The sequence below is a fragment of the Ovis aries genome, chromosome 1, assembly GCF_016772045.2.
Source record: "Ovis aries strain OAR_USU_Benz2616 breed Rambouillet chromosome 1, ARS-UI_Ramb_v3.0, whole genome shotgun sequence".
Taxonomy (NCBI): domain Eukaryota; kingdom Metazoa; phylum Chordata; class Mammalia; order Artiodactyla; family Bovidae; genus Ovis; species Ovis aries.
The window spans coordinates 263758689-263829340 of NC_056054.1; the positions used below are offsets into that span (position 1 = coordinate 263758689).

General features: G+C 48.9%; 2 protein-coding genes across 4 annotated transcripts; one reads left to right on the plus strand and one right to left on the minus strand.

The window, feature by feature from the left end:
* Positions 1 to 4628: 4628 nt before the first annotated feature.
* On the minus strand, positions 4629 to 28689 carry WDR4 (WD repeat domain 4). 2 transcript variants are annotated; one of them, XM_012104187.5, is made up of 11 exons: positions 28580 to 28689; positions 26963 to 27028; positions 25233 to 25376; positions 21419 to 21575; positions 20776 to 20888; positions 18592 to 18652; positions 14027 to 14125; positions 13266 to 13330; positions 12310 to 12493; positions 11501 to 11570; positions 4629 to 10895 (listed from the first exon to the last, which is right to left on the minus strand). In XM_012104187.5, exons 1-11 carry the CDS (start codon positions 28666 to 28668, stop codon positions 10702 to 10704), a joined length of 1242 nt encoding a protein of 413 aa, XP_011959577.2. In that variant the 5' UTR covers positions 28669 to 28689; the 3' UTR covers positions 4629 to 10701. The 2 variants fall into 2 exon arrangements, with proteins under 2 accessions (XP_011959577.2, XP_011959590.2); XM_012104200.4 differs by lacking the exons at positions 26963 to 27028; positions 28580 to 28689 and having other exon boundaries at positions 25285 to 25376.
* A 16446-nt stretch (positions 28690 to 45135) lies between these two features.
* Positions 45136 to 56747, plus strand: NDUFV3 (NADH:ubiquinone oxidoreductase subunit V3). 2 transcript variants are annotated; one of them, XM_027960811.2, is made up of 4 exons: positions 45136 to 45242; positions 47314 to 47434; positions 52849 to 53943; positions 56168 to 56747. In XM_027960811.2, the coding sequence occupies exons 1-4, from the start codon at positions 45195 to 45197 to the stop codon at positions 56326 to 56328; spliced, it is 1425 nt and encodes a 474-aa protein (XP_027816612.2). In that variant the 5' UTR covers positions 45136 to 45194; the 3' UTR covers positions 56329 to 56747. The 2 variants fall into 2 exon arrangements, with proteins under 2 accessions (XP_027816612.2, XP_004003417.3); XM_004003368.5 differs by lacking the exon at positions 52849 to 53943.
* The last annotated feature ends 13905 nt before the right edge of the window (positions 56748 to 70652 follow it).

The window sequence follows — 70652 nt, forward strand, 5'->3', positions numbered from 1 at the left end:
AATGCAAAAAAGCAAAATGGCTGTCTGGGGAGGCCTTACAAATAGCTGTGAAAAGAAGAGAAGCAAAAGCAAAGGAGAAAAGGAAAGACATAAGCATCTGAATGAAGAGTTCCAGAGAATAGCAAGAAGAGATAAGAAAGCCTTCAGCGATCAATGCAAAGAAGTAGAGGAAAAGAACAGAATGGGAAAGACTAGAGATCTCTTCAAGAAAATTAGAGATACCAAGGGAGCATTTCATGCAAACATGGGCTATTGATAAAGGACAGAAATGGTATGGACCTAACAGAAGCAGAAGATATTAAGAAGAGGTGGCAAGAATACACAGAAGAACTGTACAAAAAGATCTTCATGACCCAGATAATCACAATGGTGTGATCACTCACCTAAAGCCAGATATCCTGGAATGTGAAGTCAAGTGGGCCTTAGAAAGCATCACTACGAACAAAGCTAGTGGAGGTGATGGAATTCCAGTTGAGCTGTTTCAAATCCTGAAAGATGATGCTGTGAAAGTGCTGCACTCAATATGCCAGCAAATTTGGAAAACTCAGCAGTGGCCACAGGACTGGAAAAGGTCAGTTTTCATTCTAATCCCAAAGAAAGGCAATGCCAAAGAATGCTCAAACTACTGCACAATTGCACTCATCTCACATGCTAGTAAAATAATGCTCAAAATTCTCCAAGCCAGGCTTTAGCAATACGTGAACCGTGAACTCCCTGATGTTCAAGCTGGTTTTAGAAAAGGCAGAGGAACTAGAGATCAAATTGCCAACATCCGCTGGATCATGGAAAATGCAAGAGAGTTCCAGAAAAACATCTATTTCTGCTTTATTGACTATGCAAAAGCCTTTGACTGTGTGGATCACAATCAACTGTGGAAAATTCTGAAAGAGATGGGAATACAGACCACCTGACCTGCCTCTTGAGAAATCTGTATGCAGGCCAGGAAGCAACAGTTAGAACTGGACATGGAACAACAGACTGGTTCCAAATAGGAAAAGGAGTACATCAAGGCTGTATATTGTCACCCTGCTTATTTAACTTCTATGCAGAGTACATCATGAGAAACGCTGGACTGGAAGAAACACAAGCTGGAATCAAGATTGCCAGGAGAAATATCAGTAACCTCAGATATGCAGATGACACCACCCTTATGGCAGAAAGTGAAGAGGAGCTAAAAAGCCTCCTGATGAAAGTGAAAGAGGAGAGTGAAAAAGTTGGCTTAAAGCTCAACATTCAGCCAACGAAGATCATGGCATCCGGTCCCATCACTTTATGGGAAATAGATGTGGAAACAGTGGCAGACTTTATTTTTTGGGCTCCAAAATCACTGCAGATGGTGACTGCAGCCATGAAATTAAAAGACACTTACTCCTTGGAAGAAAAGTTATGACCAACCTAGATAACATATTAAAAAGCAGAGACATTACTTTGCTGACTAAGGTCCGTCTAGTCAAGGCTATGGTTTTTCCTGTGGTCATGTATGGATGTGAGAGTTGGACTGTGAAGAAGGCTGAGTGCTGAAGAATTGATGCTTTTGAACTGTGGTGTTGGAGAAGACTCTTGAGAGTCCCTTGGACTGCAAGGAGTTCAACCAGTCCATTCCGAAGGAGATCAGCCCGGGAATTTCTTTGGAAGGAATGATGCTAAAGCTGAAACTCCAGTACTTTGGCCACCTCATGCGAAAAGTTGACTCATTGGAAAAGACTCTGATGCTGGGAGGGATTGTGGGCAGGAGAAGAAGGGGACGACAGAGGATGAGTTGGCTGGATGGCATCACTGACTCGATGAACGCGAGTCTGGGTGAACTCCGGGAGTTGGTAATGGACAGGGAGGCCTGGTGTGCTGCGATTCATGGGGTCGCAAAGAGTCGGACATGACTGAGCAACTGAACTGAATCCTTTAGGACTGGCTGGTTTGATCTCCTTGCAGTATGGAAATAATTTTATCTTCTTCCAAATGACAATCCAATTGTCCCAGCAGGTTTTCTAAAAGACTCACCTTTACACCATAATTGGAGTCATTCCCTTGCACACACACAGCTTCCACAGACTTGGGACTAATTCTGCATTTTCTTCACTATTCTGCCATGTGCCAGACCATTTTTTCTCTAGCGGCTTGATGGTGAGCATTAATACTGGATGGGTCAGTTTCCCTCATAGTTTTTCCATGGCTTCCCGGCTATTTTTGTTTTTCCACATCAATTTCAGGATCAACTTGCCTGACTCCATGAAACAGCTAATATTTGTACTGGAATTGCTTTGAATTTGTCAAGTTGTGAAACATCTTTGTAAAGCTGAGTCTTTCTGTCCAAAGAGATGTCTTTACATCTGTTCAAGTCCACTTCTGCGTCTTTCAAGACTGCTTTAAAATGGTCATTGTGGAGGTTTGTACATTGCTGGCTAAATTTATTCCTGAGTAGTTTGCTCCAACTGGAAATGAAATTTTTCTCGACTGTCTCACATTTATTGTTCATATCTAGGAAGGCTACTGACTCTTTAATGTCAACTTGGGGTAAAGCCTACCTCACTGCCTTTTCTTTAAATCATGGATCCCCTAGGATTTTCCAGATACACTGTCATGTCATCTGCAAATAGAGGTGGCTTTGCTTTTTACCAATTGTTATACCTCTTGTCTGAGACATGCAGATGGTAGGGGAGGTGGTGGGCATGTGTGCCTTGTTCGTGATCTTGGAGCAAATGCCTCTAGCCGCTCCATAACGTAACCGACCGGCTTCAGGACCGAGGTGCATCATGTCAGATGCCTGTAAACAGCGTGGATGTGCTCACTGCCACTGAACTGTGCACCTAAAAATGGCTAAAATGGCTTACTGCATGTTTACCTTTTTTTTTTTAAAGTTTTCTCAATTAATATTCTATCGTGATACTGAATTTTATACAAGACCTGCTGCTGCTGCTAAGTCACTTCAGTCGTGTCCAACTCTGTGCAACCCCACAGACGGCAGCCCACCAGGCTCCTCTGCCCCTGGGATTCTCCAGGCAAGAATACTGGAGTGGGTTGCCATTTCCTTCTCTAATGCATGAAAGTGAAAAGTGAAAGTGAAGTTGCTCAGTTGTGCCCGACTCTGTGCGACCCCATGGACTGTGGCCTACCAGGCTCCTCCGTCCATGGGAGTTTCCAGGCAGGAGTACTGGAGTGGGGTGCCATTGCCTTCTCCCATACAAGACCTATCCCTGGAGAAAACTATGAATATTTTACTTAGAGTTGTTAATGCAATATATGATAGTAATGGATTCCCTAATAATGAACAAACTTTACATTCTTAAAATAAACCCCAATTATGATGTATTATTTTGTGCTAGATGCCAGCTACTGCTGACACTTAGTACTTCTGCGCTGTCATGAGTGATGCTGGTATGCAACTTTCCCCCTATATATTGTCTTTACCTGGTTTAAGTCCCTGATAGTATCATATTGATAGTGTCAAAAAAGGAATTAGGAAGCTTCCTTTTCTACTCTCTGAATACTTTATGGTGTCCTGGGACTATCTGGTCTTTGAAGCTTGGTACAATTCCCCTGTGAATGTCTGGGCCTAAGAAAGACTTTTCTGGGGTTGTTTGCTAGTAACTTTCTTATGAACATTGTTGTTATTCAGTTGCTAAGTAGTGCTCGACTCTGTGACCCCATGGAGTGCAGCACACCAGGCCTCCCTGTCCTTCAACAGCTCCCAGAGTTTGCTGAAACTCATGTCCATTGAGTAAATGATGCCATCCAACCGTCTCATCCTGTCACCCCCTTCTCCTGCCTTCAACCTTTCCCAGCATCATGGTCTTTTCCAATGAGTCAGCTGTTCGCATCAGGTGGCCAAAGTATTGGAGCTTCAGGTTCAGAATCAGTCCTTCCAATGAATATTTAGGGTTGATCGCCTTTAGACTGACTGGTTTGATCTCCTTGCTGCCCAAGGGATTCTCAAGAGTCTTATGAACATCCTGCTCTCATTTAACCACATATGAAGAGCTGTCCAACGAGCACCCACTAAACAAGCCTGCTCCCACCTGTGCCGCTGGCTTCAGGGTCTTTTGAATACTGAACTCTGTTAAGGCTCAGCGCAAGCTTCACACCAAGGCTCAGCTGCAGAGGGGTCCTGACCACACGGCACAGCACAGCCAGACTCGACCTGGCTGGATTCATGGGTGCAGGGCCAGCAAGTGCAGGGCCTGCTAAGTCTGCTCTTGGGGTTAGAGAGAGAAAACTGGAGAGGTGAGGTAAATTGTCACGTAAAACTAGGTCAAGGGGACAGTCTACCGTGTCTGCTGTGCGAACAAGCCACTCGTGGCAAAAAAGCATGAGGAAGCACGTTTGCAGTGGTCCCAGAACCACTTCACTGGAAAACTCACCGTCACTGGAAGATTTTATAAGCGAAGCAGACATTGCAAGCCAGAATGCTGTAACATGTCTTGCAGCCTTTTGACTTCTCTGGCTGACGGTCTGAGCTCCTAACCTCAAAGAACACCGACCTGAGAGATGCTGAGTCAGGAACCACAGCTTCCAGGAGCCCTGACTTCCTCTGTTGCCGCCCCTGCCCACCCTGGCCACTCACAAGCTCTTCTCCCTCCAGACACCTCCCGCCACGTCAGGCCAGCAAAAATCAGAAAACAAAACACCCCGAGGAGCCATCAACACAGCTTTATTATTTCAGTTCTTTCATGTCTTTGTCATGGAATTGGAACCAGCGAAACAGAACATCAAATGTCAAGCTGGTGATTTTCTGCTTCAAAAACTGGCAAATCCCACTGTGAATCTTAGCACCACTTTGCTTCCATTTCACAGGTAAAAAAGCCAGGCTTGGGGGAAAAAAACTAAAAGGCTTTTCACGGAGAGTCACAGTCTTCCCACACCTCCCTCCCCACATCAGGTGAAATGGGCGTGTCCTTGGTCCCATGCTTTTGCCTCTTCCTTCTAAACCACCCATGTCAAAGGTACATAGGGTGGAGAAGGGCTTCCCTGGTGGCTCAGTGGTAAAGAATCTGCCCACAACACAGGAGACACAGGTTCAGTCTCTGGGTCAGAAAGAACCCCAGGAGAAGGAAATGGCAACCCAAATCCAGTATTCTTGCCTGGAGAATCCCATGGAGAGAGGAGCCTGGTGGGCTACAGTCCATGGGGTCCCCAAAGAGTCAGACAGGACTCAGTAACTAAACAACAAACCAAATACAGTATGATACCCAGAAACCTTAAAAAGATTGATAAATCTGACTACCAAAAAAAGGCCATATTAAAAAGAAAGCATCTAGAAAGCTGGAAGTCAAACTGGAAAACAGGCACAATTCACATAAGAGAGAAAAGGCTAGAAAGATGTCTTTCAGGTCATCTCCCTCCCCCAGGAAACACTGCCTCTCAACTGGGCACAGGACCTTCATGGGCAGGTCAGAGATGAGAGGCCTCCCTCATCACAAGATAAATGTGACCCGACTGCAGACCCCAAGGAGCACAAAGGTCCAGATACCCTCCCCCAGGACTGACCAGGAGCCTGGTCCTGGTGGCCTGAGGCCCTGGAGGCCTGGAGACTTTGTGCCCAAAGTAATTCTCCAGCCACAGCAGCAAAGGGAGGGCAGATTCAGGTGGAGGGGAATTCGGAAGCGGGGCAGCTGAGCTGGGGGCAGGGTGCTGCAGAAGAGGAGATGCCCAGGGTAGAGAAAAATTGCCGGGGGCGGGAGGGGTGTCCCTCTGGTGTCTGTGCTCCAACACCAACCTGCTCACACGTGGGTGATGTCCTTGAGGCTCACATAAGCACTTCTGAGGACAGAACAATTCGCAGACCCAGAGTCAGTTGAGGCCCCTCCGGCCAGCCCGGCGTGGAGAAACTTCATGAACACAGCGTTAAACAGAGACGCCCCGGAGGGTAGACCTCGGAAGAGGCGCAACACTCTCCCTCTAAGGGCTGCTCCAGACCCTCCCCAGTGGGCTCAGAAACAGACCCCAAAAGGATCAGCTTCATCCGCAGGACCTTAACTGATGGCCAGGAGAGAAAGATCCTTTAAAGGAAGACGATAAAGCTCAGCGTCCAACCATGAAAACACGACAGTATCAGGCGCCCAATGAACAACTTCCTGCACATGCGCAGTAGCAGGGAAACAGACGCCATGAACAGGAAGTCAGTCAGCAGGAAGAAGGGGAATGACAGACAAGATGGAATCAAAAGACAGTCGTTCTAACTATGCACCGCATGTCTGAGGATATTTTTTTAGAGTATGATAAGAGAAATGGAAGATATTTTTTTAAAGCATTCAATCAAGATTACAGAGATGAAGAATACAAAATCTGATAGGGAAACCACTCAGCTCAGGTGGACAGCAGCTTAGACGCCACAGAAGAGATCAGGGAGCTGAAGGGGAGAAACAGAAATCATCCACAATGAAGCACACACGGAAAAAGGCGGGAGGGAGGCCACACGGCCTCGCTGGCCTGGCGCCCACGTCAGAAGGTCTGAAATACCGTTACCGAAGTTGCAGGAGGCAAGCAGAGCAGAGGAAGGGAAAAAAGATATTTGAAGAAACAATACTTGGGAACTTCCTAATTTGATTTTAAAAAATGATAAATCCACAGATCTAAGAAACTCAACAAACACTCAACAGGGTAAACATACACCTCCCCTGCCAAGCACATCATGTTCAAGTTACAGAATACCAATGATGAAGAGAACTTCAGAAGCTAGGAAAGGAAGTTGCATTGCATCCAGTGGGGGAAAGAAGGGGTGTCAGTCAAGAAATAGAAACCACACAGTAACAGGAGAAAAATCCAATATAAGGAATCACACAGTTACACAAGACTGCCCACTAAGGACTTTAGTACACGTGCTGCCTAAGCAGGCACTGAAGTGTAATGAACTTTAAAAAATGGGGGAACGGGAGGCCTGAGGCAGAGGGTCCAAAAAGGAACGAGCTGGGAGAAGCGTGGCATCATGGTCCTTGGGGGATGGCAACATCCTGCAAGGAGGCAGCGGGGCAGAGGAATTCAGACCTCGTTTGCAGGGGCTCAGCTGTGATGCGCCTGCTGATGGAGCTGCCAAGGTTCTGGAGGCCAGGGCTGGTGAGCAGACAGCCCCTGCCAGGGTTTCAGCACCTCACTCGGGCAGGGGGAGAAAGACTCCCTGGGAGCTGGGCATGGTACTGGGCACATGCCAGGACACTTCCAGCTTGGGTGCTGTGGACGCTCACTGGCAACCACAATGGGGTGTCAGAGCAACCTGTGCTTCTGGCAGGCACATCAGAGCCCAGGAAGGACGGACTCTGGGCTCCAGCAGCCCCATCCTCCTGCATTGCCCCCACCCCCCAGCACCCTCCAGTGACCACACCTGCTGCCAGGGCATGAAGCCAGGCACAAACTTTGTACATGGACACCGAGGCCACCAGCACAAAGGAAAACAGGTACCACAGAGCTGAGGCAGGGCCATCTCGAAAGAAACACAAAGGACTAAGATGTCCACCCAGAACTACATCCCATGAAAACACCCTTCCACAGTGAAGGTCACACAGCAGTTCACCAGAGGAGTTCACGGCTTTTCCAACAAGGGGTGCTGGGGCAGGCGCATGTTCACAGTCAGAGACCATGACCTCACACCTTACATACAAAGTCACTCACAATGGACCATAGGCTGAAGTGTAAAACATCAAACTATGAAACTTCTATAAACACGATAGGAGAAAATCCTTAGGGGCTGGGGCCAGGGGAAAGGGTTCTGGACACCAAAAGTCCATCAAAGGAAAAACCGGATAAACCGGATCCCATCAATAGGAACTGTGTTTGCTGTGTGACGCACCCCATGTTCAAAGGATGAAAAGAGGAATCACACGCTGGGAGAATAAGTCTGCAGATCGTATCTACAAGGAACAATAAGAAGCTCTCAAAAGTCACTCGAGATAAAACTGTGACAACACCAAATGCTGATGAGGATGCAGAAACCAGGTCAACCGTGCACTCACAGGATGTAAAATGACACAGCCACTCTGGAAGGTGGTACGGAGCTTGCTTACATAACTGCACGCATGCTTCGTACAACCCGAATTACTCAGACCAACTCCCAGACCCCCGCCAGGGCCAATGCTGTGGCTGGACCAGCCCTTCTGGTTTCTGCGGTCCATGGATGCACTTCAGCAAAAGCCATCAGAGAGGGAATTCCCCTGTGGGCCAGTGGTTAGGAGTCCAAGTTTTCACTGCCAAGGGCCCAGGTTCAATACCTGGTCTAGGAACTAAGATACCACAGGCCACACAGCATGGCCAAAGAAAATAAAAAACAACGGGGAATTCTGAGGAACAAGGTTTGTTATTCGCAGTCCTGGAGCACACATGTGGGCCACCAAACGAGGCCAAAAGGAGACCAGCATGCAAACACATAGGCCTGGGGTGCTGCCTTTATTGGGGTTGAAGGTGCCTAGGGTTTCGAGGGTTCACTCTTGACTGTCTAACCTGAGGCTTAAGAGAGGGAACTGGGGTGTGGGAAGGGCAGAGCAAGTCATTCACGCAGTTTATCTGGGCTACCTAAGGCTTTCTGAAACAGAAGCCCTATGTAATGTACCCATTAGGCTTTTAACAATTAGGATTAAAAGTAGAATGTATAATTGCTCATAAATAGGTTTTTTATAAAGAGTATATGTGGAAACACTATTTCCGCTGAATTTGATTAAATGGACTCTATTCTCAAAATTAATTTTATCAGTGTTTAAACAGATAAACTTCTAAATCACAAATGTGGCTCAGTTGGACTTGCACTGAAATTCAGTATTTGGAGGATAAGAAGACATTGTCTACCAAAAAAAAAAAAAACCACTTTAAATACAAAGGTATGTGTGTACAGCTCTGATAAGAACATAAAGTAACTTTACAACAGTCCTGGGAAACTCAAGTTTCCGCAGCCCCTCCCACCTGTGCCCTGCTCTCCCAACAGGCTGCTGGCGCACATCTGAGCCTCCCTGCAAGAGACCAGCCTCAGACACCTCCGGCACCCGGGTTTCAGAGAGGCCCACGCCACCACCTATCGGTCCTCAGGGACCACAAGGAACATGGTGAACTCAACCAGCTCACCGATAACACAGCACAAATTTAACAGGGACCTTAAGGGGACAGACAACCTCTCTGTGAAGGGCCGGAACCTAAGTATTTCAGACTGTGCAGGCAACCTCCCAACTCGGCTGCTGCAGCCCTGGAGCCGGCGCTGAGCACCCCTAATCGAGCAGGCGTGGTTGCAGCCCGATAAGATTTTACTGATGGACGCCCACAGATTGAAACATTTTTTATTTTTTTCAACCATTTAAAAACCTAACAACTATGCTTACCTCCCAGACCACAGGAAACTGGGCAGCGGGCAGGGTGTGGCCTGCAGGCCAGTCTGCTGGCCCCGTCTTAGCCCAAGACAGCAAGAGAGACTTGCCAGCAGCCCAGTGGTTAGGATCCTGAGCTTCACTGCTGAGGTCTCAGGTTCAATCCCTGGTCAGGGAACGAAGATCCCAAAAGCAGCATGGTCAAAAATAAAGACACCAACAAGAACAAACAAATTTCTCCTAAAACCAAGAATTCAGAGCATATTAGGAATGAACACTCCGTATCAGGACCACAGCCACGGCACCCCACCACCCCTGCAGGTACACCCTCTCTCCGCCAACCGACTACCCTGCCCAAATCAGATGGGGGGCTGGGGGGTACAGGGTGAGTGAGTGAGTGTGTGCACGTGAGCGTGCATGCACTGCGGGGCAGGGCAGGGGGCGGTCCCTGATGTCCCCTGTGGGAAGCAACCCTGAGAGGTTTACAAACAGTACTGTTTCCAGATCAGCGTTTAAATTAAAACAAGGCACTAAGGAACAATCTGATGCCTTTCAGGTTTTGATACATGAAACCACCTGTGTCCAACGCCCATGAAACACCCCCCACACCACAAAAACGTCTTTCTTCAAACCAAAAGGTAAACGTTTCAATCACAAAGAGCACACTCATCGTACATGGTTCTGCTCAATATATTTTGAAATCAGTTCCAGGTGTTGCTGCTCAATTTTCCAGAAGCTGTAGAAAAACTCATCTTTATTGATCAGGAATTAGCACACAGCTGGCTTTCCTGCTCTGCTGCACGTGCACAAAGTGCAGATCAAACTCAAACATACACGTCACCAGTCACCTCCCTGCGGAGTGAGTGAGTGTCCAGCCGGGGCTCCCCAGTTCTTACATGTCCGTGAACGGGCCTGTCTCCACCAATGCTGGCGACGAGCTCTCCTCGCTCCACGGAGCCTGAGCACTGGGAGCCAGTATTTACTCCTCTTGGGCTAACAGCCTATGGGGCACACGGCCGCCTGCTGGACAGCACAGCAGACCATCCAGAAGGGCAAGCAGAGAACAGCGTGGGTATCCACCGCGCTGCTGCAAAGACATCAGCCTCCAGGCTCCTGACAGGAAGCCCACTGCGCTGCGGGATGAGCAGGAAGGACGAGCGCCAGGCCCACAGGTGATCACCCTCCAAGGGGAAGGGAGGTGAAGAGTATACTTACTACTCTTGTGCAGCGTCTCCAGTGACGCTGACCTGCGGCACAACTTTGGGGACAGAAAGTTCTAGAGCCCATGGTCCCGTCCAGCTGCCCGGCACGGCCTCAGGGGTCCGCTGAGCCGGGATGGACCTCGCCACCACCCAGCCCAAGTCAGGGAGCTGCGGGAGCGAAGGGAGAGGGCAGCACCGTGCCTCCCCAAGGGGCACCCCGAACGCTAGGACGAGCAGCCCTGCGCCGACTCCCCTGCCCTCATCTTCTTGGTTGGCCCGTTGGGCCCGGACGGTGGGGCCTGGCGCCGCTTCTTCAGCTGCTGCTGCAGCCGCTCCTCCTTCTTCTTCAGGTAAGTGGTCATGTTGTCACAGGTGGCCTTGTAGAGGCTGCTGAAGCCACTGTCCACGCCAGCACAGCCTGCGCGGGAGGGATGAAACTGGGTGCCAGGGGCGACGCCAGGCGTGAGTGCAGACGGGGACTCAGGGCTCTGCCTCTAAGGGGGACCTGGTGGACCCTCCTGTAGCAAGGAATGAACTCGGCGACCACCCAGGTCTCGTGGACCTTGGGGTGTCCTCGGGCACTGCCCCTAGAACGCCCACCTCCTGACGGCCACGCCTGGCTACACCGAGGACTCGCTTATCACAGGACACAGGGTCCCTGGGAGACCAGGTGCAGGGGCTGTGGCTGCATCTTGTTGGCAGCCGACCAGGGATGTCCTCTGGCCAAAGGAAAAGGGAGACACGCGGCCCCTGTTCAGCAGCCTGCAGGGACCTGAACCCTGCCAACCAAGTGGCCCGGATGTAGGCCCCACTGAGGTTAACCTGAGACCACGGCAGCACGTCTCTAAGGGGACTGATCAGCCCTGCCTCACAGTGCTCACCTGCCGTGCAAGGGACACACCTCCCACAGGCCCCTCGTCCTCATCCCAAGAAGCGGACCCCTGCTGGGTACTGCGCTCTCGGACCTGCTGTGGTCACAGCAGAACGTGACCCTGGAAAAGCAGGCCGAGGATGACTGCTCACCTTCCAACATGGCCCAGTTCACACGAACGTGAGCACAGACCCTCTTCAACTCGGCACTTTCAGGAACAGACTGAGGAGATGAACAGAAAACTTTTATCAGAGAGAGGACAGAAACCCCCAGGCTGCTGCACAGGCACGGGAAAGCCCTGCCCTCCACACCCCCAGGAGGCAGCAAGGCTGTCCACCCAGCCTGTCCAGCACAGCAGTGACCGCAGCTCGTCACACAGAGCCGGGGACGCGCACTGCCGGCTCATCACGGGTGACTCTAAAGGTGCCTGGAACCGGGCAGGCACAGGCCAGGGGTACTAGCTCACCCCTACTGTTCAGATAAAAACACCTAAACGAGCTGCTGGGCGGCCCTGAGCACTCGACAAGGACAGGCAAGTGTGCAGAGAGCTCTGCGAGCGTCCCCTGCCCCTTACCATGGCGCCTGGTGAGCCACAGGCCAGGCGGGAGGTGACACACAGGCCCACCCAGGACACCTGCGAGGACAGGGCCCCTCAGCATCCAGTGGACCCAAGGTGCAAGACTGTGCTAAGGCTGCAAGAGTGAAAGGTACCCACCCAGGACCCCCCAGCTGTGGGCTCTTCTCCTAAAGAGACATGTGACCAGGACAGTCACAGGGAAAGGGTACCAACAGCCCCCAAAACACCAGTGTAGACACGGGACACTGGAGAACCCAGCAGGCACCCCAGCTCCCTGCCCCCACCCTGGGACATAGCCTCTGGAATGGACGTGATCAGGCTGAAAGGGGATGCAGCCATCTCCCCTCTTCCAGCTTGGGGCATAGCAGGGTCCAGCCCTCTTACCTGCCACTGGCCACCCACGGGCCTGTAGAGCACAAGAGGATCCTCCCGGCAGTCTTGCAGGACCCACAGCCCGTTGCCCTCCTCGAAGGCGGCATCCCACACCCGGTGCTGGAAAGTCAGCAGCTGCCTTGGAACCAGCTGTCGCTGGGCAGCATCCAGCTGGAAGATGTAGACCACGGGCAGCCTGTCAGGAGAGGGGACGGTGAGGACAGTGCCCGTGGCCCAAGGGGCGTTCGGCCCACCAATGTCTCAGCTGCCACCTCATGACTCCCCGAGCACCCAGCTACTCCTGCGTCCCGGCCCCCAGGAGCTGTGACCTCACCAAGGTTCCCGTCCCTAAGTCCTGGAACAGCTAATTACATGGCCAGGACGAAACCACGCAGAGGAGACAGACGCTCCACCCACTGAGCAATGCATGGACCCTGGGCGGTGAGCTCAGCCCCCCACCCCCAGCTCAGGCAGCATTTCACCCTCTAATCCTGCATCTTCCTTTCTAACATGAGCTCAGATGCTGATCCCAGGGTGCTCATCAGGACAGGTGAGAATGTGGGAGGCCCCCCAACCCCCTTCCCAGCACGTGGACGATGCTCAGGAGGGCACAGCTGGGCGATCGTGCTCCCCACGGCCACCCTGTCTGCACTGCAGCCCCTGGGGTCTCCTGTGCTGAGCTGGGCCCGACTGGGGTGGATGCTACCACAGCTGACCGTTAGCCAGGGTTCCACCTGCACAACAGGCCAGCCGGAGGCCAGGGCTGCCTTCACGTTGGCGGGTACCAGCAGTGAGTGAGATGCTGGCATACAGGAAGGAACCTGCCCCTGCTGCAGCAGCAGGGCTCAGACAGTCGAGGTCACTGCAGGGCGAGGCAGAACCAGAGACCCCTTTCTCGTCCCCCAGCCTCCTCCCACCCTCATGGGCCTGCAGGAACCAGGAGCAACTCCATGTCCACGTGGGCTCACCCGTCACACGAGAGCGCCACACAGTCCTCCTGGCTCCAGTAAGTGATCCTGGACACGGCAAACCTCTGGAAGGAAAAGCAGCAGCCTCAGTGACATCAGCTGGCCAGGACTGGACTCCAGCCGCCCTGCTCTAACTTCGGGCATCACTGCAGGACAGACAGTCCCCGTGTGTGGTCCACCACAGCAAGAGAAGACCCTGCAGGACTCTCCAGACCCCAGGGAGGGCACAATTCACAGGCAACTCTGACACAAGGGCCTCACGGAGCCTGTGCAGCATCTCCAAGGTCAAAGGAATTGGTCAAAAAGGAGGGCAGAGAGCACACAGGGAAGAAAAGAGAGGACCATAACCACGGACAGTATGCATATGAGCATCCACAGGTCCTGCAGAGGAAGCACCTGGGGTCAGAGCCAGGAGGAGCGGCAGGGACGTGGTAGGGCCACACACAGCTCTCAGAGCAGGGTCGGGGCGGCCCTGGGCTCATGCAGGTACAGCCAGGCCCAGCATCAGGAACCGCTCGCTCTAGTCCCCTCTGCGCCCTGCCTCTCCTCACCATCTGGGGGTGTCAGGAGGTTGAGGAGGGCACGGATGTGAAGAGGGCAGCAGAACACACAGGCCTCTGTTTGCCACGGCTCCAATGGGGGCACCGTGGCAGCAGAAACCCAAGGGGGAGTCTGCACTGGCAGCAAGAAACTTCTCCAACGTAAAAGGAATTTTTCTCACAGGATCCCAGCAGCTAGAGAGGCCCCAAGACAAACGTTACCTTGTCACTCCAGGGCTCCGTGGGATCCTGCAGGCTGGTCAGGGGACAACAGTGTAACTCGCGGCCACTTCGGTACTCCCAGAGCCTCAGGGTGCGGTCCTGCAGACACCAGGGACGGTTAGCGCCCTGTGGGGCATCCAGGCTTCACCAGGTCGTGGCGACGATAACATGGAGGCAGCGGCCAACACACCTCTCCCCGTTAAAGGCTTTTTGCTTACTGACAACTGTGCAAAGCATCACACAGACCAGTAAGAACACAGGGGGGCCCCACACAGCTAAATGGGCAAGGACACAAGACACCCTGTCGTGCTGGGGGTCGCAGACGAGGCCTGCTGCCCTCAGGCTGAGACTGCAGTGCACACACATGGTTCCATCAATGAGCATACATCTGCACAGGGAGAAACACATGAGGCTCATGAGCACCGAGAACTGTCCATGTTACTGCTCAGGAATGGGTGCAAAGAGGGCGTCCATTTGTTACCCATGAGACTGTCAACTGGTACAGCCTGATGTGAGTTCCAAAAATAACATAAATGCAAAAGAAAGGTTTACCAGGAACAAGACAAGCATGCCCATTTCTAGTCACCACAGTACTGGAAGCCCTAGCCAGAGAATCAGATAAGAAAAAAAAAAAGAATCCAACTCAAAAGAAAGAACCCTAAAGACTCCAGCAAAAAACCACCAGAAATAATAAATGAATAAAGTTTCAGGGCACAAAATCAATGCTCAAAACTCTGTCGAGTTTCTATACAGAAACAACAAAGTAAAAGAAAAATTAAGAAAACAACCCCACACACAATTGTATCAAGAATAAAACACCCAAGAACAAATTTAACCAGGAAGGTATAAGGCCTGTACTCATTAAGACATTGCTGAAAGAAACCAAAGACAGGAATAAATGGAAAGATATTTGTGCTCATGGACTGGAAGAGTTAACACTGTTAAAATGTCCATCATTAACTAAAACAACTGAAGATTTAATCCAACCCCTATCAAAATGCCAATGACATTTTCCACAGACATTAAACAACAACAAATCCTAAAATGTGTACAAAAATCACAAAAGACCTGAAGAGCCAAAGTAATCTTGAGGAAGAATAATAAAGGGGAAGGGTGTCACACTCCCTGATTTTGAGCTACACTGTAAAACTACAATGATCAAAACAGTACGGTAACGGCAGAAAGGCAGGCACACGTATCAATGGGACAGAACTGAAAGCTCAGAAACAAACCCAGGCACATATGAACAAAGAAGCGAAGAACAAACAGAGAAAGGACAGTCTCTTCAGTAAACAGTGTGGAGAAAACAGGCAGGCACAAAAGGATAAAACCACACCACAATCTCACACTGTGCAGAAAAACGAACCTAAGATGGATTAAAGGCGAATGTAAGACCCGCTGCCATAAGAAAACACAGGCAGTATGCTCTCTGACACTGGTCTCAGCAAGATCTTCCCAAGTAAAATTCCTCAGGTAAAGGAAACAGAAGTAAAAATAAATGAAACAACGTCAAAAAAGCTTCTGCACAGCAAAAGAAACGACCAACAGAACCACCACCGAACAAACAGGAGGAGATATTTGCAAATCATTCATCTGGTGAGTGGTTTATGTCCAGAGTCGACCAGGAACTCATACAACTCAACAACAACCTTTCAACCTTTAAAGATGGGAAGAGGACACAAACAGACATTTGTCTACATAAAGACATACGAATGGCCAACATGCACAGGAAAAGACACCCAACATCCCCAGTCATAAGGGAAATGCTGATCAAAGCACCCCATGTCTGCCAGGAGGGCTGCCGTCGAAAAGACAACAAACGTCAAATGTTGGTGAAGATGTAGAGAGCAGGGACCCCCGTACACCGACGGCAGGAACGTACACTCGGGCAGCCACTGTGGAAAACACTATGGAGGTCTCTCGAGAAATTAGAGCTACCAAATGACCCAGCGACTTCACTCCTGAGGAGAAAACAAACACTCCTTTGAAAAGATATACGCGCCCTTAGGTTCACTGCTGCGTTATTCACAACAGCCAAGGCACGGAAGCTCAGAGCCCGTCAACAGACCAAAGTGGCGCACACACGCACACACGCACGAACATCACCCAGCCATAGAAAAGGAATGAAATCTTGCCATTTGCAACAAAACCACGGATAGACCTAGAGGGCATCGTGTCAAGTAAAATAAGTCTGGTGGAGAAAGACAAATGCCATATGATTTCACTCATTCAGTGGGATATAAAAAATAAACCAAACACACACACACACACAGAGATACAGCCAACAGAGCAGTGGAGACCAGAGGGGATGGCACGGTGAGTGAAGGGGGTCGACTGGATTGTACTGCGACGCATGGAAACTAAACTGCCGGTGTGAGCACGCTGTAGAACGTGCAGAAGTCAAAATACAACATTGTGCACATGAAACTTAGGTGTTATAAACTATTACCTCAATAAAGTAAAAAAGAGAGGGTAATGTTAAGAATTATCTGCTACAACACTCATCATAAGATGGCAGGACACCGAATCAGACCTCTACGGAGAAGGGCCAGATGGTGAGTGAGATGGAGCCAGGTGAACGGTGGCCTCCAACGAGGCCTGGTGCCGAACTCTGACACCCGGGCACCAGGTATCGAGCAAAAACACACCGGTGGCGGGGTTGGGGGACACACACAGGAAAATCCCTTAAAAACCCCACACGTCACACCACCTCAGGGAGTGCAAAGGTCTGCACGCAGGATGTAAGAACGGGGCTGTGAAGAAAGAATGTTCCAAGGACGAGAGCAGAAACTAACACTCCCACAGGAAGACAGAGTAGAACAGGGAGCAGGAACACACAGAAAGAAACGTAAAAGGAGAGGATGAGACGACAGGGCCAGCGCCCGCCTGATATAGGTTCCAGGAAAAGTGGGGTGAGGGCGCCTCCAGAGGCAAGAACCCAAAACCCCCCGGTGTGCAGACCTGAGATTCAGAAGGAAAAGGGCCATGGACTGTGCAGCCATTTTCAGGGGCCCCTGTGAGACCCCCTCACCCTACTCCTTCGTTCTTCACACTGTGGGGTGAGAAGGCCCCCAAACACGTTGAGAGAGAAGGTTGATCAGACCCCACACAAGGGACCCAGACTCAACGGCCTCGGACTTCAGAAAACAAGCAGCTGGGCGAAAACCAAGCAAACTGGACACTGGAGAGAGAAAACCCTGGAGCTCGACCACCTGACCTGCAGGCAAACACTGGGCGGAGATCCATCCACCCGCCTGACCACTGAGAGCGTGCAGAGGGCACCTCCTGCCAGCCAGGCTCCTGGCCCTCCCCACACCTTCAGAAACCTGCCCCACGACGTGCGCTTGTTTCCTGTGCAGCTGGGAAGCACCGACCCAAAGGGCACAGCTGAGGCCCCCCGGGGCTGGCCTCGGCGGGGGAAGAGGGGGGCAGTGTTGGCTTCCATTCTAAGCCTGAGAGTACTGTCTGGCTTTTCACGTAAACAGAGCAACTGCAGTTCACGGCACGCAGGGCACACACCACTCCTGGGCCGGGGTGCCCAGTGGGGAGGTGGGGCGGGCCCCCGGGAGGGCGAGTGCCAGAACTCCGCGTTTCTCTGCAAAGCAGTAGAAGCACGATGCTGGACGCGGTAAAGCTGAGCAGCCAGACCAAAGGCGGTCAGTACACTTCTCTGTGCCTGTGAGCACTTTCCTTTATCATAAGAGGCTTACAGCAAAACCCCCAGAAGCTGGCTACCACTGGGAACTCCAGCTCCTTTATTTTCCTCTTTACTCTCACAGGACCACGCATAGCTTTCAAGAACAGGACAAGAGAACAGAAAAGTAAAAACCGAGAGGAACCACGTGTGGAGAAGGAAACAGGAGGTGGTCGCCGCCCAGAAGGCCTGCCTGTCGGGGGTCCACGAGGCCCCCCAGTCCTCCCCAGGCCCCCGCGGTGCAGAAAACGCTAAAGGGGTGGAGAGGCAAAGAGGAAAGGCTGTGGCAGAGCTTCTGAAGAGAAAGGAAGACTCAGACCTGCACCTCAGCCAAGCGCTGCTTAGCGATCCAGAGAGGAAGGTGCCCTCTGTCACCCAACAGTTAAGCCTTCAGGCCCCAGCTCCCGGGACAGGGCAGCCGTCCTCACTGACCACACTTCCCCCACGGCCAAGTGCACGGCATTCTCCACGTGCTCACATGCCACAGAAGGGTCAGGGAGAAGGGCCAAGTGCCCTGGCACTGGGAGAGAACCAGGTCCTTCTAGGATTCAGAAAGGACCGTCTATCAAACCCTTTAACTGAGATCACGGAGCTGTAAGGGCCCCTCAGACCCGAATCCACGCACTGCTGTTCCAGCACAGCGCACACACACGTGCAGACGTGCACACAGCCTGAAGCAGGGAGCGAGCCAGTCAGCTCTACAGGGAGCCACAAGCACCACCTAGTGGACGGCCACTCAAGAAAAGCACACGCCAACCTCACACCACAGCCAGGAGCCAAAGACAGGCTGCTCACAGCGGGCCCACCCCACCCGGGGCACCCACGCCCCCACCCAGCCACCGGGGGTACACGGGGGGAGCGGAGCACTTACTCCGGAGGACGACAAGAGCAGCTCGGGGTGGTTGGGCACCACGAAGATGCGGCTCACGAACCTACAGGGGAGAAGCAGAGGGTGAGCTGGGCTGCTGAGACTCCGTCCAGCCTGTATCCTTGGACCCGGAGCCCAGGAGAATCCACGAGGAGCAACATGACTGTGTGCGGAGCATGCGTATCACTCCGGTCGCACTCGCGAGGAAGGCCCCGGAGGGCCCGCCCTGCGCGGAAGCTGCCCCAGGGCACACACTTCAGTGGGGTCCGAGACGCCAGGGTGACATGCCAGCAGGGTGGAGGGGGAGAGGCGCCGCTGACCACCATCCAGTCGCACCCACTGTGCCGCACACGAGCAGCCCACTCCCCCCGAGACCAGCCCCCGGCCCGGGAGGGGCCGAGCTGCCTGCTGTGTTCCCATCTCTAACGTGATCAAGCACTCGGGCGCGCAGGGACCCCCGGACAAGGAGGGACCCCCATGGCTCCCTACATCCACCAGTCCCCCTCCCAGCCACCTGGAGCCTCACCCTGGCCTGGGCCAGTCCTCCTCCCCAGGACCGCCTTCCCCAAAGGCCCTCCAAATGGAACAAAAGTACATGCTGAACTTGGCCTGTGTTTATCGCAACAGCAGGACCATGACATTGGGTATGGACCGCCTCAACATCTCAACAGGAAATGAGTGGAAACTGCAGTTTCCAGGGCCTTGACCAAGAGCGACAACTGGTCATTTACTCACTGAAACACCCACATACTGCGTGCCAGGCACCGTGCCAAGGGCTGCAGACAGCAAGGCGTGACCTGACGAAGACCCGACTCCCAGGAGGCACGGGGCTGGGTGGGCTGGGGAGAGACAGGCCCAGGCCAGAAGGAGCCCCTGGGGGTCAGCACCGGCTCGGAACGGCCCATCCAGCCCCAGCATGAGCCACCAAGGGCAGCTTACCTTTGCCAGTAACCCCACTTTTAATAAATAGACTCAGGTTAAGGTTAATTCTAACACTAGGTTTTTGCCTTAACTCAGCATTCCCAAAGTGTTATCATCTCCACCTACACCAATGTAACAAATCAATGACAAGCTGTTTTTACCCTGTTCTTTCACGCTGCCTTTGGAATCCCGTGTTCACACTAATGGCACACCTCACCTCACACTTGGGTGGCTCATGGCTCTGAACGTGACCGCAAAGGCTGAGAAGAAAGAACAGTGGGGGAGAGGGGGCGGGGGGCGTTCACATGGGGGTCCTGAGAGAGCAGAGGAATGAAGGAGGGGTCCAGCCACAGGAAGAACATGCCCAGAGGCGAGAAGACCAAGGATAAAGGCCCTGAGGCAGAGTGTGCCCGCTGGGGTAGGAGGGGCACAGCAGAGACTGGGGGCAGGGGAGGGGGGTAGGGGTGGCAGGTCGTAGGAGTGACTCCGCTCTGAGGATGGCTACAGGACAGAATACACTCACAAACCCAGCAAGCAGCAACCTTCTTCAAGGCCAACATTTACACTCCATTCAAGACAAAGGAGACAGGAGCAAGCTCAGAACCGAAGCACCCCATCAGTGCCTCCTCCACCTCGTTACAACGCTTGGGCCACTCTACTGCTGTTCCTGCCCGCAGACTGCCATCAGCCATGTGCCCGAGAAGGTCAACAGTCTGCAGAAATGCCTCCCACAGGTTGACATCAAAGCCCACTCCCTGAACAGGTGCTCGGGGGCGAGAAGACACCTGCCTGGACAAGGGAAATGACTGACGCGTGTTCCTCGCCCCCTGACACCCACCCCCACTGACCGTGGGCCACTGCCTGGGGCTGCCAGGCCATCGACCCTGAGGAAGGATGTGCCTTCCAGAAACAAGCCCCAAGCCGTGTGGAAACCACGGGTGACCCTAACTGACCAGGTGGCTATCAGGGGAAGGGCCTCCTGCACGCAGCAAGGTCAGACAGCCTGCAGTGACGGCGAGCTGGGGACCGAGACCTGATTGCTACCCAGAAAAGCTCCAGCAAACAGGTTCTGAATGGTCAAGGAGGTTCTGAAAGTTCCAAAGGCCCTGGTACCAGGCGGTGAGCTGAACTAGGGTCTCGTCAGGTGGCAGGCCAGGTGCTAAGGCCAGTCGCCTCCTCCCAGGGTGGGTGCCTCCTGCTTCGCCACCAGCCTCCCCAGCCAAGAACCAGAGCCTCCCTCTGCGGGGGGCAGGGTGGGGGACTCACTCGGTGTGCCCCAGGCAGAAGGACTCAATGCTGTGCGGAGCTGCGGCCCAGCTCACCCGGATCTTCTCGTCCCGGTCAGCAGTGAGGACAAAGCGGTCGTCGGGACTCACAGCCTGTGCACGAGGTGAGAAAGGGCAGACCCAGTGGTCAGCATGCCGGCTCCTGCCCTACTTCCCCAGGCCTCAGCTCAGGTGTCCCCCAAGGGCCTCGGCTGTATCTGGATGCCCGGCCTCGCCCACTCCTGCCTTCCCACCCGGTCACTTTTCTCTCCTTCGTGTGTCCCCATGTCTAGCCAGTCACCAGGTCTGCCCCCTGCCCTCCCCCTACAGGGCCCCATGCCAGCCCAGCCGCCACCCCGCTGCAGCCCAGCCCTCATGGGCCTCTCCGTGCCTGGGGGATGGGGGGCAGCTCCTGGCTGGGGAACTGTAGGACACCTGCTCTCCCCATACCCCTGCACCTCGACTAGACCACCCAGCCGCCCCCTAACTCGACTGCCCTCCTTCACCCCGCTTCACCTTCCGAAACCTTGCCCCCTCACCCCTACGCCCAGCTCTGCAGGGCTGCCCCTGCCACGGCAGAGCCCACACCCGCCCGCTCCTCACCCTCATCCCGACTGTAGCCAGTGAACCCACTGCGCACGCACCACATCCAGCAGCATCGACAGGTGTCCAAGTTCAAGCCTGCCGCCCCCGTGCGGCTCCAGCACCGAGAAGGAGTACACATCGCCAGACTTGTCCGCCACCAGGATCTTCTCCTCAGAGGCCGTGAAGGTCAGGGCCGTGCACCTCCTCACCACGGTCCTACAAGGCCAGAGACACCCGCGGTCGGCCTACAAGGGCCGGCACGAGGGCTGCAAGCCACCTGACCAGCGGCTCCTGCCATGTGGCAGTTACCAAAAACGGTGCCAAAACCATACAGCAACTGTGAGGACAGAAACAGAGCCAGGGCCTCAGACAAATCTACTTTTATGATGCTGTTTCTTCTCAAAATATACTAATGGTAAGATCTGGGTGGTGAGTATCCAAGTGTCCAACCCTCTCACTTGGCCTCGTGTTTAAAGACTGTCCTGATAGAATGCTCTCTGGCCTCTTTGTACATGTGGGAGGTGACAAGGCCAGTTTCCTAAATGCTAAACGTGCTCTGGGCCGCAATCCAAACCACGGAGGACGCCCCTGCCCTCTGGCATCCCACCCACCCACTGCTGGCGTTGCTGCCTGGACCAGGATCCTTCAAGCACTGCTTGTGCACAGCACCTGAGGACAGGAGGGTCCAACACCAAGAGCTGGCGGGGGAATCGCCACCTGCGACCTTCCACTGGGGGCGCATCACAGATCCAAACCCCCAATCCGCGAAGGATGAGGTGGGTCATGCCCACGAGCTGGTTCAGCAACACGGGAGCAAAGCCAGAGCTGTGCCGACACAGGCCGACCGCCCACTGCTCGTCCTGGGCCGGGGGTCACGGTATTTCTTCCTGCTGTCATTTTCCATTGTTTCTACTGAGAGGTTTCTTACCCTAGACAGGAGCCATGCCACCGCTTCACACAGAAACATCTGCCATCTATCTACACGTGAGGCTTCATCACAGAAGAGCCGGGCCCAGCTCTGTCATCACCGAGGGCTGCCAAGGACCCACTCTCCCCATAAAGTGCTGACATTCAGGCTTCCCTGGTAGTCCACTGGTTAAGAATCTGCCTTGCAACCCAAGGGACATGGGTTCTATCCCCGATCCAGGAAGATCCCACATGTCTCAGAACAACTGAGCCTGAGCACCACCAATTGGCTGAAGCCCACATGCCTCTGGAACTCATGCTCTGCAGCAATAAACGCCCCTGCAGTGAGAAGCTCACACACTGAAAGGAGAGTAGCCTCCGCTCACCAAAACTAGAGAAAGCCGGCATGCAGCAGTGAAGACCCAGCACAGCCAAGTAAATTTTTTTTTTAATAAAAGAAAAACAGCTGGCATCTATCCTGGCTCACAGCAGCTAGGACACCAAGTGTCAGCTTGAGACAGAAACTGAAGCTTAAAAGAACTACATTCCCCCCACAGGGACCATCAGACCCCTGCCTGCCTCTTGGGAGAAGGACGAGGGGACTGAGAATTGAGCGGGAGGCCCCACCTGGCCCGGGGTGCTGCCACCTCCGCTCCTTGGTGCCAGCGCAGCCCCTCGAGGAGGCATAATGGAATCAACTTGGGGGAAAACAATGGCAGAAAAAAGTAATTAGACTCCAGGCAGGATTAATCAGAATCCGCAGAGCTGATAAGCAGCTTCAAGAAGCCCAGGCACAACCCCAGCGGGGGTTGGAGGGAGAGGCATGACACACCACCCTAGGGGGCACCAGCCCAGGACAGCCTCCAGCAATAATGGGCTTGGGTCCCAAGAAGCTCGTCCGCCCAGGGAGGAAGTGACCCCTCCAAAGTGGGTCCACTCCCCATGGCAGCCCCACATCCGCACAGCCGTGGGACGCCATACCTCCTCCGGGTCCTTCGCCAGCCAGGGGCTTCCAGCTTTTCAGGCTAAACGCATCCTGACACGAATTCCAGGTTGCAGCTGAGCTGCACGGAGGGAGTTTGGAAGTTAAGGTTCAAGGGCATCAGCTCGCAGGTTGGGGACAGGTCATCAGACAGGACTGTGGGCGGGCTGGCCATGCCTCCCCGACAGGAGGAACCTTGGAGTCACCGTTTTCAGTCTCTGGCAGGACTGCAGTCTCAGCGTTTCTCCTGCCTCCAGAGTCACTGGGTTCACAGCACAGGACCCTCTTCTCAGGGCCCCCCCAGGCAACCTGGGCCCCTCTTCCTTGCCAGTGCCAGAGAAAAGGCCCACTGGAGCCAGCTCTGAGCTGCAAAGGCCCTGGCTGGTCAAACGTGGATGAACTGGATGTCAGATGTACCAAGGGTGGGCGCTGTTCTGAGGGGCCCATCAGATCTCAAAGGGGCTTGTGCTCCAAAGGTAAAGCGCCCCCTCCAGGATGATGTCTGCTGGACATGGAGGGGTGGGGTACTGTCCTCGCCACGGTGTTAAAATTAACCCTGCTCCCCTTCTCCAAAAGCTTCTTCACCAGTAACAAAGGGAAGGCGCTGAGCTCCAGGGAAATGCATGGAAAGAGCTGAAGTTCACCCTGGCCCTGCCCCTGACCCCACCCCTTACCCAGCAATCAATAGGACAGAGGCCCTGGAATTTGTAATCTGGTTCCTTAACATCATAAAGTTACATCACCTGTCTTCTCAACCACCTACTGCAAGCACCTCCTACATAAAGTTACTCTGCTGATATCAACTTCAAAGCCAGAAGCAAACAAACAAGAAAAGCACCAGGTACCGACACCACTAAGGCCTACAGCCCATGTTATTCAGGTCTCCCATGGAGAGAACCCGAGACATGGGACTTCCCCTCAGCCTACACCCTCGGGGAGAGCCCTGGGTGTGCTCACAGGGACCAAGAACCCCCGCGCTGCCCTGCGCTCAAGAAGTCTCACCTAAACTCCCTCATTAACAAGCCCAGTGCCACACACACCTCTCCTCCCTCCCTCCTCAGACTCTTGTAGAACAGCCAGAGCACCCATGAGCCCGGACGCTCACCCTCTCGATGGGTAGGAGCTCCGGTATCAGGACCCAGGACTGTGGCAGGTTGCGTGGACGTTCCTGGGCCCACATCTAGAGTGAGTCGCTACCCGCGGACGCACACAGAAGGGACAGTTCCCTCATGCGTTAGCCTTCTAGCAAGTCCAGAAATGCTGCCTACAGAGCAAGCGCAAGCTCGCCTCCAACTTGCACTCGAGAAGCAGGCCCTGTGCGTGGCCCCACACCTCCCCAAGTGGTCAGTGTTCCACAGAGGGACCCAAGGGTCAAGAGCTCAAAGACTGGGCACAGCCCCTGTAGTGAAGACTCATCCTCTTCCATAGAGAGGCTGGGCCTGTAGCCTCACGGATTCAGAGGAGGTGATATCTAGGGGGACTCTAAGTTCCAGGGGCAGAAACAGATGGTGAGGAAATTGTTGCCAGGGAAAGGCAGGTGACACCCTCTCCCATTAACACTGAGCCCCAGCCTTTCAGAGACTCAAGGAAGTGCACCGTCTTAAACTCACCAAGTTAAAACTGTGGCCCAGGTGCCTTACCTTACACAAAGCACCCAACACTCTCAAGGGCTGGAGAAACAACACTGTTTGGAAGCAGGATGGCCGAGAGCACAGCCTCTGTAGTTAGACCAGGACGGGGCCCAGCTGAGCTGAGTGACCGTTGGCCAGGGAGGGTGGGTGAGAACAGTGCCCCCACCCCACTCACCGGCCTGCTATGAGACTTAAATCACCTAATACCAGCCCAGCACTCCAAACAGCGCCTGCCACAGGGCTGGTACGGCGTGTTAGCTACTGACACTGCGGCTGCTCTCACGACTGTTACTGGCATGCAAGTGTAAGTTGTGCGTTCAACATCATTAACAGTTCAACGTTAGCATTTCATACCTGACACTCAGACATTGCCATGGGTTTGTACGGAAAAGAATCAGACGCTTACTGTCATCAGTTAAAACAAAATAGCTGCCAGACTTGGAGAAGGTGGACGCCAGAACGGTGTCACTCCCCTGATCCACGGGCTGTCCGTCCTCCCTGAGAAAGAGAGGAGACAGGTCAGGCCTTACCTGAGCAACTGAAGCTGTGCCATTCAGGCTGGTCCTGTGTGATTATAAAGTGATCAGATGTAGGAAGTGCAAAGAGGTTCGTGCAGTCTGGATACAAGACATATGGAGGGACATGGAGAAGATCAAGACCACTCTAATTTTAAGGAGTAGAGCTCCAGTGTTCTTGCCTGGAGAATCCCAGGGATGGGGGAGCCTGGGGGGCTACCGTCTGTGGGGTCGCACAGAGTCGGACACGACTGGAACGACTTAGCAGTAGCAGAGCTAATACACCAAAGTCTCTCAGCATACACACGAGAATCCCAAGGGCTGAGCTGGAAAGACCCTCAGAGATCCTATGGACCATTCCCTCAAGGACATGAATTAATCCACAACTAGAGGCAGAGATCAAATCATATTTTTTTTTAAAAAGTGGGTCCCAAGTCCAATTTTTCTAAAGAAAACCACCATACAGAATGACCAAACAAACCTATGGTCACCAGAGGGGAAAAGGGGTGAGAAAGAGACATACTGGGAGATTGGGACTGACATATATACACTACTAGAGGAGATCAGCCCTGGGTGTTCATTGGAAGGACTGATGCTGAAGCTGAAACTCCAGTACTTTGGCCACCTCATGCGAAGAGTTGACTCACTGGAAAAGACCCCGATGCTAGGAGGGATTGGGGGCAGGAGGAGAAGAGGATGACAGAGGATGAAATGGCTGGATGGCATCACCGACTCGATGGACATGACTCTGGGTAAACTCCAGGAGTTGGTGATGGACAGGGAGGCCTGGTGTGCTGCAGTCCATGGAGTCGCAAAGAGTCAGACATGACTGAGCGACTGAACTGAACTGATATATAAAACAGATAACTAATAAGGACCTATTATATAGCATAGAGAACGCTACTCAACACTCTGTGATGACCTATATGAGAAAAGAATCTAAAAACGAGTGGAGAATTTATATATTTATATATTTATATATGCGCATAACTGATTCACTTTGTTGCACACCTGAAACACAACGTTATAAATCAACTATGCTCCAATTAAAAAAAAATTTTTAAGACTATACTTTTCTTTTTTCAATTAGCTAATTTCATACACCTGCTTTCAATGCATTTGAAACTGCCTATTAGGGGCTGGTGGTGCACGGTGATGACCCAGAGAGATGTTATGGGGAGGGAGGTGGGAGGGGGTTCCTGTTTGGGAACGCATGTACACCCGTGGTGGATTCATGTCAATGTATGGCAAAACCAATACAGTATTGTAAAGTAAAATAAAGTAAAAATAAAAATTAAAAAAAAAAAAAAAGAAACTGCCTATGATTTCAAAGTACCAATACAATAGTTAATTACTGACTAATTTAAAGTATTTTTTAAAATTTTCATATTCTTAATGCCTAGTTTGAAGGTCAATAGCACATTTCTCTCTGGGGGTGGTCTCTGGTTTATCCACACAGCTGGGTAACAGAAATGAAAAATTCAGCAAATGAAACAACAATTTACTTCTTAGACTAAACAGTCCCATTATTCAAACTATCAGCCCGATGAGGCTTCCCCACCATCTCACCCTTTATGCTCTTGTGACTTCTTTTCTGCAGCACTGCAATCATATATGAAGAGGCTGTCGTCATCACTAAAGAAAAATAACAGCAATATTCTAAATGAAGCACTTTGTTCATTACAATGCTCACTTAAAAAAAAACAAAAACCTGAATCAAAAAAATATTTGCATCCTCAGTAAGGATTTTCTCCACAAGAACTTGTCTCCATTAGATGTTTCAGGGAACGGCTAAGGAGCTTTAATTTGCTGAATTTATTTGTATCTACTACACATAACTGTCATGGCCTGTCCATAAAAATCAGTTAAGTGAAATAAATGAGGACAAAAACCCAACAGGAATATACCATTCTTTAACAACTAGGAAATCAGCGCATGATGGCTATGTTACTCAGTTTTCAGTGAGCCTTATGCACCCAAGTTTAAAACTTGGGGTACTTGTTTAGCAAAATGTCTTATCTGCCCCCAGAAAAGCTCCAGTGCCTGCCAAGCGCTTACTAGTATAGAAGCCACCCACTTTCCCTGCCAGTCCCTAAGCCCCCCTGCTCCAATGCCTGGCACAAAGACATCCCAAACAAATTTACAGCCTTTAAAGTGACTGCAGCTAGACTCTTTTCTCATATGGAGCACTGCAGTACTCATATGAGCAGCAGATGTCCAAGTCAGAAACTTTGCCAGCCAGCCACTAGGTTCCCTCAAAAGGTGTGAACTGAATCAACCAGATGGAGTCTAATTTTCCCATCTCTCACTGTATCATGTGCTAGATTTCATAAGGCTCTAAAATAAAGTAACCTGAGACAGACAACAGGTTTGTGAATAAATTTGTGAAATCCAGACTTAACATCATTTTTAATCTCTGAAACCAAACTCTGAACAAAGAACACAGCGCACATTTACATTTAACAGACACACTGTCTCAAGTTTGGGAGAATCAAAACTACCCTGGGAAAGGAAATGCGGGGCCGAAACTGGCCACTGCTAATATTCAAGAGGTTCCTGGATCGAGACTAGCTGACCAACATAAAAATTCCGGGAAGATAAGGGGCGTGAAATTAGAGAAAGCAAAAGGACGACCTTATAAAGGGCCACTAGGGAGAAAGCAGCTGTGGTTCTGGGGATACTCTCCAGCAAGGAGGTGTCAGGTAAGACCCTCGCCCCGAAAGGCAAGCAAAGCGGGGTCAAGGGATGTGGGCTGGGATGAGGAAGCAGGCAGAGACGCAAAGAGGGAAGCGAGTGCAGGAGCACGATAAACGTGGTCCCCGGGAGTAAACCCCTCTCCCCAAGAGAGGCCAAGAGCTGTCTTCCTCCCACGCCCCAGAGAACTGCGTCCCCCGGACCCCGCAGAGCCCGGAAGTGTCTGGAGCTGAACCGGCAAAGAATGCCGCAGGCCAGCCACTGAGGGCGCGGGGCCGTGGGCAAGAGTTGGGAGAAGGGCCGGGAGAGTGGACATTCCGCGGCGCAGGCACGCAGCCGGGCTCAAGTGGCACCGGAGAGCTCACAGGCAGCAGCGGGGCTCCCTAGGGTCATCCCAAGGCAGGTGCAGCCCTGGCGGGACGGGAGAACAGGAATCTCAAGGCCCTGGCGCACGTCCGCAACCTGGTCTTCTGTTCCAGAACGACCCCTCACCTGCTCGAAGTGGAGGTAGCCAGCAACCGGCTGCCGCCCCGAACCACCAGCGCATGCCCGCACAGAGCCAACCCCACAGAACTCGCCATGTGCCCGCCCAACGCGCCTCCACCCACGTGCGCCGTCCAGCGCCTCTTCCGGCCGGCGCTAGAGAGTGACGTCAGGCGTAGACGCCGCGAGGTGACGTCGTCCGGAATCGCCCCCGCGCGCGAGGCGGCGGCGGGCATGCGCAGAAGGTATTCTCTCCCTTCAGTCGGCAATTCGGCGTTTGCGCCTTTGGGGGTCGGTTGCTGATTAGTTTTGTCCCAAGGGAATCCGCTTGCTTGTTTAGTGTTCGTTTCTTCCTCCAGACTGCAGAGAGTCAGTTCTGGATCTTTCTCGCGCTGTGGCTAGGCGACCTGGCCGGTCTGATACCTACTTGGTCCTTCAAGAACTGAGAGGGTCTGAGTTTGCATCTAGGTCCCTAACGTGGTGTCTGAGGAGGGCGCAGAGCTGAAGCCGCCGGATGGGAGCTGAGCCAGACACACCCGAAGAGCAAAACTGCTGAACTGCTATTTTTCAACACAAGATAGGGCTCTTTTCCAATGTTTTTAATGCTCACGGAGTGGCACCACCAGCACCAGTTTGCTGGATGCTTTCTTGGGACTCTCCACCCCCATCTTCCACATGGGTCATCTGATCGCGGAATCCCCCTGGACGCCCCTCCTCCCCGTGTCCATGGCCTCCGCCGCGACACAGACCAGAGCAACCCCTCTGCTCTCTGTTCTCACGTCCGCGCTTGCCCCCACCCCCATCCCCGCAGATCCACTTTGCATACTAAAGCTAGAGAGAGACGTTTCAGAGCACAGTTTCAATCACCTCATCCTCCTGCTTAAGATCAACAAGTGGCTTCTCATTGTTCTCGGTACAGAGAACAAATCCTGATATTGGACTAGGAGACTGCATGCTGTCTGGCTCCTACCTACCTTGCAGGCTCATTCCCTACCCGGTCGGCTTCATTCTCAGTGCTCTAGACAGGACTGTCGTTCAGGTTCATTGGCACAGGGATAATAGCAACCACAGGACCTTAGCACATGCTAGTCTTTTCACCTGAAACATTCTCTCCACACCCCATCTCTACGCTCCTAGTCAATCCCAGTTTCACTCCAGTGGAAGTGAAGTGAAGTGGCTCAGTCGTGTCCGACTCTGCGACCCTGTGAACTGTAGCCTGCAAGGCTCCTCTGCCCATGGGATTCTCCAGGCAAGAATACTGGAGTGGGTTACTATTTCCTTCTCCAGGGGATCTTCCCGACCCAGGGATCAAACCCCGGGTCTCCCGCATTGAAGGCAGATGCTTTAACTTCTTTTTTTGTTGTTGTTGTTTTTATTTTACTTTCATTTATTATCTGGTGTTTTAACTTCTGAGCCATCAGGGAAACACACTTAATCAAGGAAGCCTTTCATTGTTTATATGCACTACACCTATGATAATCTGCTTAATATCTTGTCTCTAGACTACAAATGCCACGAAGGCAGGGACTGAGGCTGTCTCAAATGGCAGGTTGCCAGTGCACCAGCTTGCACCACAAAATCTGGCATGAAGTCAGTGCTTGATCAATATTTGCTAAGTAAATAAATGGAACAACTAATTGTCTTCTGTGTGCTAAGTTGCTAAGTTGTGTCTGACTCTTTCTGATGCCGTGGACTGAAGCCAGAGAGGTTCCTCTGTCCATGGGACTTCCCAGGCAAGAATACTGGAGCGGGTTACCATTTCCTTCTCCAGAGATCTTCCTGACCCAGGGATCAAACCCACATCTCCTTCGTTGCAGGCAGATTCTTTACCACTGAGCCACCAGGGAAGCCCAGTTGTCTTAAAGGATCAGCTGTTTCTGCATTAAGTGAAGGAATTATGATAGGCACGAGGCATAGAAACCTATGACTGATTCCAATTCAAATCTGGATTGATTCAAGTTTGAATTGACACCCAGACTTAAAGGTGGCTGTTGTTGACAAAGCAAAACACTTGAGGAAAGCCAGTCTTCCTGAAAGGCAGTAAGGTAAAAGGAGCTTGTGCCCTTTTGGACCATGTGTTTCTCTGGTTATATGTACAAGAGTAGGATTGCAGGATGATATGGCAGCTCTGTTTCTAGTTTTTTAAGGAACCTCTGTACTGTTCTCACACCCCAGTGTTCACTGCAGCGATGTTTACAATGGCCAAGACATGGAAGCAGCTTAAATGTCCATCAAGAGAAGAATGGATAGACAAGATGTGGTACATACACACAGTGGAATATTGTTAAGCCATTAAAAAGAACAAAATAATGTCATTTGAAGCAACGTGGATGGATCCAGAGATGAGTGAAGTAAGTCAGAGAAAGATAATATCTTATGATATCACTTATATGTGGAATCTTTAAAAGATACTACAAATGAATTTATACAAAACAAAACCAAACTTCTAGACTTAGAGAATGAACTTATGGTTACCAGGCGGGGAGGGTGGGGAGAGGGAAAGTTAGGGAGTTTGGGTTCAATGTGTACAGACTGCTACATTTAAAATGGATAACCAACAAGAATCTATTGTATACCACTGGGAACTCTGCTCAATATTATATAACAACCTACATGGGAAAGGAATTTGACAAAGAATACATACAGGTATATGTATAACAGAATCACTTTGCTGTACACCTGAAACTAAAACAACATTTTGTTAAGCAACTATACTTCAATATAAAATTAAAAGTTTTACAAAATAAAATATTTTATAAAAGGGGAGGGGGCTTTCATGGAGGCAGAAGATGGCAGAGAGTCTGTGTATCACAGAACAGAGAACACAAGGGCTGGAGGAAGGGAAGAGATGGAGAGGCAGGAACAAACCAGAGAGCAATAAAGAGACCATTGCAAGGCCGTTTCAGTGAGGAGTTGACACTGGGCAGTAACCGCAGGAAGCAAGAAACTTCACAGTGTTTCTGAAAATGAATCTGCTATAAACATCCTTCATATTCAGCTAACCTGGGCTTCACAGTGAAAGTCCATGGCCTGGGGTATTTTTCAGGCATGCAGGTGAATTTATAGTCTCTCTTCTGGGTGGGATAACAATACCAAGACCAGAGACAGCCAGCCAGTCATCACCAGGCTCACGAGCAAATTAAACTTTTCTGACAACCTTGGCTTACATCTTCCTAAATGTTCTATGACACATATTAAATACAATTAAATGTCATTTGCATATTTAACCTGATAGTGAAGCTTCATTATCTTCATGCTATAGATTACAACCATTAGAAATAATTACAGTTTTATGGAGCTACAGTATAATTGGAGACCAAACTTTAAAAGGAATTTTGCATTATATCAGAAGACTCAGAGAATGTATAAATGAAAACTTAAAGATCTGTGCTTGACCATCAGATGTGAACAAAACTTAATCATTATGATCTTTTTGAGATGATAAATCACTTGCATCACACTTTGAATTTGAATAGTATCAATACTTGTGCCAATAAGACTTATTTTTCTCATTTTCTAAGTCAAATTTCATAAACTATACCCTACTTTTTCATTTTCAATTCAGTTCTGTTGCTCAGTCATGTACAACACTTTGCGACCCCATGGACTGCAGCATGCCAGGCTTCCCTGTCCATCGCCACTCCCAGGGCTTGCTTAAACTCATGTCCATTGAGTCGGTGATGCCATCCAACCATCTCATCCTCTGTTGTCCCCTTCTCCTCCTGCCTTCAGTCTTTCCCAGCATCAAGGTCTTTTCTAATAAGTCAGTTATTTGCATCACCTGGCCAAAGGATTGAAGCTTCAGCTTCAGCATCAGTCCTTCCAATGAATATAAAGGACAGATTTCCTTTAGGATTGATTGGTTTGGTCTTCTTGATGTTCAAGGGACAAGCAAGAGTCCTCTTCAACACCACAGTTCAAAAGCATCAATTCTTCAGTGCTCAGCATTTTTATGGTCCAATTCCCACATCCACACATGACTACTGGAAAAACCATAGCTTTTACTATATGGACCTTTGTCAGCAAAGTAATGTCTGCTTTTTAATATGCTGTCTAGGTTTGTCATAGCTTTTCTTCCAAGGAGCAAGTGTCTATTAATTTCATGGCTGCAGTGATTTTGGAGCCCAAGAAAATAAAGTCTCACTGTTTCCCCACCTATTTGCCATGAAGTGATGGGACCCGATGACATGATCTTAGTTTCTTGAATGTAGTTTTAAGCCAGTTTTTTCACTCTCCTCTTTCACTTTCATCAAGAGGCTCTTCAGTTCCTCGTTCCTCTTCGCTTTCTGCTATAAGGGTGGTGTCATCTGTGTATCTGAGGTTATTGATACTTCTCCTGGCAATCTTGATTCCAGCTTGTGCTTCATCCACTCTGGCATTTTGCATGATGTCCTCTATATATAAGTTAAATAAGCAAGGTGACAATATACAGCCTTGACGTACTCCTTTCCCAATTTGGAAACAGTCTGTTGTTCCAGTTCTGCTTCTAACTGTTGCTTCTTAACCTACATACAGGTTTCTCAGGAGGCAGCTAAGGTGGTCAGGTATTCCTATCTCTTGAAGCATTTTCCACAGTTTGTTGTGATCCACACAGTCAAAAGCTTTGGCATAGTCAATGAAGCAGAGGTAGATATTTTTCTGGAATTCTCTGGCTTTTTCGATGATCCAGCAGATGTTGGCAATTTGATCTCTCGTTCCTCTTCCTTTTCTAAATCTAGAACATCTGAAAGTTGAAGCCTCTTGGAGAATTTTGAGCATGACTTTACTAGTGTGTGAGATGAATGCAATTGTGCAGTAGTTTGAATATTCTTCAGCATTGCCTTTCTGTGGGATTGGAATGAAAACTGACCTTCCCCAGTCCTGTGGCCACTGCTGAGTTTTTCCAAATTTGCTGGCATACTGAGTGCAACAGTTTCACATCATCATCTTTTAGGATTTGAAATAGCTCCACTGGAATTCCATCCCCTCCAATAGCTTTGTTCATAATGATGCTTCCTAAGGCCCACTTGACTTTGCACTCCAGGATGTCTGGCTCTAGATGAAGGATCACATCATCTTGGTTATGTGGGTTATTAAGATCTTTCTTGTATAGTTCTTCTGTGCATTCTTGCCACCTCTTCTTAATATCTTCTGCTTCTGTTAGGTCCATACTTTTAAATTTTAATCAAGTCTAAATTGAAATGTTTTTCAGCTTATTTTTATTTTCACACTCTTTTCTTTTTCGTCTCTTATGGTGCTACTTATATTTATTTTGTTGTATGCTATCTGATGTTAATATGTGTCTGTAAAGGTACTGTTTTAAGTGGCTTTTATCATTATTGCTGTTATATTTAAATAAACTATAATTTTCAGCATTAATATGATGCCTGGATATTTTACTAATTTTTCTAGCATATTACCCAAAACTCACTACTCAAATTTCACTTCTGGATAATTTGGCTTTAAAAAAAATGATTTCTTAATGTGGCTATATTATAACCAAGTTTTACTTCTCTGAAATTTATAAAACAATGAGGGCATGTTAATCATTTACCATACAGATAAAAATGGAGTGTCATTTAGTTTTCTACCATCTCTTGTGGTAATTCTCTCCAAGCAGTTAGCAATGTTATTAGTAACTGTATTCAAACTGTGATGCTGGAGATGACTCTTGAGTGTCCCTTGCACTCAAGGAGATCCTAAAGGAAGTCAGTCCTGAATATTCACTGGAAGGACTGATGCTGAAGCTGAAGCTCCAAGCCTTTGGCCACCTGATGCGAAGAGCTGACTCACTGAAAAAGACCCTGATGCTGAGAAAGATTGAGGGCAGGAGAAGAGGGCAGCAGAGGATGAGATGGTTAGATAGCATCACTGACTCTATAGATAAGAATTTCAGCAAACTCTGGGAGACAGTGAAGGACAGGAGACCCTGGTGTGCTGTAGTTCATGAGGTTGCAAAGAGTCAGACACAACTTAGCAACTGAACAACCACAACAAATCCATTATCCGTTACCATAATACATAACAAACACAAAATTGGACAGCCTAAAACAATAAGCATTTATTTAGGTCATGCTTCTGTAGGTTCGCCATTTGGGCGGGCCTTTGTTGGGAGAGTCTTCTGGTGTTTGCACCTTGGTTCATGTGTCGTGGCCTGCCTCCTGGTCGGAAGACAGAACTGGGCGGTCTAGGATGACCTGGCTGGCTCATCTCTACTCTATCTGGCCTCTCATCCACCAGAAGAATGCTGGGGCTTTCTATGTGGCAGGTACAACGGAGAAAAGGCCCACAAAGCCTCATAAGGCCCAGAACTGAAGCTGCCACACTGTTACTTCTGATATTCTGCTGGACAAAGCAAGTCATAAGGGCAGCAAGATCCAAGGGGTGGGAGGGATGAATCCCCCTCCTAATGAGTGGGGCTGCAAAGTCACATCACAAGAGCCTGGATAGAGGGAAGAGTGGAGAACCAAGGCCGGTTTTCAATCAAATCTGCCACAGTCGCTCTATGGCCTCAATTGTTCACATCCCTACAACTGAAGAAGTCTCATCTCCTCCCAAGATCCCCCAAGGTCTCATCTGGATCTCATCACTAGGTTTAAAGTCCAGGGTATCGTGATCTATACTAGGTCGGATGCTGGTCCTTAGGTGTGGCTCCTCTTGGTCCAGAGACCTGCAGACTACAAACAGGAGTGCTCCGTCCCACATGCCCAACATATAGCAGCAAAAGGAGGAAGGCTAACCAGGATAAATGCTTCCATTTGACAAGGGGAGGAATGGGATGCACAGAGCAATTGCTGGTCCACAGCAATTCTGAAATCACCAGGAAAATGACCACAGGGCACGCAGAGACAGGAGTGTTCCTTGAGTCAGCAAGTTCTACTTGCTGGGAGGGTTCCCCAAGCTGTAACCCAATAAGACTTTCGTATCTGCCCTCCTGGAAATCCCTCCTTTTCCAGCATCTTTTTGGTCACTTTGGAAAATGTGCCCTTTGAGCAGCTGTCTTAAACTATGCCTGCCCTTAGCAAGTTGGGAGTCCAGAGGCCTTTTTCCCCTTTAAACTGTCTTCTTCCCTTAGGCCAGCAGGTGGTGCTTTGTTCCAGTGAAAGTGAAAGTTGCTCAGTCGTGTTCCACTCTTTGTGATCCCATGTACTGCACAGTCCATGGAATTCTCCAGGCCTGAATACTGGAGTGCGTAGCCTTTCCCTCTCCAGGGGATCTTCCCAACCCAGGGATCGAACCCAGGTCTCCCACATCACAGGCAGATTCTTTACCAGCTGAGCCACAAGGGAAGCCCAAGAATACTGGAGTGGGTAGCGGATCTTTCCATACCAGGAATTGAACCAGGGTCTCCTGCATTGCAGGCAGATTCTTTACCAACTGAGCTATTCCATCTTCTTCAGTTGCTCAATTGTGTCCAACTCTTTGCAACCTTATGGACTGTAACCCACCAGGCTCTGTCCGTGGGATTCTCCAGGCAAGAATACAGGAATGGGTTGCCATTTCCACTCCCTAAAAAGTTTGTGGGGATGTCAGCAATGGGGCTGAATAAAGTATCTTTCACCATGTCCCCCAGCTCAACAATAGAAATTTAGTATCCATTCAGAGACAAAAGTGCTGTTGTAAAAACTGGGATCCAGTACTATATACCATGGAACCAGGCAAGTCTTGTCCACCCAGGTCTCAGGTAATAGACATTCAGACCTCAGTCCCAGCTGTGGGGTCTGCAGTAGCCTGTGGCCTCTTGACCATGGTCTGGGAGCCATGGAAAACACTGTCTTAAACAATAACCCAGGAAAAACAGCTTTCGTAGGACTCCAGGTTTCCAGTGGATGAGTTCTGGCACATAATTAGAGTGAATAAATGTATGTTTTGAAGACATGGACAAGGTAACAGAAGCAGTTTGACATGACCTGCATCACTCCTGCCCTAAGGCAGCATAGCTGAGAAAACCTCTCAGCCCACAAGGTCACAAAGGAAAGTTACAAGATACAAAGAAGATCATTACATGATTATAAAGGGGTCAGTTCATCAAGAAGATACAACACAAATACATGTTTTAGATATAGGTAGAAATAAAGATATAATTTGGATCCATCCAGTATTGGAGCATCTAAGTATGCTGCTGCTGCTGCTAAGTCGCTTCAGTCGTGTCCAACTCTGTGCGACCCCATAGACAGCAGCCCACCAGGCTCCCCCGTCCCTGAGATTCTCCAGGCAAGAACACTGGAGTGGGTTGCCATTTCCTTCTCCAGTGAATGAAAGTGAAAAGTGAAAGTGAAGTCGCTTAGTTCTGTCTGACTCTTCACAATCCCATAGACTGCAGCCTACCAGGCTCCTCCGTCCATGGGATTTTTCCAGGCAAGAGTACTGGAGTGGGTTGCCATTGCCTTCTCCTACATCTAAGTCTATTAAGCAAATATTGACAGATCTGAAGGGAGAAGTGGACAGCAATACAATAACAATAGAGAACTTCAATACCCCATTTCAACAACAGATAGGTGATCCAGACAGAAAATGAATAAATAAACATAGGTCTTGAAATATACTTTAGACCAGATGAACCTAATACATATACACAGAACATTCCATCCAAGGAAGACGCTCCTTGACATTGGTCTGGGAAGGGATTAATTGGCTCTCAACAAAAGCACAGGCAATTTAAAAAAAAAAAGGGCAAGTCAAACCACATCAAACTAAAACTCGTCTCCACAGCAAAGAAATAATCAATAAAAGGAAAAGGTAACTGACTGAATGGGACAAAATATTTGCAAATCATACATCTGATAAGGGGTTAATATCCAAAATATATAAAGAACTCATACAACTCCATAGCAGGGAAAAAATCCAGTTAAAAGATATTCAAAAGACCTGAAAAGACATTTTTCCAAGGAAAATATTCAAAAGGCCAACAGGTACACCAAAAGGTGCTCAGCGTCACTAATCACCAGGGAAATGCAAATCAAAACCACAATGAGACAGCACCTCACACCTGTTAAAATGGCTAATATCAAGAAGAAAAGAAAGAACAAATGCTGTTGACGATGTGGGCAAAAGGGAACCCCTATACCCTGTTGGTGGGAACATAATAAACTGGCACAGTTCCTCAAAGAATAAAAAGTAGAACTGTCACAGGACCCAGCCATCCCACTTCTGCAAATAAGCCCAAAGGAAATGAAATCACTGTGTTGAAGAAATGACTGCATCCTCCTACTCAGTGCAGCATTATTTACAATACTCTTCCCTTGTGGCTCAGATGGAAATGAATCTGCCTGCAATGTGGGAGACCCGGGTTCAATTCCTGGGTCAGGAAGATCCCCTGGAGGAGGCAGTGGCAACCCACTTAAGTATTCTTGCCTGGAGAATCCCATGGACAGAGGAGCCTGGTGGGCTACAGTCCATGGGGTCGCAAAGAGTCAGACACAACTGAGCGACTAACACAAAGACTTGGAAATAACCTTAGAGTCCATGGCTGAAGATGTGGTCTATGCAATAACAGATGGACCTTGAGGATATTATGCCAAGTGAAAGGTCAGATGAAGACAAAGACTGGACGATTTCATTTATATGTGGAGTCTAAAAAACAAACACAAAAGTACCTTTGCTAAAGATAAATTTTAATTTCAATGTAATTAAACAGCTTAGAATGTCCTGAACCAAGGGACGTATGCATGTCTTCTAATCCCAGACTCAAGAGAGAATAGACCTTAAGACATTTTTCCTCACCTGAGAGAAAGACACATTTCCTGCGGCCTTTGCTAGAATTTTTTTTGCTCGTGGGTGGCTTTGCCCAGGTTCACCCTGTCACTGAGGGTCAGTTCTGCAAGGCTTCCTCTGATTCTCTCCAGGTCACTCCCAAGTGTTCACAGGGCCAAAGTCTTGTCTCCTCTTCCCCTGATGTCAGTTAAACCAAGGCTTTACTGACTTACTGAGATCAGCAAATGCTCCCAGGGCAGTGCTGCCTTCTTGTGCCTTCAGGCTTCTCTGTTTTTGTTTTTTGGTTTTTTTTGGCCCCTGGAGACACATACTTCCTGTAGTTCAGGACACTCCAAGCTATGAAAAAAGTGATCTCACTTGGGAAAGATAAGCAACACTCAGAAGAGTTGGGAGGCAAACCTCAAGTCCACTTGGAGGAACGCACATTCACCCCAGGACTTGGGGATTCCCTGGGAGAAGAGTCCAGAAACACGAGCTTCCAGTACATCCCTGCAGAGCAAGTATGAAGAGGAAGCCACAGAGGCCACAGGAAACAGAACTGGAATGAGAACAGAGCTGGTTATTTGATAGTATGCTGGTGACGTTGTACCCAGCATCGCTACCGGTTCTATAACCCAGGGTTTTCCATCATGTCTAGTGACCACTTTCTGCCAGAAACAGAAGTCATTACATATGTTTTAAAACGTGGTTTTAGTTACATGCAATATAACTTCAGGGCTTCCCAGGTGGCTCAGTGGTAAAGAATCTGCCTGCCATTTCAGGAAACATGGGAGACAGGCGTGTTTGATCCCTGGGTTCAGAAAATCCCCTGGAGGAAGAAATGGCAACCCACTCCAGTATTCTTGCCTGGAGAATCCCATGGACAGAGGAGCCTGGCATTGCAAAACCTGGGGTTGCAAAGAGTCAGACTCTGAGCTCACATGCACTTTAACTTCAACTTTTCTTATTTTATTTTCTCCTTATATAAAAGCTTTTCAATTTACTTTTCCTGTTTGCTGAGCAACCTGCTTTTTAAAAATTCTTTTATTAAAAAGAAAATTATCGGACTTCCCCGGTGGTAACAGTGGATAAGAATATGCCTGCCAGTGCAGACGACACAGGATCGATCCCTGGTACAGGAGGACTCCGCATGCTGCAGAGCAGCCAAGCCCATGTGCCCTTACTCCTGAGCCTGCACTCTAGAGCTCACACGCCACCCCGCACGCCACAGCCCCTGAAGCCTGTGTGCCTCGAGCCTGTGTTCTGCAAACATGAGAAACCACTGCAGAGAGAAGCCCCACACACAACTAGAGGGTGACCCCCACTTTCTACAAGAGAAAGCCTACGCGCAGCAACGAAGACCCAACAGAACCAAAAAATAAAAAAAATAAGAAAATGATCTTACTAAGTAAGGCATATTATGTGTGATCATTGTAAACAATAGTTTAAAATGACAGTTATTATAACACACTACTATATATAAAACAGATAAGCAACAAGGACCTACTATATAACACAGGGAACTATACTCAGTATTTTGTATTAACCTATATGGGAAAAGCATCTGCAAAAGAATTTACCTATATTATTATATATACATACATATAAAGCTGAATCACTTTGCTACATACCTGAAGCTAACACAACACTGTAAATCAACTCTACTCCAATCAAAATAAATAAATAAGAAAAACTACACAGCTACTTGGAGAAGGCAATGGCACCCCATTCCAGTACTCTTGCCTGGAAAATCTCATGGACGGAGGAGCCTGGAAGGCTGCAGTCCATGGGGTTGCTGAGGGTCGGAAACGACTGAGCGACTTCACTTTCACTTCTCACTTTGATGAATTGGAGAAGGAAATGGCAACCCACTCCAGTATTCTTGCCTGGAGAATCCCAGGGATGGGGTAGCCTGGTGGGCTGCTGTCTATGGGATTGCACAGAGTCAGAATGACTGAATGACTTAGCAGCACACAGCTACTGAAAGCTTTTTCGAAATAATCTTCATCTAAGACACATAATTAAATTGTATTTATTTACATAGGATAATGCATAATATATTTCTTTTGACATAATGGAAAAGAATATTTTTAAAAGAATATATATATCTGAATCACTTTGCTGTACAATGGGAATTAACACCATTGTAAATCAACTATACTTCAATTTAAAAAATTACATTTCCTTTGGGGCTTACCAAGCATGTATGTCTAAACTCAGAATGCAGAGTGAGGTCATGCATGTGGAAGGTGTGATAGCTGAGTGTTGTTATTTTCCTCTTTGGCCCAAACACCTTTTTGAGTTCAGGACCCATCACTGGTCCAAGTGATGTTCCAGTTATTTAGTTTATCTTAAAAAGTTTTAAAACTGCTGTTGATGAGTTGGGGTCCTCAGCCAAAGTGGAGGTACACTGAGGGTAACCATGGGAGGAAGTGACCCAGTGATTAGGGGGTGGGGTGGGCATGTTGATGGTTTTTAAGATGGATGGGTGGGATTTCCAGTAGTCTAGAAATAAATGTATGTGATTAATTAAGGAATATTGACAAACACAATTTTTGAGGTTTTGCCTAAAAATGCTAGGTCACCACTTGCTAGAGTTTCAGGCAGAGGTGACTGGTGCCTGCAGAAAGACTCTGGCCAGAGAATTAACAATTGAGCCACAGTCCCCACTGTCAGCAAAATCTAGTCTACAGTTTTCCAGCTGACCATTAAATAGGATATAATCCCGTCTTCACAAATCCCTGTGAAACCACTGGTCCTTTCTCTGGCTTCCGCTTCATTTTTCTATTTGCCTCTTGCACTCGATCCTGCGGTTTCTGCTCCTTTTGGCCAACTGTAGCAGCCTCCTCACCTGACTGCAGCAGCTTCCAACGAGGCCCTGCTGCCCCCAGGCTTAGGCACTGGTGCCCACTACAAATCGTCACTTGACACCTACCTCTACACGGATGAAGTCACGGGCCACAATACCCCTGAAAGTAGTTCAGGGTGCAGATCAGGAACAAGGCCCTCTGTGCTCCAGGAAAAACTGGCAGAACAGGCCTTCGGGTAGGTAGATATTTTCAGGAGAAGAATTTATGAGCCCAATTCTTCCATCTCCTTGTATCTAGAAAAGTGCTAGAATCATTAACGGTGACATCTGTCCCTAGCAGTGAGCCTCTGCTGAAATGTGTACTTGAACTCTGTCCACTAAAATCATATATAATGCTGACCTCCCCCACCTCTTCGGAGCACTTCCTCAGTTATCTGAGAGGCTGTCTCCCAGGCTACACTCATTTTCCCCAAATAAAGTTTAACTCCCAACTCTCACATTGTACATTTTTATTTTCCAGTCAGCACTGATCTTATATACAGTTGCCATAGTCACCTTCACACCCATAATCATATCGCTTCTTTGAAAAACCATCAAGATGCACCCCCCAACTCACTGGGTCACTTCCTCCCGTGGTTATCCTCAAAGTACCACCTCCTCAACCCACTCTGGCTGATGACCCCCCCTCGTTAACTGCAGGAGGTCTTTTTGCTTTCTTTGTTACTGAGTCTAAGGACTCTAACAAGATGCCTGTTGCTGTCCTGTCTAACTCTTTTGCAACCCCATGGACTGTAGCCAGCCAGGCCCTCTGTCATAGGATTCTCCAGGCAAGAATACTGGACTAGGTTGCCATTTCCTCCTCCAGGGGATCTTCCCAACCCAGGGACTGAACCCAGGTCTTCTGAGTCTCCTGCATTGGCAGGTGGATTCTTTACCACTAAGCCACTTGGAAACCAAGCGAGATGTCTACCCTAATGCTGGTGAGAGAGAACCGAGGTCTCCGGATCCCAAGAATGAGGGTGATGTGGACTTTCCAATTTCAGACCCTGTGGTTTATCACCTTCAATATTTTTTTTTCAATATTCTTAATCACCTACAAAACAGGCAAAATTCACAAAGACAAGCCTGAACTGTTGCCCCTGGAGGCAACAGTTAATTAGGTTTGAGCAAAGGATGATTCTTCCATCCGCATGTTTTCTTCCTTATCTCTGCAGTGACAAGGACACCTTCCTTATTATTACCCTAAGGCTTGAGTCCTTGTCCTTGCCTCCCAGTGTGGATGGTGGCAGGTCCCATTGCATGCACTTGACTCGAGTCCCCTTTGACAAGGGTCTGAGTGTTACTGAACCAGGGTCATCTGTGATGTGCAGGAGGCCAAACGCTGAGACTGTGCGTGCAGTCTCAGCACAAAGAGAATGTGTGCAGCAGAGAAACAGCTCATTCACAAGGCAGCCGAGTAAGGAGATGAGAGAACAAATCTTAAACGCACCTGCCCTATGTTGAGGGGCTTAAGGTATTAATGAGATAAGGAAGCAGGTGATCTTAGGCAGGGGGAAAGGAGATTGGAATCAGGGAACGGTTGAGGCTCTGGTGTCTCTGACTTGCATGCTTTTTCATAAGAGGCATGGTCAGAAATGGAAGCCCTTAGCACGATCCGAGGATGGAGTTTCCAGCTTACTGATGTCAAAAGGTCATTCATCAGACACCTGGCACAGACCCAGTTTTAGGGTTGGTGATCCCAACCAGTTTTAGCCGGCTTGAACTGGACAGGTGCTCACCCCAATTTCCTGGAAAACAACTAAAATCTGTTTTACTGTAGTGACCATACATCAGCGTTGTTCTCTATAGGCGTGGCTAAAGAGTCAAATGAAATGAAACAAAAAGACGCTTTCTCCTTGGATGGAAAGCTGTAACAAATCTAGACAGCATATTAAAAAGCAAAGATAGCACTTTGCCAACAAAAGTCCATCTAGTCAAAGCTATGGTTTTCCTAGTAGTCAAGTATGGATGTCAAAGTTGGACTATAAAGAAAGCTGAATGCCGAAGAATTGATGCTTTTGAACTGCGGTGCTGGAGAAGACTCTTGAGAGTCCCTTGGATAGCAATGAGATCAAACCTGTCGATCATAAAGAAAATCAACGTTGGAAGGACTGATGCTGAAGTTGAAGTGTCAATACTTTGGCCACCTGATGCAAAGAGCAGACTCACTGGAAAAGACCCTGATGCTGGGAAAGTGTTTGTCACTCAGTCATGTCCAATTCTTGGCGATCCCATGGACCGTAGCCCACCAGGTTCCTCTGTCCGTGGAATTTTCCAGGCAAGAATACCTGAGTGGGTTGCCATTCACTTCTCCAGGGGATCTTCTGGACCCAGGAATTGAACCTAGGTCTCCGGAACTGCAGGCAGATCTTTTACCATCTGAGCCACTAGATTGAGGGCAAAAGGAGAAGCGGGTGGCAGAGGATGAGATGGTTAGATAGTATCACTGACAGTGGACATGCATTTGAACAAACTTCCAGAGATAGTGACGGACAGTGAAGCCTGGAGTGCTGCAGTCCATGGGGTCACAAAGAGTTGGACACAACTTAGTGACCAAAAAAACAACAAAAAGGAGTCAAAAGTAATTAAGGTGAGCTTGGTCAATGAAGGCAGGTTAAAAGCAGAACTTTCAGCAAGCTGCTCCTTGAGTTAGCCTTTTTTTAGGGGGGAGGCGGGGCGGGGGGGGGGCATGCCCACAACATGTGGGATCTAAGTTCTCTGACCAAGGATGGAACCTGCACCCCCTGTACTGGAAGGGCACAGTCCTAACCACTGGATAGCCAAGGAAGTCCCTCCTTTAGCTGCTACTCTGACAAGCTCAAGAATCTTGTTAGTCACCAGTTTCTGTTAATCCTATGTGGTTGCTTTTCTTTTTTTTTAACCAAATGGGGCAGGGTTTCCTGTTAGACCTGTTTTACCCATTTATCTTGCCACCAGAATGAGAGTCTCCAGCCTTAGCCAAGTTGGAGGGGCCTCTTCTCCTGGTGGAGCTAAGGTAGGGATCCACTCCTCTTGAACAGGATACTTCCAGTGACCAGGCATGCCGCAGAGACGCGCGAAGGCACGATCGACAGGGTGAAAAGGTCAATGAGTAACTACCCCTACCCGAGTTTAGAACTTCCCTGGTGGCTCAGAGGTTAAAGTGTCTGCCTGCAATGCGGGAGACCTGGGTTAGATCCCTGGGTCGGGAAGATCCCCTGGAGAAGGAAATGGCAACCCACTCCAGTATTCTTGCCTGGAGAATCCCATGGACAGAGGAGCCTGGTGGGCTACAGTCCACGGGGTCGCAAAGAATCGGACACGACTGAGCGACTTCACCTTCACTTTTCACCCAAGCTTATGCCTAACAGGGGAGGGTGGGAAGTGGAGAGTCTTTGCCCCGCAGGCTGCTACTGCTAAGTCGCCCCAGTCGTGTCGACTCTGCGCGACCCTACAGACGGCAGCCCACCAGGCTCTGCTGCCCCTGGGATTCTCCAGGCAAGAACACCGGAGTGGGTTGCCATTTCTCTCTCCAATGCATGAAAGTGAAAAGTGAAAGTGAAGTCGCTCAGTCGTGTGCGACTCTTAGCGACCCCATGGACTGCAGCCTACCAGGCTCCTCCGTCCATGGGATTTTCCAGGCAAGAGTACTGGAGTGGGGTGCCATTGCCTTCTCCGCCCCGCAGGCTATGAACAGGTAAACTAATGCTTGCATTTCTCGTCCCCTTGGCTCCGGAACTACGGTGCTCACAGGTCAAACAGCGTCCATGGTCCAACCTGATACTGCCCTGCAGGGTGGCCACGCCGGTCTAGGACAGGAAATGACACCCACAACGACCACTTTAGCGTCCCAGCACCCATCCCGCCGCGCGGTCGCGGTCAGCGGAAACCCTCCGCCAGTGATTGGCGGCTCCTCCCTAGAGCGTGGCCTTGAGCTGCTCCGCCGGGAACCTGGAGGCTGCGGTGATGCGCGCGCAGCAGCCTTTGCCCCCTTCCCTGCCGGTGATTGGCGCCTTCATACGAAGGGGCGGGCCTTCAGGCGGCAGTGCTGGTACCGCATCGCGTCAGTCTGGTGCGACCTCTGCCCGCCGGGAGGGTCGTCCTGTCTGCGTCCGAGTCACAGCCATGGCGGCCTCGCTTCTGCTGCGGCAAGGACGACCCGGGACGCTGAAGGTAAAGAGGGGCCAGACTGGCGGCCTGGAGCTCGCAGAGCGCCGGGAGACCGTGGAGGGCGGGGCAAAGGCTGCGGCCCTGACGGTCACCTCCAACCGTCCGGGGATGCCACTGACTCCGCTTCCGGGGTCGGGGGCTGGGCCTGGGGTGGGGTTTCGGGAACCTGGCCACGGGGGATCAGGAGCCAGGCCTGAGAGCGACGAGGGTCCCGGCGACCCCGGCCACCGCCCCCTCTGCACCCCAAACCCCAGGAGCCTCCGGTGTGCGGCCAGGCCACGGACAGGTGTAGGGGCCGCAGGTGTCCCGCGCGGAGCCCCGCCAGAACCCTTGAGGACAGTGTCTCTAACTGTTATTTAACCCTAGAGAAAATGAGGGAACTTTCAAGAACCTGGTTGACCTGGTAACTAGGCAGCCACTAAGAAGCCAGCTTGAAGTGAAGTGAAGTCGCTCAGTCGTGTCTAGACTCTTTGCGACCCCATGGGCTGTAGCCCACCAGGCTCCTCTGTCCATGGGATTTTCCAGGCAATAGTCCTGGAGTGGATTGCCATTTCCTTCTCCAGGGGATCTTCCCAACCCAGGGATCGAACCCGGGTCTCCCGCATTGTAGACAGACACTTTACCGCCTGAGCCACCAGGCCAGCTTAGGTTGGTTACCTCATTTGTGAAATGAAAAGGAGAAAGAACTTTCTCCATCTGGACAAAGCTAAGTCAACTTCACTGTATTTAAAATTAAAAATGACTCGTGACAAAAGCAATAACTATTCTTATCGTCGCAAAATACAGATAATGGAGGGAGCATCTGTTGTGAGAGAGGCCACTATTTTCCTTTTCATATCTTGGCCCAGTTCATTTTTCAAGCTTTCGTGTATACATATACACAGTGTCAGACTTTATTTTGGGGGACTCCAAAATCTCTGCAGATGGTGATTGCAGCCATGAAATTAAAACGCTTACTCCTTGGAAAGAAAGTTATGACCAACCTAGACAGCATATTAAAAAGCAGAGACATTACTTTGTCAACAAAGGTCCATCTAGTCAAGGCTATGGTTTTTCCTGTAGTCATGTATGGATGTGAGAGTTGGACTGTGAAGAAGGCTGAGCGCCGAAGAATTGATGCTTTTGAACTGTGGTGTTGGAGAAGACTCTTGAGAGTCCCTTGGACTGCAAGGAGATCCAACCAGTCCATCCTAAAGGACATCAGTCTATCCTAAAGGACATCAGTCCTGGGTGTTCATTGGAAGAACTGATCCTGAAGCTGCAACTCCAGTACTTTGGCCACCTGATGCGAAGAGCTGACTCATTTGAAAAGACCCTGATGCTGGGAAAGATTGAGGGCAGGAGGAGAAGGAGCTGATAGAGGATGAGATGGTTGGGTGGCATCACCAACTCAATGGACATGGGTTTAGGTAGAGTCTGGGAGTTGGTGACCGACAGGGAGGCCTGGTGTGCTGTGGTTCATGGGGTCACAAAAAATCAGACCCGACTGAGCGACTGAACTGAGCTGAACTGACGTCATAACCAGAAAAAGCAAAGGCTTCCCCTTCATGTGGGCACTCTAGGTGCCTGTGTCCTGTGTCCAGCACATACTAGGCTTAGTGAGTATTTACTGAGGAATGAACACTCTGTGACGTGTTCACCTTCAATATGTGGTAGACAGTTTTGAAGCAACTATTTTTCATCTTCAGTAGCATTTTTAATGGCTAGATTGTGCTTCTGCTTTATATTCTAAGCACAGGAAAACATTTTATGAAAAGAATCAAGTGTTTTGTAGATTGATAGGTAATTGGAGACTACGAAAAAAGCATGCTTAGGAGAAAGTCACTTTGGAAGAAATACTCGAATGTTAGTAGTGACTGTCCTTGAACTCAGGTGTTTTTTGCTTGCAGTTTTTTTGTATTTTCCAAACTTTCCATAATATATGTAGATGCTGAAAATTATAATAACTGTTAGAAATATGCCATATGAATTCACAGCATTTATATGTTGTAATAATACATAGTATTCATGCCGTAATAGAGGTTATAAATGGTATTACTCTAAAATTTCTGTTGTTGTGCCATTCTTTTGTCAGACTGTGCTTCTGGAAGCAGGCGTGTTTCGAGGACTTGCTCCTGCAGTTTCTCTCTCTGCAGAATCAGGAAAGAATGAAAAGGGATTACCACCGAACCCCAAGAAGCAGAGCCCACCAAAGAGTAAGGTTTTCATGGTCTTCATAAGTGGGAGAGAAGGCAGAGTGAATAAGTCAGCTTCCTAGGCATTAGAAAGAACTTTCTACCTACATAATTTGATGCTTCATTTTTAAATTGTGCCCAGATTACAATCAGACAGAAGATCGGTGACTTGTTTTAACCCAAACACGGCAGTAACATCATAGTCTTTGACTCAGTGTGTAGCCCTGAACTGGTTCTCTGTATTTTCTGAATGTCAGACTCAGTGGGTAGCAGTGGGATGCAGAGTATGCAGGCTCTGTGGTATCTGATGGCCATGCTCACGTGCTCCTGTGAGGTGGCTGTGACCTCCACCCTGTTTTTCCTCCCTGACTGACTTTTTTCAGTGTCTCTGGAATTCGTCAGTGGTCTCCCAGGCTTTGCTTGGTCATAGCCAGGGACTGCAGGTGTCTTTTTATGACTATGGAGAGGGAGTTAGGAGTAGGCTCCAATTCCATCAAGACCCCCTTCACGAAGTGTGGTTATCTGCTTCTAGCTCTTCCCATAGTCATTTTGACTTTACCGCCAGTTTTGACTGTTTCCCCTGAATCCAATGTAGTACATGCTTGTGGGGGAAACAGGAAACGCAGCACCGTTGTTGTTCAGTTACTCAGTCGAGTCCGACTCTGCGACCCCAGGGCCTAGAGCACACCAGACTTCCCTGTCCTGCACTGTCTCCTGGAGTTTGCTCAGACTCACGTCCATTGAGTTGGTGCTGCCATCCAACCGTCTCTTCCTCTGCCACCCCCTTCTCCTGCCCCCAGTCTTTCCTAGCATCAGGGTCTTTTCCAGTGAGTCGGCTCTTCACATCAGGTGGCCAAAGTACTCTAGCTTCAACTTCAGCATCAGTCCTTCCAATGAATAGTCAGGGTTGATTTCCCTCAGGATTGACTGGTTTGATCCTTACTGTCCAAGGGACTATTTAAGAGGCCCATTGCATTTAGTCTTAATTTATGAAACCTCAGTTAACTCTTTGACTATACGGGGTTCAGAATGATAGTTTGAGTTTGTCTCATTTTCATCAAAATATTATTTCCTCAGTTTGAGTGTTTGGAAGTGTGTAATGCTTTTGTCCCCTCTTCATCTGCACACAAAAACACAGGTAGGTTATAAAATGTTGGTGTGTTGTTGAGAGAGCCTTCTGCTGCCTTTCACATGCCACCCATCTTGGCTAAGGACACGTATCCTCCCTGTGTGTCTGTGCTCTCGTCTACTGGAGGCCTGAGTTCAACAGGAAGATTGTTTTCTGTCCTGCACCTGCCACGTTTTTAAAGCCCATGTTCTTTTTCAGTTTTCATCTGCACATTTTAAAATAGCTATCTTAAATGTAGGGCTTCCCTGGTGGCTCAGTGATAAAGAATCCGCCTGCAATGCAGGAGATGTGTGTTTGACTGTGGAGTCAATCCCTAGGTCAGGAAGATCCCCTGGAGACAGAAATGGCAGCCCACTCCAGTATTCTTGCCTGGGAAATCCCATAAACAGAGGAGCCTGGCGGGCCACAATCCATGGGGCCACAAAAGAGTTGGACATAACTTAGAGACTAAACAGCAGCAATTTTCAACATGAAGTCTCTTTTTTTTCCCGAAGATCCCCTTTTTCAGAAATGTGCTTCTATATGTGAACAGAAATGGAATGCTTCATCCTGTGATGGTTTTGGGTGCGGTTGTGAGAAAAGCATACCAAGCTGGGGGTTGGCCTTGGGCTCACGTAGCTTCTGCCTCTGGCCATGGCAAGCCCTGCAGGCCTCTGAGTCCCTCCATGCTGAGCAGGGTCAGCGGGCCAGTCTTGCTATGTCAGTGTGAGACTGATGACCTTGTGTGATGTGTGTGTGCGGTCAGGTGGGAAGACAGCTTTTAGAGCTGTGCTGTCTTTAATACACTTTACACTTGTCTTGCAGAACTTAAAAAGTAACTCCAATCCCTGCATGAAGGAAAAGAAATGCTGCTTCCAAGTCAGCATGTGCAGTCCTCAGTATTTCTTCCAAAGTGTCAGGGATCAGTGAGTTGAGATACAGAAGTGCCTTGGCCCGCCAGTGGCACATGGCCAGGTCAAAGCCTATACACTGGGGCCAGCTTTGGAAACTCGTGTGGGGCTTACTGCAATGCTGACGGGGTCCTGAGCGCTCAGCCTTGGGGTCACGTCTAGTCCAGGGTCTGTGTCCAGGGTAAACACACTCTGCCCTCCCCCACCTGGGACAGCAGCCCTTCGGAGCACAGGCTTCCTTCCTGGGAGGGCGGCCAGCATCATGGACACACAGGTCAGAACCTGGGGTCTGCCCGTGGATGCTCCCCTGCATAACCACCGGGCTCGCCGGCTTCAGTGTTCCAGTAAATTCCATCTCTAGGCTGAATTTGGCAACAACAGTAATAGACCATCAACTGAATAACTCCTGTGTCACTTTGTAAAGAATCTGTTGAGAAGCCAAAGCTAATTCCCTGCTTCAAGTCCCCATTTCAGTCTGAAAAGGGAGGAATCTGGAAGTAGGGATTGGGTATGCTTAATTCTGACCAGCATTAAAAGTGCTCCTTGTGTTCCTCCTGGTCTTCAGCCCTGTGAATAGGTACTACCAACATCCCTGTGTTATAGATGAGAAAGTGGAGGGGGGAGAGACTCCTGAGCCACCGAGGGTCACACCATATCAGTAGTGGAGCCTGATTTGAGCCCCAGCAGTAAGATCCCCAGTCTATATTTATAAGCAGTGTGTTGTCTTGCCTGTGGAAAAAAATCAATTCTTGGGTATTCATTAAAATAAACCAAAAGAAGCCCTTTTCTATTTTCTTTAATAGTAAAAATCATGTGAAAAGAAGTTTTCGTTACCGTATAACAAAAAACTGTTTCGTATCCTGTTGAAACGTACCTTTGTTTCTGAAATTAGTTTTGTGACCCACTGGCAAGATGTGGAGCTGCTCATCTCATCTGTTTTGAACACCTAAGTCACCTTCGTTTTTGGTTAGGGCGCTACTAAAAAGCTGAAAGTCGAGCCCTCCCCCGTGTTCAATGAGAAAAGATATTCAGGAGATTCAAGTGGAGAGGAGACACAGAGCCGCAGGAGAGTGCTGTCTCTGCGCTGTGACTTGCTTCTGTAGACCTTCATTTATTGGGGCTGTGACAGTCTCTGAGGATTAGAACCCGTCCCCGAAAGTCCACCTCTCGTGCTGGGAGGGGTGGCTCTGTGACTGGTCTTATTTTAGGTGCTTTGTTGGCTCGCGTAATTGTCTTTCAAGGAAAGTCACACTCACACTAGAACGCTGTCAGAATGTGCAGGTGTCCCGTCTCTAGAAACGCAAGAGGTTCATGAAAACGCGCAGGTAAAGTCATGCTTAGGTTCAGAGCGAGCCCACTGTTCTATACACGTGGCTGTGTCTCCAGGCGGCAGGACCCCACGCTGCCGAGTGCAGGCATGTCCCCGCCGGCCCTGGACAGGGGCCACTGGTGGCAGCTGTAGTCACCGCAGCAGGCTTCCCTCCCAGTCTCAGAGGATGCTGGGCCTGCGCTGCAGAGGGCGGCTGAAAGGCAACTGTGCCACTGGGCTTTAGGCTATTAGCCTGTCTGTGGGGTTCTGCCAGTAACTAAGCCTGAACAGAAGATATTTTAAAGCATTCTTATTTCATATGGTAAACCAAAGTGTCCTTTTTCAAACAAACTATTTAATTTGAGATTTTCTTTTTGCTTTCAATAGGTGATGTCTAATGTTTTAATAACTTACTTACATTTTAAAAAATCTTCATAACAAATTTTGAAAGAGTGAGGTATTATAATTAGAAAGCCTATCTAAACTAAGCTTATTAGAAGTTAATTTTTTGCACTTGGAAAATGCATGCTTAGCATAAAAGCGGATCCGTGACAGAGGTGAGCAGGCGCAGGGTTTGCAGGCCAGTGTTACACATTCCTGTCAGAGCCTTTGCACTGTTTCAGGTATGGTTTAGAAAGACAGAATAAGAGGGTTCGAGTGCACGTGCATGCGTGTACCTTGATTTTATGTTTAGTGTGATCCTGGGGCTCTGTGCTTGTTCTGTTCCTGCTATCAGAATGCAGGTTCTGGGATGGTGCACGGCTGCAGATTCCGACAGGGCATGGAGGGGGTTTAAACTCACCTGCGGCTCTGGCTGTTCGGTCATATCCTCTTACATTGCCCACTGACCTCTCTCTGGCCCATTTCTGATTATTTCTCAGTTTTCTTTGATCATTTTCTGTCATTCTGATGTATATATATGTATATACGTATGTATGTATATATGTATGTGTATATATGTGTGTGTGTATATATATATATATAGTCTGTGTGTGTGTGTATATATATATAGTCCCTGATCTCAGAAAACAATTAAGAGATTTTTTTTGGATACCAGTAAAATGGTAAAGTTAGAAATACATTTTTTTCCACTTTAAAGAAGTGATATACTTTTTAGTATAAAATAGTCTCCTAGACTTGAAAAATAAATGCATTTAGAGTTTGCTCATCGGCGATATATTTTTTTAAATTTTGCTTTAGACTTGAAAAGTAGTTTTAATTTACAAAAACTTGTTCTATATTTTTCTTCTTATCTGTATGGTTAAAAAAGATTTATCACCAGAGACAGCTGAGTGAAATGGAACTGATGAGTGTTCTGTGGGACTTCGTTTTCTTTCCTAGTTGACTCTACAACCTCTAAGACTCACAGTATCACTTACTGTAACAGTTTAAGACTCACTGTTTCTAATGACACATGTGATACTAAGTTATTGTAGACCTTTTTGGTCTTGAACAGTTTTCCTTGGCAGAAGAAACCCCTGAAGGACATGATTTTGCAGAACTCTCGTTCCTCTCAGGGCACCTTCCTTTGACTCCCAGTATCCCCTCCCTCCCATCCCCTGCTCTTAAACTCATGTATGTGTTTCCCCAGACCCAAACCAGACTCTCTTCTCTACTTTTGCTTTGTTCTTTTGTTTAAAAGGTCAAGTTCATGCAATATGGGTCATTTTTAAAATATTTGAGAGGCATCAATTTCTTTAGGGATTTGAGAAATCAGGCATTTCTAAAACTTCATCATCTGAAAATATCTTTATAATTTACCTTAAATTGAGATGAAATAGTAATTTTAAAAATAATTATCATCAGGAAGCTTTCATTGTGAAAAATGGAGATAAGATTGTTACTTCTTCTATTGTTAAAAAAAATCCCATCTTAAAAAATCTTCGGCTATCAAGAAAGACATCTGCGATTTTTTTTTTTAAATTGTTCTCCTGTGTGGCTTGGCTTTCCCTTAAAAGTAGGTTTCCATGGAGCAGTTCATAAGATGATGATGTTGAAGATACTGTCAGTAACAAGGTGAAATGTAATGAAATGTCTGTGACCTTGATGAATTCACACTGTTTTACTCAATATTAAAAATAATATTCCTCTTTATGCCGTTTCCTAGATGTAGTGGAACCAAAGGAGAGGGGCCAGCAGCTCGCCCCCCCAACAGCAGATGCGGTGTCCAAAACCTTATCTGCACCCGCTTCCTCCCCATCAGTTGTGAGCCAAAGCAGGACGCTAGCAAGCCCTAACCCCGATGCCAGTGTGCTGCACACAGACCAAGGGCTTCCGAAGCTTTTGTCAAGAAAGACTTTGGTAGAGTTTCCTCAGAAAGTCATGTCTCCATTCAGAAAACAGGGTTCAGATTCAGAAGCAGCCCAGTGGGGCAGGAGAGGGACGGGTGATTCTTCTTCATCTTCATCTTCCAGCTCCTCTGATTCAGAGTCTGACGAGGAGGGCGACCGCTCAGGAGCAGGTCCTCAGGTGAAGAGCAAACGCAGGGGAGGGTCTCCCGTAGCAGAGGCCTCACGTTCCTCTGCAGATAGGGCCCCCAAAACTGAGATATCGGCCAAAGAAAAGACAGTGTCGCAGCAGCCACACCTGGACCTCACCCCTGCAGGAAGGCCTCGCCAGGCAGAGAAAAAAAAGGCCTCCAGTCAGCACCTGGAGGACAGAAAGGGCCCCAAACCCAAAACCGCAGCGCCCAAGTCACATGCCGCAGAGGAGTCTATGAAGCAAAATGTAAAGGAGAAACAATCGCAGAAGATATCTAGATCAAACAAAATAGACAAAGAAAGCCAAAAGCCACTTGAAGTTAAAAAAGCCTTGTCTGACCGTACAACGTGGGGGTTGTCCACACATCCTGCTGGCGGCCCGGCGCCCACCCCATCAACAGGAACCAGAGCCAGGGGGCAGCCGCCAGCCCCTCCTCCTGAGGCCAGAGGGAGCCTTTTGGAGAAGCAAGTACCAGAAGCAGATGGGGAGCTGGCTCTTCCCCTGTTCAAAACAGAAAAATTGGAAAAGCAGGCAGCAGAAGGAATCTTGAAGGCTGAGGAAGAGATTTTGGAAGATCAGCTGCCCATGCAAAATTTGAAGCCAGCCCCTGTTCAGAATAAAGATGTTCTGGACGAAAAGCCCGCAGTCCTGAAGCTTGAGGAGAAGGGCGGGATCATGGAGGACTCGGCCGCTCAGGTGGAAGGCCAGGACCACACACAGGGTACACCTTGCCTTGGGGTTCAGAGCTCTTTCTGTCCTTTGGGTGGGGAGGTCAGGCTCTGAAGAACGGTGCGATGAAAAGAAGTGTCACACTCAATCAGGTTCCCAGTAGACCTGTGGCCTGTAGCACTGTCTCAGATAAGCTGGGGGGTATATGTTAGTTATGGGTAGAAATTCCTGAAACATTTCAGATTTATTTCACAATGAAAAAGTTTGCCCTTGGTGCTTCTAAGTGTTTCCTAACCAGTAGAACAGGCAGTTGAACATCTTCATTCTGAACTTTGGAGGGTGTTGAACCTGCAGGGCACCTCATTGAGGGAGGGGTGGTGGGAGGGTTCTGTTAAACTCCCCCGGTAAGAGCGGTGCTTACGCTTAGAGAAATGGCCTTCAGGTGAGCTGAACTGGCCTTTGTGTTTAGCGTCTTTATGCCTAAGGGAAAAGCTCACTTTAGGGATTGAAGCTGGACCTTAAGTCCCTGAACGTTTCCTCTGATCCACCTGAAGAGCACAGCAGGCTGCTTTGTTTTTCTGTACCGAGTTTTTATGAAGGGCTTTTTTGCTCCCCTAAATTTTTAAAGGGAAACTGTTTATTCCCCTTATTTTACCACTTTCCTGTGCATCGAACTTCTTAAAATGCAGTATGCTTGAGGAGGACCACAGCAAAATGGGAAAGCAGGTCTCTAGTTTCAGGATCCGTGGCTCTTGAAATGCACCCGTCACTAACAAACCCCGCTTCCTCCTGTCTGCGCTCCTTTCTGTTTAAAGCCTCTCCTAGGCTAGTGTGCACTACCTGGAATTATTGTGTCGCTCCCTGTGTTACAGTATTGTGTGTTTTCTTCCCTCCCCTTTTCTCCCTCTTTCGTGAACATATGAAGCTGCAACCAGCGCCCGCCAGCCTCCCCCTGACCCCAAAACTGCTCTCCTGCTGCTGTCGCAGTCACTCTGCTCTAGACTTGCCAAACCTTCAGGGTGACACAGAATTGGGAGTTTTCAGATTGCAGATCTTTCTGAAAACAATTTGACTAATTTTTGATGATTGTGTTATTTTTTCCAACATTCTCTTTGCCCTTTGGAGGCTGAAGACGCTGCGCGGAGTGCAGCTGACTTTCAGGGCGGTGTCTGCAGGGGGTGAGCTGTAGCTCGCCCAACCCAGCCACCGAGCTCCTGTCCTGCCGGGGAGGGGCGGGGGTTCGATTCCCTTCTGTCAGCACCCCCCACACACACACGGACTGTGAGGACGCACCTGCCTGAGCAGTCCCCACGAGAAGATACCTTGCTTGTTGAGACAGGAAAGAGATCAGTTCTCTAAATAAGACATCGTTTATTTTAACACAACCAAGAACATGAAAAACATTCTGGTGTGAAAATGAGAATTTTGGTGTGAATTCAAATAGTGGGAAACTGCAGCTACTCTTTTGCAGCATGAGTAGAAGTGAACGGAGTCTGGACAACAGTAGTTGCAGGCCCGTGAGACCCTGTCCGGCATCAGCCGTCACCCACGCCCGCTCCCTCGTGCCATCCTCGTGTCTCAGGGCACATCACAGGGAAGTGGGGTGTCTTTTGCTTCATCCACACACGTGGTATTAAGATCACTAATTGTGTAGGTGTGGGTTCTAATTCTTCTTTCTTCCACATAGAGAGAGAAGACTAAGTATTTTTTAAGTCTGAATCTAAAGTTTACCAACTTCTTTTTGGAAAAGTTAAACAACAAAAGTTCCACATCTCATTTCCAGTTCCCCTTAACTGTGTTATCATTAAAAACATTGGACTTTATTTGATTTTCTTGTATTTGGAGACTTAGAAGTCTCACTTATTTGCCACTTAAAACTTTTTCTTCTGTAAATGTTTTATTGCTGTTAGATTTTAATGGATCTGCTTTTTTTTTTCTGCATCTTTAAATGACCTGCACGTCCCTCCATAACTGTTCTTGGCATTTTCAAAATTCTGAGAAGTCCAGTGTCTACACAAAGTAAGAGGTATACAGAAAGTAAGATGTAAAGGCATTATAAAAGCTATTCCACCTCTTAGATGATTAGTGTAAATTTTCGTCGAGTTTCTTTCTTTTGCTTTTGAAGATACTGTTGCTTTCTGGGCTTTTCTTTTCTAGGCAGACAATGCATTTATTACATGTGGGGTTTATGAAGAATGCTTGGTGTGTGTGTGTGAGAGAGAGTGAGCTGACCCATTCAGAAGCTCCTGTTTACACCGTGTTGTGTTTCCCCGCAGAGCCTGCCTCAGCCGCTCCCACTGAGCCATTTGACAACACCACCTACAAGAACCTCCAGCATCATGACTACAGCACATACACCTTCTTAGACCTAAACCTGGACCTCTCCAAGTTCAGGATGCCCCAGCCCTCTTCAGGACGGGAGTCCCCCCGCCACTGAGAGCCCAGTTTAAAGGTTACCCTTTCCGTGTCTGTCTGCATTCTTGCCTGCAATCGTCTCGGCAGTCATGAGACCCGGCGTGTAGAATCCTAGCGAGCAGTGAATTAGCAGCACTCCTCTGATGGTTCCGTCTCCATGTGTTTAGAGACATCTGGTGCGCGGATTTCTCTCTAACGACAGAGTATGGCTCAGTGGACAGATCCACGCAAGTAGAGAGTCGGAGGTGCCTTCCCTCTGCGTGGTTCCACTGTGCTGAGCCCCGGTCAGCTTGGTGTTCTCTGGTTCACCAGTGTGGAGTCTATGAGTGTAGCAGGGCCTTCTGATAAGACCTAGTTCTTGATGAATCAGATATAGGAGTTGTATACATTTTAACTAACCACTGCAGAGAAATTATAATAAATTATGGCATTTTATGATCAGATGGATCTGAATTCTTTTGTTCCATTGCATTAGGTATGTGATGTAGACTTGGGGAGTTGCATAGCGCTGGGATTACAGACAGGCGAAAGTGGTACACCAGGTCCAGCAGCTTTGTTCCGGGTGGCCGGCAAAATAAGCTTATCTGTCCACGGAGGGTTTCTGGGACAGCCCGGTGATTTCCCATCCCTCAGGGTAACATAACCCAGGCCGGGGAGCGTGCAAGTGAGAGCAGGCTCTGTGTGTGCCTTGGTGTCTGTCTGTCCCTCTGTGTGTCCCCAGGCCCCATGGGGACTCTGAGAAGTCACAGATCCAGCTGAGATCGTTGCTGAGAGAAGAGGCTGTGTCCGCCTGCTTGGGCCCCGCGTCCCCCTGCAGCAGAGTGCCTGTCCCCACACCGGGACGTTTCCTGGTTTGCCTGTTCTCATCCTTCCTTGCTTGCTTCTGTGCCCAGGCTTGTGACCTTAGTTCATTTCAGTTCTGGTTCTTGGCCTCTGGTCAGTTTACAACAAACAGTACAGTGTGTTATAACTTCTGACTCACATTTCTATAATCCTGCTTTTCTTAAAATGAGTCCAAGTAAGGATACCAAGACTGAAAACATGGGGTTGAAAAGCTAGTATTGTGATCATCTGTCTCAGATTTCATTACCGCCCCGGAGGCTTAGCAACTCAACAAAGTTCTCTAATCACATTTTTCAGTATAAGAGTACTGAGACCCATTACCAAAAGAAAGCAAGTGGAACATAGATTACCCGAAATCTCTGCTCACCCGACCACGGTTAACACAACAGGTTTCCCAGTGCTGCGACCATATGATGTACACGCAGCTTTCTATCCTGGGTTGGTTGGTTGGTTGGTTGTTTTCATTTAGTAGCTTCTTACACTGTGGCCCATGGAGCCCCTGTGATGTGTGGAGGCGTGTGAAGGGCCGTGGTCTCTGATGCCAGAGTGCACTTCCCTGGGCTGTTAGTACCACAGAGAGTTGTGAAAGGTTGCTGCTGAGCCATGAAAGACGCTGGGATTCTTGGCCTCCAGAGGAGAGAAATTCAATCCGGGACCAGTGACGAGGCTTGATCGCTCAGAGCTTTTGTGTAAGAAAGTTTTATTAAAATATAAAAGAGATGGAGAAAGCTCTGACATAGACATCAGAAGGGGCAGGAAGAGTGCCCTCCTGCTAGTTTTCAGCAAGAAGCTATACACCCATCAGCAGGCTGCTAATTGGAGAAAGGAAATGACTCAAAACTCAGAGTGGCACCAGGCCCCTCACCCACAATCTGCATTTCGAGATAACACTGGCACAAGGTGAGTCATCCCAGGCCATAAAACAATTGACATGAATCTTGAAGAAAGGCAAATTTCCAAGCAAGTACATAGTCTCATTAATACAGGCTAAGAACATTTCCATGAGTAAAACATACTGGTTTGTTGAGCCATTATCGGTTCTGAGTCTTAGGCAGAACCGACTTGAAGAAAGACAGTCTAAGGTAGATACATAGTTCATTAACATAGCTTAAGAAAAACATTTCCATAAGAAAAATGCATTGGTTAGCTCAAGGCTTGAGAAAAGTTCTGGTGGAACCAGTTGTCATCATGACAATAGAGTTTTAAAAGAAACCTTTTAATTTTGTATACAGAAGGAAAAAAAGTCTGACACTTGCAGTCTGTTTCCCACGCTTGAGAACCAGTAGCCTTCCTGCCTGTTACCCTCTCAGTTGTAGTTCTTTTTGCATCAAAACAAGTATGGATATATTTCAATCTGCATAATGATTCCCCTGGCTCTAACCCTCTGGGAAGTCTCAGGAGCCACGATAAATAGCACCAGCATTCAGACCCCAGAACCTTCATCTGGGCACTACAGCCACAGCTACCCACCAAGCACAGCTCGTTGAGTTTGTGTAATTTCCCATGTTCTCTTTTTAAAAAAGAGTGCTACCAGAACGTCTGTGTGCATGTAACTCATTTTGTATTTTCTGTTTCCTGAAGAGGGATTTCCAGAAACTGAGCTAATGAATCACAAGTGATTCATGAACGTGTGTATTGCTTTCATTTCTGTGAGACTTTTAAGTTGACTTAATACGTTTGAGTTCAACAAGGTTTCCCTCTTTTTTGTGGTTTTCATGTCATGTCATCTGAACACTGGCATCTTCCTGGACGCTGGTTCTCTTAAACCTGCTATGACACACACCCCGGGACTGCAGGATGCTGTACGGAGACCTGCTCATTGTGGGTTCTGGCTCTGATGTTCACTGGCAGCTGGTTAATAACAGAAACCCAGCAGATTATCCTGTGGCTTTCCTGATCCTGCTTCCAAGCCCAGCTTTCCGGATCCTGCTTCCAAGCCTGGGCTCTGTGTTTTGATGGTTTCTGTTCTCCTCCTCCAACCCAAGGTTGTTGGGAGTGGCTAGCCCCCAGCGCAGTCTGACCATGGTCCTGTAGCTTGGGTGTAGAATGCAGGCAAAGGCTTGTAAAATGACTGCTAACATGACTGCACTACAGCCTGCAGGAAGGCTGTGTGAGGTAGAAACCACGCAAACCAAATCGCTCCTAAACCTTATGGGGAGCGTGGGAAGAGTTTTTCCATAAGTGGGCCAGATAGTAAATATTTTCGACTTTGCCACATACCATCAGTGTGGCTGTCATTTTTCAACTCTTTGAAGATGTTAAAAAACAAACCATTCTTGGTGTGGGCCTTACAAAAAGAGGCAGAGAGCGGGTTTGTCTGAGAGCCACAGTTTTAATACCCCAGTGTTATGGGGCAGCCACAGGCCATTTAATTCAGTGAAGGGTGGGTTAAACTAGTTTGCTTCAGGTGCTTGGCACCCGGTTCTACTGCTTTCTCTCCTTGCCTCCTTCCCTCTGCCCTCCTGTGGGCTTTCTTCTAGAAGGGATCTGAAACAAAGACCAAGAGGTAAAACATTTAACAGCCGAAGTGACACCCCTTTGGGAGTAACTTCCATGCTGGGAGTCTGACGTCCAAGATCAAGGTGCCAGCTGATCCAATGTCTGGGGAGAGCCGCCCTCCTGGCTTGCACACCAGCTGCCTTGACCTGTGTCCTCTCGTGGCAGAGAGCTGGAGAGCAAGCTTCCTGGTATCTCTCTATAGAAGGACACTAATCCCCTCTTGGGAGCACCACCCCCATGGCCCCTCTAACCCTAATTCCTTCCCAGAAGGCCCCACCTCCAAATACCTCCACATGGGGTCAGGGCTTCAACATATGAACTTGAGGGGGATACAGACATCCAGGCTCTGTCCTGCAGGAGAAGAAATGAGATACCTGGTTTTACTCTTTAAAAAAAAAAAAGAAAGAAAAACTGGTAATGTGTTTGAAATATTCTCACAAAAATTAGGGGAGGAGCTGAGCTGCAGAGATGAGAAACAACAGGAAAATGTTGATGATTGCTGAGGCTGGGTGATGGGCACCAGCAAGTTCACTATTCTGTTCTCCACAACTTGCTAAGTCCCTGGGAACTTTCACTTTTACAAATCCTACTAGTTACGTGGACAGTAAAATTGAAAACGGAGACACTTGAGGCAGAGACAGGTCATGGCAGTGCCTCCAGGCAGAGGGGTGGTGTCCTGCTCTCCAGCCCAGCGCCTCTCAGTGGGGTGGCCAGGTGACTCTGGGAGACCTTGATGGCCGCAACCAGCTGGCACCCTGAAGGACCCAGTCCAGTGTTTTGTGAACATAGCTATCTGTAGCCTGCAGTGTACACTCATAAATAACCCACTCCCCCAAGTGTGGGTGAGTACATGTTTTCTTCAGGCTTAGAAGCGTTAAGAAGCACGTTACAGACTTCCCTGGTGGTCCAGTGATTAGGACTCTGCTCTCCTAGTGCAGAGGGCACGGGTTCCTTCCGTGCCCAACGACCTGAGATCTCATATGCCACAGGGTGTGGCCAAAAAAAAAAATTAATAAACTTCATGATTTAAAAAAAAAAGAAGCAAGTTGCTGTGATAGTAATCACATGTCTCTGTTTCTTGTTTTATCTGCATTTTCCATTACTTGACACAATTCTTCACTTTGAGGAAATTTTCCTGCCATATATCTCTAAATGGGGCTTCCCAGATGGCTCAGTGGTAAAGAACCCGCCTGTCAATACAGAAGACATGGGTTCGATCCCTGGGTTGGGAATATCTCCTGGAGTAGGTCATGGCAACCCACTCCAGTATTCTTGCCTGGAGAATCCCAAGGACAGAGGAGCCCGGATGGCTACAGTCCATGAGGTCACAAAGAGTTGGACATGACTGAGTGACCACACACATATCTCTAACACGTTTCCCTTCCTATTTCTTTTCCGTGCATTTGGACCTCTAACCTTCAGTGATACCATGTCATTTTTGCCTGACCCCCACCTGCACCATCTTCTAGCTCCTTTCTGCCTAGCGTGCATCACCATGTTGCTTAGTGGGAGAAGAAGGAAGCAGAGGCAGTGAAATCCGGCCACTCGGAGACCCAGTGAGCTCACTATGACCCAGGACTGGGGAGTGTGGTGGGGGCCGGGCTGACCACACAGTCCTTCTGCCTGTACCTAGCACAAACAATGAAACTGTCACAAACCCTGACTAAGGATGAGTCCATCAAGCCCAGGGGAGGCAGCAGGTAGGGGGAGGCAGCCTGGAGGCCGAATGACTCGACTTTCAGAGCAAGCTAGTCCAGGCCTAAAATAGAAACTCCAAGAACAGCCGCTAGGCTCTGCGTGGCTCACGTGGGCTGTTTCTCGATTTAGTGGGGTTTTTAGGAACCAGTGTCTCTTGAAAAAAGTGTGTTTCTGAGGTTTAGCAATTCCCTCTTTTTAACTTCAATTTCTCTCCATCAGTTAACAGTTAATAATTTCATGCTTTTTATTTTTTAAAGTGTCAGGTGAGTTCTTTTACATCTGAAGGATTCTTGTACAGAAGAGAATATTGAAAATTGATATTTAAAAATTTTGCAATTATTTTAAATTTTTTATGTTTTGAAAAAATAAAGCTTTTTAAAAACAGTATTCAATCGTAATAAAAACCTAATTTTTCTTAAAGCATTTTTTTACCAATCTTACTAACCTACTTATAAAGTCCAATTTTAACAAACACATCTAAACTTTAAAAGTAAATTTTTACTGGATATGTCTTTCTTAGTGACTTGTATTACGACTATTTTTTTCAGTTAGTTCCTATATCTGTGAATGACTAGTACTTAAGGCTAGAAGAGATTCAATGAAAATTAACAGCAAAAAAAAAAAGAGAGAGAGAAAGTCTAGACCCTACCAAGAATGGTTTCAGGTTTTCCGGGGCCTGACTCTTAAAGAATTTAGAGAACTTTCTCTCTCTCTCTTTTTTAATGCTGACTGTGGCCGGTCTTAGTTTCAGCATTCAAACACCAAGGGGAACGTGGGGTCTACCATCCCGATCAGGGGTTGAACTCAGGCCTCCTACACTGGGAATGTCAAGTCTTAACCACTGGACCACCAGGAAAGTCCCTGGAGAGCTCTTTTAAACAAAGACAGTGAAGAATTATGAATTCAAAATCAAGTATGAAAGTGAAAATTATTTAAAATCAGAAAACATAGCTTATAAATTTTTTAAGTTGGTAGATGCCAGAAGCCTCACAAAATCCAGAAAAATAACATGATATTTTGATCAATGGCTTGATATACCCACTTGACTGTGTGAAGCCTTGGCTGGTCCCCCAATCCCCCCAGGAGGGGCATGGGGGCCACCTCGGGGGCTGGGATCAATGTCCAGCTTGCACATGTGCTGTGATGATGGCCAAGTGCATCTCCACACACAAAAGCCTCAGTACTTCCTGTTAAGCTCATCTAAGTATAACACGTACGTGTGGGCAGGAATGAGTGACAGCAGGCAAGATTGCCCCTCTCCCCTCTTGAAAAAAGAAAAAAAAAAGCATGCATTTATAGTATCCAGTTATCTTTTGGCAAAAATCAATGACTGTTTTCCCCACAAGTCTGGAGAACACGTGAAATGTTCAGTTTTCTCCGGTATTTGCTTCTCTTATTTGAGGTTGTTGCCTTGATCTGTGAGAGGCAAGTGAGGACTTCTCAAGTCTCCCTGAAGTTAGGAAAACTGCAGCTAAGCCACGCTCTCACCACGGGCTTCCTCTTGGGAAAATGCAGAAGACGCCCGGGATGGGGAGGCCCACATGCATCCAGCAGGCACCGGCTGACTGCCCCAGCTCCGTGATGGGCAGACAGCTGAGTGGGGGTCTCAGACCTGCCAAAGGTTATCTCCTGGATGAAGCCGGGAGCCTTCCCCTCGGCCAGGGGAGGGGGTCTGACTCAGTCTGCTCTGCTGACCGAGGACACCAGTTCTTCCTCACTCAGATGTGGAAGGGTCGAGCTCCCTGTGACCATTGGTCTCACATCCCCTCTCCCAAATGCGCAATATCCCGGCAGCCAAAACTCCTGTGTCTAATGCTACACCGTGTTCCTCACAGAAACACACATATAAGACCGGGGAGATGGGAGTCCCACCATGGGGTCCTGGGGCCTTGACCGGTGGGGGTGTCCTCTGACACTGTGAGTTGTTTCCTTATGGGAGATTTTTTTTTTTTTTTTTTACATCCCTGGGATGGTGTATAGGAGGAGGCTTCCAGAAGGGTGAGAAGCCAGGCTTTCTTCTACCAGGGGGCAGGATGCTGGTGAAAGGGGAGTGGACCAGGACAGGGACCCACCTCAGGCCTCTCTAGACACAGGTGCAGCAACAGCCAGGGGAAGGTGAGGGGTGCCCACTCCTTCCCTCCAAACCACCCGAGCCTCTTGCCAGCACTCCTGCAGCACTGCGCATATGAAAATACCTCCCCCTTATAGGGATGGGCTTGACACTTACAAATCAAGGACTAACAAAGTAACACTGGTGATGGAACAGTAAACCTGAGTCGCCTCCTCTGCCAGGCAGAGAGTGAAGACAGAAAGGGGTGCCCCAGGAAGTGGGCTGCTCGGGATCTGGTTAAGCAAATTCTGCCCACACTCAAGGAGGGGATTCCGCAAAGGTGTGGATAGTAGGGCGGCAAGAATGATTAAAAGATGTGTTTAGAGTTACGCCATGACAGATGGGGACGTGAGCACAAATTCTCTGTGTGTGTTCCTTTATCCATTTGGATCTTTGAAGTATGTGAATTTGTTACTCAAAAATAGAATTTTTAAATCTTTGAAAACAATTTTAAAGAAAGAAAAAAGCAAATGACTCTTTTTTGCAAATGAGGTTGAAGATGTCTCTTCTGCTGAACATGGGATGTAGCAGGCAGGACAAGTCAGGGCAGACTATGCCCAGGGAGAACAGTGCCAGTCTTGTGTCTACAACAGGCAACCAGGCAAACGCATTAAAGGGCAAACTTGGGAAGGCCAGGAAGAAGCTTCTTTGTGCTTTCTTAGGTGGTGGAGGCCTGACCGACCACTTGCACCCTCTTGGCAAGAGCCGCCTCCAGGCTCCAGGACCACAGAGCGACTTCCTCTGTCCTGAGACACCCAGCCCTGCTCCAGAGCAGGACAAGCCCTCAGGTCTCACCTGCCACCTTGGCTTCCCTAGTCGTTTGTTCTTTCTTTTAAGCACTGGTGTTAAAATCTCACAAAATCCAAACGAATCAGGGCCCAGGTTACAAGTCGATCTTGATGTTTTTAGTTCATCGGAAGCTTTGCCAAGGTTTTTAAAGAGTGAGCCTTAAAATATATCATCCTCTGCTCCAAGCCAGCTGGGAGAAGCCCGAGGAGAACACCGTCTCCCTGGGAGCATATGGCAAGTCGCTGCTGCTGGGATAGGGAGAAATCAGAAAAGAAACGATGCTCCGGCACCAAATAAAAATGTAGGTTTATGGCACTGAAATAGAGCTTCATGCCACCAAAAGCTATTCTCAGAATTTTGAAAGGACAGAGCTGATGAAAACAAAGGAAAGGGGGAGAGGATTGCTGAAGCCTGACATAGGTGCTGGGGACCCGAGATGCTGACCAGGAAGGGAAGGAGACACTTAGGACGGAGGTGGCGATGCCTGCAACGCAGCCAGGTTCATGTGCAGGATGAGCTCCAGCCTTGGCCTTGCGTTCCTCCAGGCAGCTCTTTTTCTTTATTATTTTTAAAATTGATTTTATTGAAGTATAGTTGATTCAGGCTTCCCAGGTGGCTAGTGGTAAAGAACCCACCTGCCAACGCAGGAGATATAAGGGATGTGGGTTTGATCCCTGGGTCGGGAAGATCCCGTGGAGGAGGGCTTGGTAACCCACTCCAGTATTCCTCCCAGGAGAATCTCATGGACAGAGGAGCCTGGCGGGCTATAGTCCATGGGGTCACAAAGAGTCAGGTATGACTATAGTGACTTAATACACACACACACATTTGATTTATGATGTTGTGTTAATTTCTGCTGTACAGCAGAGTGATTCTGTTATGTTTATACATTCTTTTTCATAACGGTTTATCCTGGGATATTGAATATACATATTTGAAATATATATATATCATTTTATTTGTGATATATAGTATGACCTGGTTTATCCATTCTCTTTTTTTTTTTTTTTTTTTACAAATCATAGATCTTTTATTTTGATCCTAGCCCATATCACTACATAAGAACATCAATCTAAAGTAAAATAGAGTAGTTAGCACTTCAGGAAGTAACATTTGACGGAAATTAGAAAATTAATGTCAATACCATTTAGAAGTAACACTAACTGACCCAGTAAAAGATGACTTTGAAGACACAATCAACTCAATCAACAGGGAGTAAAACTTGCAGTTTCTAAAACTGCTTGGTAAAGTTTTCATTGCCTAAAATTGCCAGAAGAATCAATTCTTACTAACAAAGTGTATATATGAAAAAAATTGTTTTTCTGTAGACTGTTTCCTTATGAGACTAATGTATTACCAATTTCACTTTTAGAAAATAAAATACAATGAAATGAAAAGAAACAAAGCACAAAAACTATAATCAAAACTCAAAATAAACAAAATTCAGTAAATTAAGCAAATCTTCATTGTAAAATGTATTAAACTGCCCTTATCCATTCTCTATAGAATATATATGTGTGTGTGTATATATATATATATATATATATATATATTTTTTTTTTTTTTTGCCCACTCAGTGTGTGAGATCCTAGCTCCCGGCCAGAGATGGAACCCACACCCCCTGCAGTGGACATGCAGAGTCCTAACCACTGGACCGCCAGGGAAGTCCCTTTATATAACAGTTAGCAGGTCCTTTTCTTGCTCATGGCCTTCAGTTCCCATCCTTCCCCCTTCTCACTGTGCCATTGAGTCCGTTACAGCATTGTGAGGGCAGCACCAGGTGTCCCATTGCAAAGCAAGCTCACCAGAACGCGGGGGACAGCTCAGAGAGCTCGTGGGGGTTTGAACCACATTTAGGGCTTCTCTTCCAGCATCTTTTGATGGTCCCTGTATTTTTGCTGAATCTTTTGGCTATTCAATCTAAAACGCATTTTCTCTTTTCCACATTGTTAGCATTCCGGGGGTTTCCTCTTCTCTTTCCCCCTTTCACGAAATGTTGGATTTGTTCTTAAGGATCTGACAACAAAGCGACACGGAAATTTTCTGTAGGGTCACTAGATGGTCAACGTTTTGTTTGGGGAGTGGGAGGGTCCTTAGGAAAATATGTGGACAACAAAAGACTGCTGGTGGTGTAATTGCAGGGGTATCAGGTTAATATATAATGCATAAGTCTGTGTAATGGAACGTTTCTATTCATCATAAAATTTTCCAATGACTCGCAGCTGTGTGGCCCTCGCAGCTGTTCCCCCCTTACTAATGGCCTCGGGCTGTGACTCAGAGAGGAATTCCGTGCCAAGGAAGCTGGCAGCACCGCAGTCCTTGATATATTCCCAGGGAGGGGAATCACTCATTGTCAGCGGGGGTGATGATGGCGAAAGAGTAAAAGGCTGCGTGGGGAGGACTAGCGAGGAAAGAGCCCTGGTCCCAGGCATGTGTGAGAAGGCTGCTTCGACCTCAAAACTCCTACCATTGATTTACTTCAATCTGTTTCTGTTCATGAAGTCTGTTTTTTTCCCCTGGGGCAAATCAGAGCAGCCTGTGAACACAAGCCCCAGGAGGCCTAACTGCACTGGAAAGCGGATTCCCCCAGCAGGCCGCCTGCATGCCCTACCTGCTCGGCGCAGTGTCTGTCTGAGGTCCGAATGTGCAGCCCTGGAGAAGTCCCCGGGCCCCTGCCTCCCGGGCCAAGCTGCTTGAACTTGACCTCGTAGGACTCGCCCAAGGGTGGCAGAGAGAACACTGATTTCTGGGCCCAGGATGGAAGCTGTGAGGACAGGACAAACAAGAGAGGAGACTGGTTTTATTTAGGCTGCTGCAGTCAAGGGAGGCTGTGATCCAAAAAAGTGAAAGTGTTAAGTCACTCAGTCAAGTCTGACTCTCTGTGACCCCACGGACTGTAGCTACCAGACTCCTCTGTCCACGGGATTGTCCAGGCAAGAATAGTGCAGTGGATTGCCATGCCCTCCTCCAGGGGATCTTCCCCACCCAGAGATCAGAGCATCCCAGCAGAGTGGTTCTGGGCTGGATAGGCAGGGTCAGAGAGGGAGGGCTCGGTTCACTGGATGGAAATGTTTAGCTTTGTGTCTATCTGGTTTCACAGGGACGAAGCTCTGCTCACTGTGTCTGAGACAAAGAACAGGACACTGGAGGGTCTGTGTGTAAAGAACATCTGTGAGCCCTGTGGGAGGCTTGAGAACTCAAAGACAGCCTGTCTTACCCAAGTTGTGGGGCAGGGGTTTCCTGGGGCTCAGCACCAACAACCTGCACTTTAGACAAATGCTCAGCGACTGAGAGGCAAGTGGGACTGGACCAGACCTGGAGAAACTCCACTCTGGAGCATCAGAGTGGTGCCGGAGGGTACGTGTTGCCCTGGCAACACCCCTGGCGTCTCTGGTCCTGAGATGACCTGAGACGCCGGTCTGCAGGTCGGCTGGTATCTCTGGAGTTTGCTGCTGTTGGCCCTTGAGGTGGGTCTCTCACCGCTGACACTCGGGGGACCCCAGGCCCACAATGGAAAAGGGGCCTCACTGTCTCTGCCGCACGGAGAGTCTAGGCATGGATGGCCTGGCCTGCCAGCTGAGGACTTGTGCCCTCTGACCTCTGTCCTTAGTGACCTCTGCTAGTCTTCCCCTCTCACCCCATCTTGGTTTGGCAGGAACCACTCAGGCTCCCCCGCAATGAGCCTCAGTGCTGGGCAGGTGGCGGCTGCTCCCAAAGGGCGCAGGCTGCTTCCTGCTGCCCCTCGGTCTCCCCCAGTGCTGTCCCCAGGCTGACTGGGCCCTGCACGCACAGACCCAGTCATCTCAGGACTCTTCTGTCCTGGCTGCCAGCTGTGGTCGAGGGATGTTCCCCACATGCGGTTATCAAGAGCTGAGAGCCCTCAAGAGAGGGCAAGGAGGGGGCATTCTTGGAGCCCTGAAGCAGGCTGTGGCAGGGGGTGGGGGACCCGGTGCCCATGGTGACCCAGGCATGAGCCCCTCGCTCTCCAGCTGCTCTCTGACTTTAGATGGTACCTGCATTGATCGGCCCACCTGGGCACCAGAGGAGGAGCTTGGGGGCAGTCGGTGCAGTGGCCCCTTAGGGCACAGACCAGGAGGGGGTGGGGTAGACTCCTGGCTGGAGTCGGGGCGGAGGTGGGGTGGGGGTGGGGGGGTGGTGGGAAGGGGGGTGGGTAGCATCCCCAGCTTCACTATGAGAACCAATCTGGCTTCCTCCTCCTCCCCACTAAGTGTGGAAGCTCCCTGAGAAGAGCACCTCTTCCAGAGGACAGGGAGGGCTCCTGGAGACATGAGAGGTTTTCATTTGTCAGCAACTACATTTTTATGTTTGCTTCTATATTTGAGCTCCTAATGGCGTGTGCTATTTGATAAAATCTAATACAGGGTGGTTAAGTGGTTAAGTCCAGTGGTTAAGACTCTGTGCTACAGGAAGTTCAGGAAGTTCAGGTTTGATCCCTGGTCAGGGAACTAATATCTCATATGTGACCACAAACAAATAAAAAATAAATCTAATATGGCTGTTCTGTTTCCAAAGATATGAAGCAGTGGCTGGAGAGATACTAGGGCAGCTGGCCCAGCCCTCACCTGCCCCTGGCTAGAGGCTGGGCTGAAGGTCATGCCTCCCCTCAGAGGGTAGCCCCCAGGGCCCTGAAGTGCTGTGCAGAGACTTGGGGGTGGTCACAGGTCTGCCCTGGATGGGCCCCTGGGTCCTGGGTGAGAGGGCCGTGGGACTCTGACACCAATCCCAAGGGCAGTGCAGCAACCCCCCAGAAGACCACCCTCACTCTGGACACCAGCTGCACTTTGGGGGTTCCAGGCCTCTCATGCTTCTGATCAACTGGCTACATATTCTGGGGTTCCCACCACCCCCTCCAAAAGTGCTGTCCTGATGACCACAGAGTGAGGTCTGGGAGGGCAAATGTTGGACCCCCTGCACCCAGCCATGTGAGTCGCCAACTTGGAAGCTCATCTGAGTTTCCAGTGTCTGGAGTTCTTATTAGGGATTTGTTATAAACACATGATTGAACAACTGGTCATGTGATTGAATCCAATCTCAGCCCCTTCCCCTCTCTGGAGGTCATGCAGCTCAAAGTCCTCATTCTCTAAACCCATGGGAGGTCTTTCTGGCAAGATGAGCCTCCAGGACACAATCACCTCATTAGCATAAACTTGGGTGTGGTCTCAGGGGTGAAGGCCCTCTGCCAGGAAGGAAGATGGCCAAACATCATGTTATACAACATCTGCAGGGCGGGGTTGTGGGGGGGGGAGGGCGTGGGGGGGCACCTCAAGGGACAAAAGGAAATTCCCAAGTCAGCCCACAAGCCTCTGGGAGCTGCCAAGGAAGACACAGCCCTCTGTGGGGAGGCTGGCACGGGGCACAGATGTCTGGCAATGTTCCCTTGAGGCCCCAACACCCAAACTCAACAAAAAACCCCAGAAACTCTGGATGTCTTGGCAGGAGGTGGTGTTTGCTGTCACTCTCCTCGCAGGAATGTTGGTGCTGCCAATGAAACAACAAAAACAAGTATTTTCAGGGTTGCACTTGAACAAAAGTTCACATATTTATTCTTTATGACTCCATATGTTTGGATTTTACATAACATTCTTCTGAGTAAGTGTAACTTTGGGCATTTAGCTTCCTACTTATTCTTTAGAGCAGCTTTGATTTTTTTTTTTACTTTCAGGGAGTGAGCTCTTAATTTAAATACTTGCGGGCTGACATAACTCTCTGCGATGAATCTGTTTGAATACCTCCGGCGTTGTGTCGTGGGTGACCTGCTCGGTGCACGACTAAGTCAGCCCGTGTGCAGAAGGTAGCTTCGGTTGGCAGCAGTGCTGTTAGGATGGAGGGAAAGTGGCTTCTGGAACCAATCTTCCCCAAAGTCTCGGTGTTTCATTTTGGGTGAAAGTCTTCACTTGTCAGCGCCTCCATTTTCCTATAAAGTGGAATTTTTAACACGTGCATTCTATTGTAGTGAAACAGTACGATGTCTGGGATTTGTTATAATTATGTGAGGAGATGGTGTAGAGCCTGCCTGCAATGCCAGAGATCCAGGTCCAATCCCTGTGTTGGGAAGATCCCCTGGAGGAGGGCATGGCGACACACTCCAGTATTCTTGCCTGGAGAATCCCATGGACAGAGGAGCCTGGTGGGCTGCAGTCCATGGGGTCACAGAGAGTTGGACATGACTGAGTGCCTAATACACATATTCACACTACTGTATATAAAATAAACAAGGACCTGCTGTATGGCACAGGGAACTGTATTTAGTGTCTGTAATGGAAAAGAATCCAAAAAAAGAATTCAGATAATGTATATTATCATTCTGTTGTATGTCAGAACCTAACACAACACTGTAAAGCAACTATTACTCTAATAATAAAAAGGAAAAGAAGTCATAAAAATTG

What these genes read in the sequence shown, in the direction of transcription:
- WDR4 (XM_012104187.5), bottom strand. Translation starts at nt 28,668, where the DNA reads ATGGCGAGTTCTGTGGGGTTGGCTCTGTGCGGGCATGCGCTGGTGGTT. An exon ending in TGGCAATGTCTGAGTGTCAG is followed by an intron (nt 21,576 to 25,232) that starts GTATGAAATGCT and finishes CTGGCCTTGTAG; the next exon opens with GACCGTGGTGAGGAGGTGCA. An exon ending in TGTCGATGCTGCTGGATGTG is followed by an intron (nt 20,889 to 21,418) that starts GTGCGTGCGCAG and finishes CCTCGTGCACAG; the next exon opens with GCTGTGAGTCCCGACGACCG.
- NDUFV3 (XM_027960811.2), top strand. Translation starts at nt 45,195, where the DNA reads ATGGCGGCCTCGCTTCTGCTGCGGCAAGGACGACCCGGGACGCTGAAG. An exon ending in GACGACCCGGGACGCTGAAG is followed by an intron (nt 45,243 to 47,313) that starts GTAAAGAGGGGC and finishes TTCTTTTGTCAG; the next exon opens with ACTGTGCTTCTGGAAGCAGG. An exon ending in AGGCCAGGACCACACACAGG is followed by an intron (nt 53,944 to 56,167) that starts GTACACCTTGCC and finishes GTTTCCCCGCAG; the next exon opens with AGCCTGCCTCAGCCGCTCCC.